A 72,089-nucleotide genomic window follows, 5' to 3' on the forward strand; every position below is an offset into this window, starting at 1 on the left:
AGGGGGCCGCGCAAGCACCAGAGACAGGGTCTGGAGGTGGGGATCCCACTGGTGCTAGTGGTGCAGTGCAGGACCAGGGACAGGAGGCAGCACAGGCGGCCGCGGAGGTGCCTGTGTGCAATCCTGTCCCCGATCCTGTCCCTGCATCATCTTGCACCAGCAGGGATGCCTACGTCCAGACCCGTTTTCAGGCAGGGGATGAGCTGACGTCAACTGGCCTTCCTATGCCTGCGGACGTGGCCATCCAGGTCCGGGTTGAGCCTGTCCTGGCTGGTGTGGCGTTGCGTCAACGGGCCATGCGAGGTGACCTGCAGTCTTTTCATGGAGAGACTGCACGTCATCTCGAATGGCTCGTTGACCACGTCAGCCTGCTGGGACAGGTCACCCAGGCCGGATTCCGCTGTCTGATGGGGCTTGCTCCGACCCCCTCCTCAACTGGACCCCCTACGCGCCAGTCGTCCTCTGTGCCATCTTCCCACCCATCAGTCACCTGGGTGCCCTGTGGAGCTGCCTCTGACAGTGCGGCCAGGCTGGTGGAGGAGGCATCCCTGCCACAGTCGGGAGTCGGAGGTCCAGCAGGGGTGGCCACATCAACAAGTGCACCCCAGCCGGCGGAGGATGTGCAGGCAGCAGGAGGCAGTGCACGGGCAGAGGCAGAGCAGCAGCAGCAAGATGGTGGGAGACATGAAGGCTCGGGGCTTTCAACATCGGAGGGGCAGGCATCGGCCGGAGGGCAGGGGGACCCAGGACAGAGAGTGTCTTCCGTGTGGCAGCGGTTGGGCCACGCCATAGGTGCGGAGCGGCGGCGGGCGGAAGAGGCGCGGCTCACAATGGTCAGGGCGGAGAACTCCATGCGGAGGGCCCTGAGGCGGGCCGAGTGCCTCGAGGCAATCCGCATGGGGTTGGAGGAGGACACAGCGTCGTCCCTGCGGACCCTCGGGGCCATGGAACTGGACCGCCTCCGGGACATCGAACAGGAGTTCGATGATGCCCTGGCCCGGGACACCACAGAGTGAGCCGCTGGACTTGCCCGCCGCCTTTGTATATAGTTCTTTAGTTTTAGGTTTCCTTTCGTTCTTATTATGATTTGGAGTCGACGGACACTGCTCCACTTTTTGTATGTAGTTGATATTTAGGTAGGTTTTTTAGGAGGTTTCCTTAGTTCAGTTGGGATGATGGACCCTTGTTATTTTTGTACATAGTTCTTTGTTGCATGGAGAGTTTTTACATTTCAGTTTGGACAACATTTTTTGATTTGGATTTCCAGTTTTGTGTTTTTATGCGGACATGCAGCTTATTTTTTCACATTTACATTGTAGTTAGTTTTCTTTCTTTAGCATTCGTATTTTTTTCAATACATTTTTGTTGCCATTGTTCACTGTGTGGTTTCATCTCATTGGTTTCATGCATGTCATGTTGTGTGTTTTCCCATTCAATTGCAAAAAATGTGTGTGACGGACATGGGTTCATTAGCTTCATGAACATTGGGGGTGTAACATGTGATTTCCATTTCCATGTGGGTGAATGGGTTACTTGGTAGGGCTTTTTGGCTGTGAAGGCTGACCATTACGCACATGATTGGGGATTGTGAGGACCTGGTGGGGGCTGCACATGGTGGCAGGGGGGTGGGGGTGGTGGGACACATGAGTGGGGGCCTGGTGGAGGGTGACCCTGCACTGCCGGGGGGTGGGGGTGGTGGGAGACATGAGTGGGGGCCTGGTGGAGGCTGACCCTGCACTGCTGGGGGGTGGGGGTGGTGGGAGACATGAGTGGGGGCCTGGTGGAGGGTGACCCTGGATGCCGGGGGGTGGGGGTGGTGGGAGACATGAGTGGGGGCCTGGTGGAGGGTGACCCTGCACTGCCGGGGGGTGGGGTTGGTGGGAGACATGAGTGGGGGCCTGGTGGAGGGTGACCCTGCACTGCCGGGGGTGGGGGTGCAGGGGGACATGAGTGGGGTCCTGGTGGAGGGTGACCCTGCACTGCCGGGGGTGGGGGTGGTGGGAGACATGTGTGGGGGCCTGCTGGAGGCTGCCCCTGCACTGCCGGGGGGTGGGGGTGGTGGGAGACATGAGTGGGGGCCTGGTGGAGGGTGACCCTGCACTGCCGGGGGTTGGGGGTGGTGGGAGACATGAGTGGGGTCCTGGTGGAGGGTGACCCTGCACTGCCGGGGGGTGAGGGTGGTGGGAGACATGAGTGGGGGCCTGGTGGAAGGTGACCCTGGATGCCGGGGGGTGGGGGTGGTGGGAGACATGAGTGGGGGCCTGGTGGAGGGTGACCCTGCACTGCCGGGGGGTGGGGGTGGTGGGAGACATGAGTGGGGGCCTGGTGGAGGGTGACCCTGCACTGCCGGGGGGTGGGGGTGGTGGGAGACATGAGTGGGGGCCTGGTGGACGGTGACCCTGCACTGCCGGGGGGTGGGGGTGGTGGGAGACATGAGTGGGGGCCTGGTGGAGGGTGACCCTGCACTGCTGGGGGGTGGGGGTGGTGGGAGACATGAGTGGGGGCCTGCTGGAGGGTGACCCTGGATGCTGGGGGGTGGGGGTGATAGGGGACATGTGTGGGTGCCTGGTGGGGGCTGCCCCCGGTGGCTGGGGGGTGGGGGTGCAGGGGGACATGAGTGGGGGCCTGGTGGAGGCTGCCCCTGCACTGCTGGGGGGTGGGGGTGGTGGGAGACATGAGTGGGGGCCTGCTGGAGGCTGCCCCTGCACTGCTGGGGGGTGGGGATGGTGGGAGACATGAGTGGGGGCCTGCTGGAGGCTGCCCCTGCACTGCTGGGGGGTGGGGGTGGTGGGAGACATGAGTGGGGGCCTGCTGGAGGGTGACCCTGGATGCTGGGGGGTGGGGGTGCAGGGGCACATGAGTGGGGTCCTGGTGGAGGGTGACCCTGCACTGCCGGGGGTGGGGGTGGTGGGAGACATGAGTGGGGGCCTGGTGGAGGCTGCCCCTGCACTGCTGGGGGGTGGGGGTGGTGGGAGACATGAGTGGGGGCCTGGTGGAGGGTGACCCTGGATGCCGGGGGGTGGGGGTGGTGGGAGACATGAGTGGGGGCCTGGTGGAGGGTGACCCTGCACTGCCGGGGGGTGGGGGTGGTGGGAGACATGAGTGGGGGCCTGGTGGAGGGTGACCCTGCACTGCCGGGGGGTGGGGGTGGTGGGAGACATGAGTGGGGGCCTGGTGGAGGGTGACCCTGGATGCCGGGGGGTGGGGGTGGTGGGAGACATGAGTGGGGGCCTGGTGGAGGGTAACCCTGCACTGCCGGGGGGTGGGGGTGGTGGGAGACATGAGTGGGGGCCTGGTGGAGGGTGACCCTGCACTGCCGGGGGGTGGGGGTGCAGGGGGACATGAGTGGGGGCCTGGTAGAGGGTGACCCTGCACTGCCAGGGGGTGGGGGTGGTGGGAGACATGAGTGGGGGCCTGGTGGGGGCTGCCCATGGTGGCAGGGGGGTGGGGGTGGTGGGAGACATGAGTGGGGGCCTGGTGGAGGGTGACCCTGCACTGCCGGGGGGTGGGGGTGGTGGGAGACATGAGTGGGGGCCTGGTGGAGGCTGCCCCTGCACTGCCGGGGGTGGGGGTGCAGGGGGACATGAGTAGGGGCCTGGTGGAGGGTGACCCTGCACTGCCGGGGGGTGGGGGTGGTGGGAGACATGAGTGGGGGCCTGTTGGGGGCTGCCCATGGTGGCAGGGGGGTGGGGGTGGTGGGAGACATGAGTGGGGGCCTGGTGGAGGGTGACCCTGCACTGCCGGGGGGTGGGGGTGGTGGGAGACATGAGTGGGGGCCTGGTGGGGGCTGCCCATGGTGGCAGGGGGGTGGGGGTGGTGGGAGACATGAGTGGGGGCCTGGTGGAGGGTGACCCTGCACTGCCGGGGGGTGGGGGTGGTGGGAGACATGAGTGGGGGCCTGGTGGAGGCTGCCCCTGCACTGCCGGGGGGTGGGGGTGCAGGGGGACATAAGTGGGGGCCTGGTGGAGGGTGACCCTGCACTGCTGGGGGTGGGGGTGGTGGGAGACATGAGTGGGGGCCTGGTGGGGGCTGCCCATGGTGGCAGGGGGGTGGGGGTGGTGGGAGACATGAGTGGGGGCCTGGTGGAGGGTGACCCTGCACTGCCGGGGGGTGGGGGTGGTGGGAGACATGAGTGGGGGCCTGGTGGAGGGTGACCCTGCACTGCCGGGGGGTGGGGGTGGTGGGAGACATGAGTGGGGGCCTGGTGGGGGCTGCCCATGGTGGCAGGGGGGTGGGGGTGGTGGGAGACATGAGTGGGGGCCTGGTGGAGGGTGACCCTGCACTGCCGGGGGGTGGGGGTGGTGGGAGACATGAGTGGGGGCCTGGTGGAGGGTGACCCTGCACTGCCGGGGGGTGGGGGTGGTGGGAGACATGAGTGGGGGCCTGGTGGAGGCTGCCCCTGCACTGCCGGGGGGTGGGGGTGGTGGGAGACATGAGTGGGGGCCTGGTGGAGGGTGACCCTGCACTGCCGGGGGGTGGGGGTGGTGGGAGACATGAGTGGGGGCCTGGTGGGGGCTGCCCATGGTGGCAGGGGGGTGGGGGTGGTGGGAGACATGAGTGGGGGCCTGGTGGAGGCTGCCCCTGCACTGCTGGGGGGTGGGGGTGGTGGGAGACATGAGTGGGGGCCTGGTGGAGGGTGACCCTTCACTGCCGGGGGGTGGGAGTGCAGGGGGACATGAGTGGGGGCCTGGTGGAGGGTGACCCTGCACTGCCGGGGGGTGGGGGTGGTGGGAGACATGAGTGGGGGCCTGGTGGAGGGTGACACTGGATGCTGGGGGGTGGGGGTGCAGGGGGACATGAGTGGGGGCCTGGTGGAGGGTGACCCTGCACTGCTGGGGGGTGGGGGTGGTGGGAGACATGCATTGTTGATCAGTAGTGCAAGGTGACATGTGGGTTGGCTGGGGGGCATGCCCATGGTGAATGGGCTGCCTGCGGGACATGAGCAGGGGTGCAGGGTAGTCCCCCGTGGTGTGGGCTGCCTGCAGGGGCCGTGGAGGTTGTGGAGCGTACACCTGGGAGGAGCCACACGGCTAATTCACATGTAGTACTCCCCAGAACCCCTGAAATACACGTACCCTGCACGCCCTGGGACTATCGCGTGTGGAACTTCCCGCGCACCCCTGAAATACACGTACCCTGCTCGCACTGGGACTATCGCGTGTGGAACTTCCCGCGCACCCCTGAAATACACGTACCCTGCTCGCACTGGGACTATCGCGTGTGGAACTTCCCGCGCACCCCTGAAATACACGTACCCTGCTCGCACTGGGACTATCGCGTGTGGAACTTCCCGCGCACCCCTGAAATACACGTACCCTGCTCGCACTGGGACTATCGCGTGTGGAACTTCCCGCGCACCCCTGAAATACACGTACCCTGCTCGCACTGGGACTATCGCGTGTGGAACTTCCCGCGCACCCCTGAAATACACGTACCCTGCTCGCACTGGGACTATCGCGTGTGGAACTTCCCGCGCACCCCTGAAATACACGTATCCTGCTCGCACTGGGACTATCGCATGTGGAACTTCCAGCGCACCCCTGAAATACACGTATCCTGCTCGCACTGGGACTGTCGCGTGTGGAACTTCCCGCGCACCCCTGAAATACAAGTACCCTGCTCGCCCTGGGACTATCGCGTGTGGAACTTCCCGCGCACCCCTGAAATACACGTACCCTGCTCGCCCTGGGACTATCACGTGTGGAACTTCCCGCGCACCCCTGAAATACACGTACCCTGCTCGCACTGGGACTATCGCGTGTGGAACTTCCCGCGCACCCCTGAAATACACGTACCCTGCTCGCACTGGGACTATCGCGTGTGGAACTTCCCGCGCACCCCTGAAATACACGTACCCTGCTCGCCCTGGGACTATCGCGTGTGGAACTTCCCGCGCACCCCTGAAATACACGTACCCTGCTCGCACTGGGACTATCGCATGTGGAACTTCCCGCGCACCCCTGAAATACACGTTCCCCGCTTGGCGTTTGCTGTTTGCCAGCCCGGTGAACTGGTCCAGGGTTAGCACAGCCCTTTGCGATGATTTAGCGATTTTGATGGCTTTTCCTTGCGCGAGGGCGTTCTTCGGGGCGTTACTGGCGCTGCTGCAGGGTCGCTGCGATTCTCTGCGCCACGGCTGGTTTGGGAGCCTAGTATCCATGAATACGCTGTGCGCGGAAATCGGTTTTAGCGCACGTGCCTGGCGCAGACAATCGCACGCGGACACTCTGCGCCAGCCGCTTGTGACACTTTTCTGCGAAATTCTATGAATTACCCTGTTAGTCTTGACCACCTGCCAAGCTACCTGATTGTTCTGGCATTGTCCAGAAGGTTCCCTGTTTCACTAAACGGGGGAGGCCTCTTAAACTTCTGTCCACCAGGTCAGAGTTTAGAAATCCACTCTAAAAAGAACCATGAGGGCGTTTTCCCGCCCTGCTTGCAGCCCCTCCAGCCCCAGTCACATGCAGTGTCGCGCAAGGTTCTTGTGACTCCCCGACACATATTCACTAAGCCTTTGTTTGACCTCTTGGATGAGAAAGGTATTGCCTACACCAACTATGCGGATGAGATGCAGATTCTGCTCCCCCTGACAGGAAACTACACAAGTGACTCCCTCAACCTTCGCTCAATCTTTTACATCATCCAACCCTGGATGGCTGCTCATCACCTTTGCCTCAATGATGAAAAGACAGAAATCCTTCTGATCAGCTCTCACACCTCCCTACAAAAGCTTTGACCTGGCTACACAGCCTTCATCATTGAGGGCATCACCATTTACGTCTCTAAGACCGTGAAGACCCTGGGTGTCTACCTGATTACACCCTGTCCCTCTCTAGGCAGGTCAATGCTGTCACATGTTCAGCTGCCCACTCTGTGAAACTTATTCATACTTGCCAGCCATTCTTGACCCCGGAAAGCCACGTTACTATTGCTAAAGGCTTCATAGGCTCTAGCCTAGACTATTGTAATGCCCTATTTACAGGAACCTCCTCAAGCAACATCAGGAAACTACAGATCATCCAGAATAACGCCCTCAGAGCAGCTCTTAACATTCCAAGATGCAAACACATATTTGCAGCAAGAAGGAGCATCACTGGCTATTTAATAAAGAGTGCATCATCTTCAAATCCCTGGCCATCACGCAAAAATGACTGTCGAACACTGTGCCAAAATCGCTCTCACAAAAACTCTCTGAACTGCAGCCTACATGAGTAGTAAAACTGCCCTTTTAGCTGTTGTAGTGTTGGCTTAATGCATTCACCTTCATCAAGACTTGAAAAATATGTTGTTCTTGGCAAAAATCAGCCAACACTACAAAACCCCACAAGGGGATTGGAAATTGCCTTATTACCATCTCCCCTTCTTTAACGTTTGGCTTCAGCTAGACTGAGCTGGACATGAAAGAACCACTGATTTCTCTTCCTAGCAGATATAACCTTGTTCCAGTCTGTTCTCTATTTCTCCTCCAAGTCTAATTATAGCCTATTCTTAAATAGTGCTCTACTGTAAACTCAGTGCTTTTGTCTCAGATTCATTACCTGCCCAAAGTGGGGTGCCTCAAGGCTCCTCCTTCTCTCCACTATGATTGAATGTTTACATTTGTCCTCTTGTGAGTATCTTTTCTCATTACCAACTCCAATGTCACTCATACGCAGACGACACCCACATTTATGTCTGGCTTAATCAACCAGCTGAAGCCATTGCTCGCATTTTAGACTGTGCTAATAATATAAAAACGTGGGTGCTTGAACACAAACTTCAATTGAATCACACAAAGACTGAAGTTATCATCTTTGGTTCTAGGACAAATGTAGCCAATCTTCTGCAATTGGTCCCATGTCAGCTCTCTTTGGTGCTCTGGTCCAATTTTCCTCTAACATTAAGAACTTGGGATGCATCTGGCAATCTGACCTAAATTCCAATCACCATGTCAACCAAATTGTTAAAGCTGTATTTTTCCAATTGAAACTTTTGAAGCCTTTGCTGCCTCTAATCGTAATTGATGATCGCTCCATGGCAGTCGGTGCACTTGTTAATATGAGGATAGACTACTGTAATGCCTTACTCCTGTGCATCCCTTAATATCAATTGCAGTGATTACAGGTTGCCCAGAATTCGGCAGTTAGACACATTTTTTCCTTACCTAGAAAGTTTTCAATCTCTCATTATCGTCAGAGCCTTGATTGGCTCCCGGTACATCAAAGGATAATGTTCAAGGTTCTTTGCCTGGTGTTTAAGTGCATCGGTGGCCTTGCCCCAGGCTACCTTGCTGTCAAAATCAGGCAATATTGCCCGACTCGGTCCCTTCGCTCTTCGGGACTGGGCCTGCTGTCAGTTCCTTCGTCCAGGTCGACATCATGGGGCGACAGACAGTTCTCCTCCATGGGTTCTCGGGTCTGGAATTCGCTTCCTCACAATTTACGTAACTCTGTCTCACTATTTTCAGTTGAAAACATATCTCTTTGCTTAGTTGTTCTATATGTCTCCTGAACTGATGGTTTCACCTGCGCCCAGATGCAGTCTCTGCTTGTCTCCCTCAGGATTTGCACAGTACAAATATACAAACTATAATATAAATGTATAATTCGAATTTTACTTTCAAATGTAGTTACCATTTTTCCACCAGTCTCAACACTAAATGCACCCTTCTGGCTCTCTAAGTGCCTTCTCCATACTTATCCTGGACTCCAGAAGCCTGTGATTTATATATGGTCAAGTTGAACATGCCCAAAAAAACATCTTTGGCCAAACTCAAATTAAGTTTCAGAACCTCAACAAGCACTTCTTACACGTGCCTTCTCTGCAGTTTCCCTAAATAAATAAGTGATTTTTTTTAAACGATATATGTTCATACCCCTGTCCGTTTAGTGTAGTTTTATGGCACTGTGCTGCTTCTGCTTTGGTACATTGTGATGGATACTGTACAGAAAAGCGATATCGCCGTTACCAGGAAAATTCAGACGCTACGTTAATGTTTAAGCTAAACAGTTAAGATCTGTAGCCATCCTTATACCCCACAAGGCACTGCCGATGTTATGACATTAAGAATGACATTGTTGATCACATCACATGTGACTTCATCAATTATATTAGTTCAGGCCATCACAAATGACATAATTGACATACTTGAGAAAGGGGGAGTTGCAGCACTTATTTCTGGGTTGTAGCTTTTGTTTCTCCAAGGGATGATATTCTTGGGGTGCGGTTAGAATGGCCTGAAATATAGCAAGTTGAGTGCCTGTGCCTACTGGCATGATCCGTTTGTAAAAAGCAAGTCACAGGTCTAGATTCTAGAAAGTTTAAATAAAATTAAATGAATACATTAAAAAATGTATACATTCAAATACAATACAAGGCCTTTATTTCTGTTAATTACATTTTGCTATGATTTCAAACACACCATTGCATGTCTCAAACATTATGGGAATTCATTTGAAAACGAATGTTTCATATGAAATAATGTTTTTTGAATTTTACTGACGACTTGACTCATTAATGGTAACTTAAATTAAAACAGTGCTGATATTTCATTATCTTAAACCGTGATTGAACAAAGCCCTGAGGAAGAGCTTTGCTTGAAACACGTGTTGGCTCATATTTAAAAGTTATAAGCACAATCAGGCTTTTTAATAATGAAAACACAAAGTTGATAGCTCAAATAGGAGTAAAATATATTTTTTAGGTATGCAGTGATAAAATTGCGGAAGAATTGTTGCCTGTACAAAAAATTGCGGCAAAAATGCTGTGGTTTGACCCAGTAAAAGTGTACCCCATTACACCATTTAAGGGGATCAGGAATTGCGGGGGTGTGCCCTGCTCCCCTTAAATGCTAGAATGGGTCCAGAGGTTGCGGGGGTGTCCCCCAAATCCTTTACATGGATTGCGGCTGCAAAACCACAGCCTTTTTGCAGCAATATTTTGTGTCCACAGCCATTGTTGGCACGATTTTAACACATGGAACCATTTTTTAAGATCAGAAGTTTGGAAATAAAATTGCAGAGGCTTCCCCTTTCTGCAATAATAGACCAACAAAGAGGAGTGTCAGGTCTCGTACCTTGTGGGACAGGGTATCGTGTCTACACCGCTGGCATCTTCTATGTCGTATTGCCACTCTGCGTACCGTTCCACATACCAAGGCGAACACCTAGTTGTTATCCAAGATGACGCCACTCAGTCAACTGGGACAGAATCATTCCATAAACTCTGAGCCTCGCGTCACACCTCAAACTTTCCTGCAGGCGCTTATCCTTGTTCCTCTTTATCTTCCTTTTCTCGTCCTTTCCCATATTCCTGCCTCCCTGAAACTCTTTCCTCTGTGCTCTTCCTGTCTCACTAGATCTGTTCCTCTGAGCCATGTCACCTTCCAGAAGCTGTTTCTTAGAGCAAGTCCTCCTCGCTGAAGCTAATTTGCACAGCTGACGCACGGAAACCACAGCATTCTATCTGTATGGTGGGATTATCCCGTGACTTTGAACAGTGGATTTCTGTGCCATATGAAAATAACTATTATGCTTTGGAATAATGAAGTCCATGAAACAACCGCAAACAGTACATCAAAACACAACACATCCTACTAAGTGCTAACCCTTATTTTGTGAAAGCGAGCGCGTTCTGAAGAAATCACATGCCGGCGTTGCTATAGTCGATCATAGCTGAACACTCGCCTCGCCTGCTGGAAGCCGGCGCTGAAGGTGGACACGCCCCCTTGCAGGGCACACAACAAAACTCGCTCTTCGACGCCTTTGTGGCGTGAAGCCCGCGTCAGTAAAGGGCGCGAGTTTACGACTGTTGGCTGTAGGCTATGCGCTGTAAGCCGATGAACTCTACATCTACAATGAAGACACAAACGCCTGCCTGTCTACATGCGCTGGAAATGTTGGATGCCGGCCCACAAACAAGGGGAAAGACATTACAACAATGTCGCCTCTTGAATCCTTGGACGATGGCAAAACCTTATGGACGTAAAGTAAAGGTAAGCCAGCTAATTGAGGGGGGAAATGTCAGTCATGAAATTAATGACACACCCAATACATCGCATCTAACAGGAAACACCACTGTTAACTGCCCGACCACAAAACGGAAGCATCTGGGTTACGCGAAGAAATGGTGAAACGTCCAGGTAGAGTCGATTCGAAACAAGTATTTAAACTACTTACGACTGCCCACCAGGGGGCGCACGGATGGTATCGCTCTCCGTGTAGGCTCCGAGCAAGGGTGCTGAAAAGTGGGTTGAGCCCCCACCACAAGACCCCCATCTGCTAATTCATCGATGAAAACCAACATCGGAAGTGTCCAGGCACCACCCGGAGAAAACCCGAAGCAAAACGGAGCCTTTTTCGCGGAGAAAACTCCCCCTGCGCCACACGCAGCACGAAGGCTGGAGGGGCCTGCGTGCCTCCTCCACACGTGGAGCCGTGATACATGCGACACCGGGGAGAGCGCTCCAACCCACATCGCGGCTGGGCCCACTCTAAAGTACACGCATCTCTCCTCCCGCAGGCCCATGCAGTTGTCCCGCAGCCTCCAGGTTCGTGAATCTGAGGCCCGGACGAGGATCGCCTGGTCGCCGGATCTCATGCGGCGTTGGATGAGGCCTGTGAGACACTCCTGTCCTACGGTGACGCGGTATCACCTCTCTTCACCCCGCTTGCTTGAGCTGCTCCTGTTGCTCGCCGTGTTCACCGAGCCCCCTTTTGGATTCCAACTTGGCTGCTGAATCGATTGGTGAGTGAGGCCTGGGGCTGTTGAGGTGCCCGTGGTGATCCGCCCTCCCCCCAGTGGCATAGGTGGAAAGAACCGCAGCGCTCTGAGTACCAGAGATACGGGAGGAGGCCCTGGGCAGGTTTATCCAGGCTGAAAAAGTTACAAAAGAGATCCTGCGCCTCACTTTCGCCCTTTTTTTTTAAAGTGAGAATGCTCACAATGAACCCTTCAGGGTATGCAACTACTCGGCTCAAACCAAAACACAATTCTGGACCATCAAGATAGAAAAAATATATATATTTTACTTTATTATACCATATTGCATTCTATTCTTTTTAAAAAAAAAACATATGCAACCTGAATAGGTATGCAATGTAAACTTTTTAAAAATTTTTTTAGACAAATGTAATCTCGCATTCATTACTAACGTAAAGCAACAACAGATGTGAACACAAATCAAAAAGGAGAAAAGAGAGAAGTGAGATTAATAAATTAAACACAGCACAACCTTCACCTAGATATTTACACTAATACAATTCATCAACACATACGTAGATGGGCATAAAAATACATTCAAATTTCTTGCAAACACAATTAGAAAACACCGTACAATTTCTAAGAGAAGCATATAACGTTACTAGTATAGCTATATTAGTATAACATTCAGCTGCCTAGTACTAAATCCTTATTTCAGTTAGGATTCCTCAGTAAATTTTTAATAAAAGCAAGCTATCAGTGCTTTGTTATCAACGTGTCGCGGTCACACGGTATCATTTTCCCGACATGTTTCATTCCCTAAATCTGTAAATCTTGTACAGGGAAATTCTTCAGGGGTATTGCTTCAAAAATACGAACAGTACACCATTAACCACGTTTGTGTAACGTCAGTTCCTTGTAAATAAAGTTTTGGTTTTGCCAGGAGTTGCAGCCCTCGAAGGTTTCCTTCTTGTTATGTTTGACTATAACCTTATGGAAAAAACCAGGGGAAAAAAAAGAAAGAAAGAATAGACACACACCATTTAGAATTGGTTGTGTTAGGTTCAAAACATAGCTGAGTACATTTCTCAACCTTAGTTTATAATTAACTCGGTGAGGCTTAAAACACTGCAAACTTGTTAAATAGTAAGAGGTGTAGGGGGCGCTGCTTATAAGTAGGGCGCTGATTCCCTAAAAAGGAAAAGGAGAGAAAATGACATGAGGTCTGTGCCCTGAAAGGACAAAATGATTTACTGCTAAATGGCAAAAAGCCAATGGTACCCAGGCAGCTGCCTCGAAGTTGTCTATAGGTGTACTAAAGTACACCCAAAAGCCTTATTTTACTTAGATTGAAAAATTTAGTCATAAGTGAGACCCGAAAATAACGGTTAAATTGTTAATAGAATGTCTTAGTACCCTAGAGGTGGTTATTCACGTTTTCAAGTTCAAAAGGACAATAACAAAGGTATTAAAATGTAACACTCTACTATACATTGTAAACTCTAATGAGTCGAAGTACACTCATTTTTGGTGAGAGCAAACAGAGTGTCTAATACAAATCTTAAAAGCCAAACTATCCTGTGACTAGCCTTCTTTGCTGGTAACAATATGTTGTTGTAATATCTGTATCTCCCAGTTATCTAAAAAAATCGAGCGCGACTGGTGTAAATGATTATTTGCACAATAGAGTCGTGGGTTAAATTCATACCTGGATAGTTAGGGGAGGGGGTCCCGTCTTGCTCGAGTCTTCTTATTAGTTACTATGGTAAAGTTGCTATGAGGTGCAAGTCTTTAAGTAAGGCTCTGCTGGAATGGTACTTATGGCAAGCTTTTTCAATGGCGCTGTTGGAAAATGAAATAATGCCGAATGAACGCTGTTACTAAATCTGCACAGCTTGTCTATCGCGCCACTTTCTAATAATGACAACCGTTGTTTAAAGTTTTCTAAAACGCCGTTTAAATAGGCATCTTACACGGAACAGACAATAGTATATAGTCCGTGCTAATGCCTCTAGCGCAGATAATTGTTGACCTTTAGGCGCCGTGCCACAATGTATGGAAACTATACCAAACCTTGCTTACAAAGATTTCCAGTCGATCAATTTGTTTAGACCGGTTTCTACTGAATTACAAAGGAAAATTAATCTTTGTTCTTGGTTTAATAGTCTTCTCTTATTAACTAATGTGGATTCTGTTAAATTCAGCTGGAGGAGTACGCTCCACGTGAATGACTCAGGTGTATGGTCCATAGCCAAAAAGTGACCTACCATTGGGGCTGTTACGTTGCGATTACGTATGCAACTTCTATGTTCTATAATCCTCTGCTTTACTTTTCTTTCTGTCATCCCGATATAGATTTTACGACACGGGCACCAAATAACATAGACAACCATCTTTGAGTTACAGTTCGTAAATTGGCGTTGTAGCCATGGTCTCTTCAGACCCAAATTTACCTCTGTACTCAGTTGTGTGCTAGCGCAGCAACTGCATGTGCCACAAGGAGTGTGACCTGTAGGTTTGGTCATGCCCCATGATTCAGTGAGCGTCTTTTGGGCTTGTTTAGCAGAGATGTCATTCCTTGTCACAAGATCTTTAATATTTGGACCTCTTTTAAACGCACATAATGGGCGTTGGAGAGGGCAATCGCCTCCACTAAGTATATGCCAGTTCCGCTTAATAATGGCATTAACCTTGTTGGAAAGTGGGTTGAAAGTGCTGACGAATACTATTTGATCTTCGGTTTTCGCCTTAGTCCTATACTCTAAAAGAGCTTCTCTGTTGTTATTCTTGGCGCGTTTCCAAGCTGTTTTTACAATTTTTTGGGGATAACCTCTTGCTGTTAACTTAGCGCCTAGGACTGCTGCTTCTTTTTCAAATGTACTGATATCAGAACTATTGCGCTTTAGTCTAAAAAATTGTCCTACAGGGAGATTTTCTCTTGTGTGTCTCGGATGGCAACTATCGTACTGAAGCAGAGAGTTTCGGTCCGTTGCTTTGTGATATGGTTTGACCTTTAAGGTGTTGTCTACGGTGTTCGCCCAAATGGTTAAATCAAGAAAATTGATCTCGTTGGCACTGCTGGTAGCAGTAAATTGCAAAAAAGTATTCTGTTTGTTGAGCCAGTTCAAGAAGGCTTCCAATTCTGAAGCACTCCCATCCCAAATTACTAAAATGTCATCTATGAACCTACGCCAAATCTGCAGATGAGAAAAAAATGGATTGGAGAGATCATAGATGACATTTTTCTCAAAGTATTCAACAAACAGGTTGGCTGCCGATGGGGCCACCGATGACCCCATCGCTGTCCCATGAATCTGATGAAACAATTCTTGATTAAAACTGAAACATTTTTCTTTCAAGGCCATGGAGGCACACCATAGAATGAAGCTGTTGGGACACTCACCTTCTGTTCTTTTAGTTAAAAGAACATCTTCTAGTACCTCTAAAGTAAGGTCTTGAGGAATGCATGTGTATAGTGACACAATGTCGAGACTCACTAACAATTGTGTATGATTATTGAATGGATAGTCCTCAATTATTGTGATGACCTCTGTAGTATCCTGAATATAGGAATACATTTCGCGAACAAAAGGTTTTAAGTAGGCGTCGGCGACTTTTGACAAAGGTTCTAAGAGTGAACCTAGGCCGGACACAATTGGGCGTCCAGGAGGGTTGGATAGTGATTTATGAATTTTTGGTAAAATATAAAACTGAGGTATGGTCGGTTTTTTTGCAAGTAAAAATTCATGTTCTTGTCTACATATCCACCCTCTCTCGAGTGCTTTATTGACTTTTTCTTCAATCATAGACTTTAGTCGTGGTGTCGGATCTTCTTGAACTTTCTTATAGAATGTCTGGTCTTCAAGTTGTCGTTTGCATTCTAAAATATAAGCTTCACGATCTAAGAGTACAATAGCACCGCCTTTGTCTGCTTTACGCACTACTATCACTGTGTTGGCCTTTAAACATTTTAGGGCTATACATTCTGTTTGTGTTAAATTTTGAAACTGTTGTACAGTGGTATTATTCTGTTCCAACAGTTTTAATTCTGACAAAACTCTTTTCTCAAAGACCTGTGCTTCTGGAGTCTGGCTTGTTACAGGTGGACAAACACTGGAGGGGTTCTTTAGACCACTATTGTTTGGCTCTTTGTCATAAGTTTTTTCATGAAAAAACTGTTTCAAATGGATCTTACGGAACAGCTGGTGAATTTCTGTTCTTAATTTGAACCCATAATAGGGTGTGGTAGGAACAAAACCTAAACCTTTATTCAATAGAGCTTCTTCTGTTTTGGACGGGGTATATTTTGATAAATTTACTAGTAACCCCTGGTGCTCCTGAGTTGGCGAGGGGCATAATCCCAAACCTCGTGTTGCACTTCCTCCTCTAAAAAATGTTGCCTTTGAGGTGGGGGGCCTGACCGTCCTCTATTAGGTCTAGTGTACATCGGGCGTCTGCCACTATTCTGTGTACCACGTCCTTGTTGTCTAGTAGGTCTGCTATTGTTCCTTCTAGCCCTTGAAAATGAAGTACTCTCATCGCCAGACGATCCAGATGTGTATGAGGTGTTACCAAAATTGACTTTTCGTTGTTTATGGAACTGGCCTGCTTGATTTTTAAACGGATCATATCCTTCCTGTGTGTATTTATAGGCTTTTTCATGTGAGAACTCTGTAAGGTCTTTTTTCATCCTCTTTATCCTTTCTTTTGTTGTGTATTCTTTAAAATCTGCCATCTCTTTCGAAATCTCATCTAATCTCCGTTTATACGTCTCCAGAGGGACTAGTTTCTTAATTTCTGCCTCCATGGTTGTTAACTCTGCTGTAATTTTGATAGACATTTCTTCTATCTATAATTAGAATTAGCCAATCCCTCCCACACTTATTGGCTATATAACTCCATTTGATGACAAAATCTTTGTTGTCTAAAAATAGCCTTGGTTCGTTATGGACTATAAGTCCTTGTGGGAGGGTACCTGCTCTTAAATATTCTATCATAATGGAGCCATGAAGCTCCGTTCTGATGAGACGTTTCTTAAGCTGTAAAAGTGACCTAGGCAGATATGCCACGAGACTAATAGCAAACAAAGTCCCTATGCTTCTTGCATTTGACAGAATGCAACAAGTATGAGGACTTGCAGTAAACTAACATACACTCACCATGACAAGAGTGATGCCCAGTTTAGAAGTAGACCTTGTTCATACTAGCTCTTGCTACATTCGCCATATACTAAGGATATATTTTTACTTTTTATCCTATGGCGTCCTAGTTAACACAAAAAATATACAAGGTAGTGAGCAGACTAGTGTTTACTCCCGACGCTTGTCACGTGAGCTCCACTCCCCACTGTTGGTAGAGGGAGTGCTTTACGGGACACAGCTGCAGAGGGAGCCATCAGATGAGAGCTGACGGCTAGCACGGAGGAATTGGAAGCGCCAGGAACCAGCATTATTAAAAACTAGCTGGTAGGTAAGCGACCGCATGACGCTTTTGTCCCTGTAAAACGAGTTAAAAATACTCTAGTTCATTCCTATGTACGTGCTTAATGCACTAATTTATTATGTGGGAAGTTAAGCAGCATGAACTTTTAGAAACACACACGCGAACGTTGTATCCATCTAGCATAATTGAGAGCACATGTGCCGAGCACTTCATATTTTTAGCAAATACAGCCGATCTGTGCAAGCACGGCGCCTAGAGGTCAACAATTAATCTGCGCTAGAGGCATTAGCACGGACTATATACTATTGTCTGTTCCGTGTAAAATGCCTATTTAAACGGCGTTTTAGAAAACTTTAAACAACGGTTGTCATTATTAGAAAGTGGCGCGATAGACAAGCTGTGCAGATTTAGTAACAGCGTTCATTCGGCATTATTTCATTTTCCAACAGCGCCATTGAAAAAGCTTGCCATAAGTACCATTCCAGCAGAGCCTTACTTAAAGACTTGCACCTCATAGCAACTTTACCATAGTAACTAATAAGAAGACTCGAGCAAGACGGGATCCCCTCCCCTAGCTATCTAGATATGAATTTAACCCACGACTCTATTGTGCAAATAATTATTTACACCAGTCGCGCCCGATTTTTTTAGATAACTGGGAGATACGGATATTACAACAACATATTGTTACCAGCAAAGAAGGCTAGTCACAGGATAGTTTGGCTTTTAAGATTTGTATTAGACACTCTGTTTGCCTATGAGTGTACTTCGACTCATTAGCGTTTACAATGTATAGTAGAGTGTTACATTTTAATACCTTTGTTATTGTCCTTTTGAACTTGAAAACGTGAATAACCACCTCTAGAGTACTAAGACATTCTATTAACAATTTAACCGTTATTTTCGGGTCTCACTTATGACTAAATTTTTCAATCTAAGTAAAATAAGGCTTTTGGGTGTACTTTAGTACACCTATAGACAACTTCGAGGCAGCTGCCTGGGTACCATTGGCTTTTTGCCATTTAGCAGTAAATCATTTTGTCCTTTCAGGGCACAGACCTCATGTCACTTTCTCTCCTTTTCCTTTTTAGGGAATCAGCGCCCTACTTATAAGCAGCGCCCCCTACACCTCTTACTATTTAACAAGTTTGCAGTGTGGTAAGCCTCACCGAGTTAATTATAAACTAAGGTTGAGAAATGTACTCAGCTATGTTTTGAGCCTAACACAAACAATTCTAAATGGTGTGTGTCTATTCTTTCTTTCTTTTTTTTTTCCTCTGGTTTTTTCCATAAGGTTATAGTCAAACGTAACAAGAAGGAAACCTTCGAGGGCTGCAACTCCTGGCAAAACCAAATGTTTCTTTACAAGGAACTGACGTTACACAAACGTGGTTAATGGTGTACTGTTCGTATTTTTGAAGCAATACCCCTGAAGAATTTCCCTCTACAAGATTTACAGATTTAGGGAATGAAACATGTCGGGAAAATGATACCGTGTGACCGCGACACGTTGATAACAAAGCACTGATAGCTTGCTTTTATTAAAAATGTACTTAGGAATCCTAACTGAAATAAGGATTTAGTACTAGGCAGCTGAATGTTATACTAATATAGCTATACTAGTAACGTTATTTGCTTCTCTTAGAAATTGTACGGTGTTTTCTAATTGTGTTTGCAAGAAATTTGAATGTATTTTTATGCCCATCTACGTATGTGTTGATGAATTGTATTAGTGTAAATATCTAGGTGAAGGTTGTGCTGTGTTTAATTTATTAATCTCACTACTCTCTTTTCTCCTTTTTGATTTGTGTTCACATCTGTTGTTGCTTTACGTTAGTAATGAATGCGAGATTACATTTGTCTAAAAATGTTTTAAAAAAAGTTTACATTGCATACCTATTCAGGGTGCATATGTTTTTTAAAAAAAGAATAGAATGCAATATGGTATAATAAAGTAAAATATATATATTTTTTCTATCTTGATGGTCCAGAATTGTGTTTTGGTTTGAGCCGAGTAGTTGCATACCCTGAAGGGTTCATTGTGAGCATTCTCACTTTTAAAAAAAAGGGCGAAAGTGAGGCGCAGGATCTCTTTTGTAACTTTTTCAGCTTTGTGTAAGGGGCGCGGTCCTGGCCTCAAGTTAAAAAACCCCAGTCCTCTTCTAGTTTTCAGGTTTAAACGAACGAGAACATTGGATATTGGATTCTCACACAGCATCCTGCTCTCGCACATAAGCTCATACCTTTCAAACACCCACTCTGGCGGGGCTGACCTCTGGCGCATTGTTGAGGCCTACCCACTTCATCGCCGGGGCCCCGCCGCCCATGAACCATAAGGACAGATTGGCAAAATACAAGTTCACACCAACCCACGAAACTATGAATTACCCCATTGACCTTAATATGTCGACTGTTGGGTCTGGGGCTGTGGCAACCAAGGTGGATGTCGCTGATCTACTCGCGGAGATGCGAAGGATGAGGGCAGACATAGGCAGCAAAATCGACAAGATTACACAGAGAATGGACAAAATGGAGGACAGGCTGGAGCAGGTCGAACACAATCAAACCTCCTTGAATACGTTGGAAGCCCAAATGGACCACCGCATTGCGAAAGTAGAACCCAAGGAAGAGGCATTGCACCTAAAGGTTGACGATCTTGAAAACAGGGAATGCCGTAATAACATACGTGTCTTCGGCATCCCCGAAAAGGAAGGAGAATCTGATTTAGACCTGAAACAGACGCTGCACGCCATCCTGAAGCTCCTTTTTAAGGATGAGACAGTGGATGAACCCAAACTTGATCGCATCCACAGAGCCGGAGGCTGGCCAGGAGTTCCGCCTTCGGTCCTGGATAGGTTTCACAACTATGCGGACAGAGCCAGGATTTTAGATAAAGCCAGACACGCTTCGTTGCTTACTCTCGGCGATGCTACCATCTCGCTTTACCAAGACCTATCATCGCTCACGCTCGCAATGAGGAAGAAATGCTCTCCAATTACAAAAATGCTGAAGGATAAAGGCACCAGGTATCGGTGGGGCTATCCATTCTCACTCACCTTTGAGTGGGAGAGTTCAACAGTGAAACTGGTTTCGGAAAAGGACATTGCAGACTGTATATCTGACATGTTGGGTACCCAGGAGGAGGGCCCCTCCCATGGAGAGTCGAGGAGGGAGGAAGGTGAATGGCACACTAAAGGCCCGCAGCGCAGACGGATCCAAGGCTCCAGGAAATTTCGGAGAATGAACAATTCACAGGACATGGAACACTAATCTGGCCACCAGACTGGCATGCTAGGCCGCTGGGGGCAAACGAATTCTGTGGTGAGTGATCCGGTTGAAGCTGGTCGATTGGGCGCTGCCCGTGGCAGAGAGAAGCGATGAGGGTGCGTCAGACTGAAGGGTTCTTGTATAACATATACCAATGATGTGCCCGATTCTCTGGTCGCACCTTTAGACTCTAATGTGTTACTCATTTCGTGCGAATGGTGAACTTGACCATGTGTGTTTAGGATGCCCAGAAAGAGACACGAGGTAACGCTTATGCTGGAACGATGCCTTTGGGGGGTCGGAGTTTTTGTTTTTGGTTTGTTGATGAGTCACGAGCACATAGTTGGGGGTTCACTGTTATTGATGTCTATATTAAGATAGGACTGCTTTTTTCGCGGTCTCCACTGGTGGTCTGAGACCGACTGGGTGATGTTAACCCAGACGGGTCGGGCGCCGAACGTAGGGGGGGGAAAGAGGGAGGTGAGGGTGGGGAGGGTGGGAAACACATACTTTGTCACAACACAGACCTGAGGGGCACGAAAACCCAATCTGGATACATAAAGGGACATTATACGTATTGGACGGGTCAGTTTTTGTCCTCTTTAGGACTAACTGAGACCCATTCTGAAGAATACGAACCACACATTGCAACATCAAACATGACACAGGCAATGAAGCAGACAAACTGGCTGCATATACACTTACCCAAAGCTCAAGATGGCACCTACACTCTATAAAGACACGTTACGCATTTGCACACTCAATGTCAAGGGTTTGAACTCCCCCACATAGAGATCCATGGTTGCCAGGGAATTTAGAAGATCAAATATAGATATTCTATTCCTCCAAGAAACGCGATATCGAAAGGGTGAGGAGAAAGTGATCCCAGCACGGGAGATCGGACCCTCCTTCTGGAGCTCGGGTATCTCGAAAAAAGCGGCAGTGGGGATCCTAATTCGTAAAGTCCTCCGGATGACAATTCTTGACACATGGATCGACAGGGAGGGGAGGGCTCTCATATTCGTGGGAAGCATACGAGGCACAACAGTTACTCTTGCTATGCTTTATGCGCCTAACCAAGGGCAAAATAGGTTCCTCCACAAAATCAGTGAGAAGGTTTTCGGCATGGCCAGGGGGCGCATAGTTCTCGGTGGGGATTTTAACACGTGGATGGACAGTTCAAAGGATAGACAAACTAAAGCTGGCGTGGCAGATCCACCCAACACACGGAACGAGGCGGATATTAAACTAACCCTTAATCTTTATGGTCTCGTGGACAGTTGGCGCCATTGCACCCGACGGACGGAGGCTTCACCTTCCACTCCCTCCCCCACGACACGCTCACGCGTATCGATTACATCTTCCTCTCAGAGGGCCTCTTGCACACATTGCAAGCGGCAGCTATATACCCCTCTGCTTGGACAGATCATGATATGGTTATGGTGGATATACTTTGGAATGACCTGGCCCCCGGAATACCAAATGGAGATGTAATGACTCCTTATGGACTGACTCGGTCTTCAAGGAAGCTTTGGAAACCGAGATCGAGCAGTTCTTTGTTTCTAATGACACAGGGGAGGTAGGGAAGACATCCGTATGGGAGGCAGCCAAGGCAACTTGGAGGGGGTGCTTATAAGGGAAGGGGCCCAAAAAAAACAATAGCGTGCCTTGATAGAGAAAGGTATTAGGGAAAGGCTTTGTAAGGCCCAGAGCCTGGCACAGTCCTCCCCATCTGAAAGACCCAAGTATATTGCAGAAGCTAAACTACTCAGAGAGGAGTTGAAAATACTTATCACGGGCAAAACTGCCCAGACCCTACAATACCTTAAACAAAAATATTATGAGAAGGGCGACAAGGCGGATGCCCTCTTGGTGGCTCGTCTCCGTGCACAGAAGGCGGAGAGATGGGTTGAACTTATCGAAAGGACGGATGGCACCCTCACGTACACGACAGTGACTTCCCCCGAGGACGTACTAGAAGCATTTGCCTTCTTCTATGAAGATCTATATGTAAGTGACCCCAACCCCTCCTGCGGGAAGCATAGACACGTACCTCAAGGAGGTGCGGATCCCCTCACTCACACTCACGGAGGCCGATTCTGTAGACATGTCAGTCACAGAGGAGGAAGTTGTAGAATTCATAAAGCGCTTGAAGACAGGTAAAGCCCCAGGAGATGATGGATTCACGCCGGTTTCTACAAGACATTCTCCACTCTCATTGCCCCCTTTCTTGCATCTCTGTTCAACCACATCTTCGACACAGGCCGCGCACCTCCATCCTTCTCTCAGGCCCTCCTTGCAGTCATTCCGAAGGAGGGTAGAGATCCTAAATACTGCAGCTCCTATCGTCCCATTTCTCTCCTCAATATCGACGCTAAAATTTATGCCAGGGTCATTGCGGCCCGGCTTGAAACGCACCTCCCTAGGTTAATACATTCTGGCCAAGTTGGTTTCGTTCTTGGGAGACAGGGCGCGGACACTATGCGAAAAACACTTCACTTAGTCCACGAGGCACATGGTATGGGAGGGGACCCATCACTTTTGTCGTTAGATGCCGCGAAGGCCTTTGATAGGGTGTCATGGGAATTTCTGGGAAAGGTATTGGTCTCGAACGGGTTAGGGCCAAAACTCTGCCGCGCCATCAAAGCGCTGTCACCTCCCCCACAACTTCAGTAGTGGTGAATGGAGGTTACTCACAATGGTTTCCACTGGAAAGGGGGACGAGGCAGGGCTGCCCACTGTCAGCGATATTATTTGTAATGTCCCTTGAACCGTTAGCTCAGAAATTGAGACACGATAGTAGAGTCAAAGGTATCATAGTAGGTGATCAAGAATACAAACTGGGCCTATATGCCGATGATATCTTATTACACTTAACTGATCCCTTAGACTCGGTCCCGGCCGCGCTTGAAATAATTGAAGAATATGGTCAGCAGGCAGGCCTAAAAATTAACACTGCGAAATCTGTCCTCCTCCCAATTGACAAAAGTAGAGACTCTGAGGTTGAACGCTTTGCCCCCCTACGAGTAAAAGTCAGTCTCACCACGCTCCGATACTTGGGTATTAATGTGACTCGGGACCTAGGATCCCTATATGAAGCCAATTTCCCACCATTGTCACTTGCCCTTCAAAAAGATATTCAAAGATGGTCCAAGCTCACCATCTCTTGGCTGGGCCGTTTAAATGCTATAAAAATGGTGATCCTCCCTAAGATACTATATCTGTTCCAAATGCTCCCCATTAGAATGCCCCCAGACTACTTCCAGAACACAAGAAAATTGCTACTAGCCTTCTTGTGGCACGGGCAAAAGCCTAGAATCCCGAGATCTTTGCTCCAGCTTCAAAAAGATAATGCAGGGGTAGGCCTACCGGACATTGAAACATACTATAGGGCGGCCCAACTCCGAGTCCTCCTTTCACATGTCAGGCAGCAATCAGAGCCACAGTGGATAGCCCTAGATAACTATCACCTCCGTCCCTTTATTTTGGGTGAATGGCTATGGGTGCCTGAGTCCCAATTACGTAACAGCATCAAATCTCATCCCATTATAGGCACAATATGGGCAATATGGAAACCGGGCAAGAAAATGTTTGGAGTTACGACATGGCCCTCTCCTCTGGGCCACTTATGGTCCCCGGGGATCCGAGATGCAATCCCGGAACCCGGAAGCTTTGAGACCTGGTACCAGGCTGGTCTAGAAAGGGCAGGTCAACTCGGGCGAAATGGCTCCTTTATAACCATACAGGAACTTCAGGAGGCGCTTGGCATAGGCTCGCTCTCGGTTTTCCTGTACATGAGACTCAAGGGGGTATTGACAAGGCCGATATGGAAAGAACAATTGCAGAGGGACCTTACCCCATTCGAGAGAATTCTTGACACATGCACGGTCTCCAGAGGTCTGATAAGTGCAATGTACCTGGCATTGATTGAGGTCGATATCACATCCTCCATGACACTTAAAGGCAGATGGGAATCGGATATGGGTAGGCAAATTTAACAGAAGTAATGGCTTCAAATATGCAGACGGACGGCGAAATCATCTATATCTTGTCAGTATAAACTACATGCTATCAAGTTAATGTATAGATGGCAATATGACCCAACCCGGCTTGCCAAAATGTATCAAGGTGTAAGTCCATACTGCTGGAGGGGCTGCGGGAAGCGGGCTGATTATTGGCACATGTGGTGGGGATGTGCAGTGGTCCAAGCCTATTGGTCACAGGTTCTTAGCTGGATTAGGGACCCAGATGATGTCGAAAGAGAGAAACAACCACTGCTGATCTTGTTCGGCTTGATTGAAACGGAGGACATGATCATGAAAGCACCCAAAATGGTGTTAGGTCTGTTGATGGCTGCACGAGCCTGCCTAACCATGGTATGGAAAAGAGCCACACTCCCTAGCAAGACTGAGTGGCTGGGTGTTGCTCTGAGTATTTACAGAATGGAAAACCTGACTGCAGCCTTACATGGAGATCGTACCAATGTTGAGAATGCATGGTGAGAATTTCATGCTACATATGTTACGTGAAAAGAATGTGTACAAAACACTGCTGAATTTTGTGTCATTTTAGTCAATTGCTGTTGGAGCCTGTCTTGCTAGGGTCTTGCGTTATGCTGTCCACACTTGCCTTATGTCATGACTATATGAACGGTTCTTTGGTAATGTTTCAATTTGTTTTCAGTCCCCGGACGGTGACATGTGAAGGGGGAGGAGGATGGGGTAAAGAAAGTGGGTTTTGTTGACGTTATTGGTTACTTATTTGATTCCAAGGGACTTTATACGCTCGATATGAAAATGTTACTTGCTGTGAATAATCTTTTTCTCTCGACTCAGTATTCGAAACCAATGGAAAATCAATGACCAACTGTTGTCAATTAACACATTCTCCGCTCAATGTCGACTCAGTAGAAATAAACTCGGAACTGTTTCAATCTCCATTCGAAGTAACCGATCTTGAACTTTTGAACGCAACAAGCCAAACTAGCAAATTGTCTGAAAACAATCTCACCATTGACAATGCGCCATCTGAGATTAAAGTTCCGTGCATCAAAGTCAATAGCAGTAAAATGAGCATAATGCCTACAAACCCCCAAGTGGAGACCCTGATGAAAAATAAAGCAGAGTCTGGCATCAACAACATAAGTGACACAAAGAGCGTCGAGGGTCAGTTAAATCAGATCAGAGCTCCAACGAGAAATGTTCCTACAACATTCATCTCTCCCTCTGGATTAGCTAATAAGCGTGAAATTACAAGCAAAATCAAACCCCAGAGTCAGACAGCTCAAGAAGCCCGAGATAGCCGCCTGACTGAAAAACTAAAGGCTGACTATCTTGCCGTCGAAGCTAAACTAACAGCAAGTTTTCAAACGGAGTTATGCAAAAAGAATTAAGAAAAAAGGACGCACAACGTGGCAAAACAGTCCTATAGCTCGGAGGCCAGGCGTCAAGCCAGTACCAGCACCCCAATAACAAAACTACCCGACAAAAAAAACTTCAAACTAAAGTCAACTAACCAATGGGATTCTACGCTAAATGTATCTACAGCGGCTATTAAATCGCAGCACGAAAAAAACGAGCACGAAGTAAAAAACACCCAAAACAGATGTAAAACGCAAGAAAATGAAAGCAACATCAATCGTGACTCAGGAATCAAACCTAATCTGTCAACGGCAGCAGCAATTCAAATTCACAATAACGTTTTGGCGGCGACAGCTACAACGCTATGCCCGTTTATCAACCTTTACCAGTCTCTACAAGAGACCATCAATAATCAAACGTTAATGATGACAAATTTACTTTAAAAAATAACAGCAATTGAGGAGTTCACAAAGTTTCTTCAGTCTAAGATTGCCCACGAAGCAGAACAATCGATGCGATGGCAGTCAATACAAAAAGAGCATATGACAAAAGATCAATCGTCTAAAAATGATCTAATGGCAGCGTTACTTGAATCCATCAAATGGATGCATCAAAATGAAATTAGAAAGGACTCCCATGCTTCTTGCCTAAGCTCGAGCCGAGTCAGCAGAGAGCCGAGTCAGCAGACATGGAGACGCGGACGCAAACATCAAAGCAGTACATAGACCTCTGGCAGGTCTATATCCTACTGTCACCATTGCAATGAAAACTACAAATAACATTGCACAGTGCGCGATCAATGGTGGCCGACAAATTGAACCTACGCACAATCCTGGCACAACGGATTCAGTTGACAACGAAAATCCTCCAAAATTACCAAGTGATCTTCCACAAGAAAGATCTTCAAAAAGGCTAACAGAAGAAACCGTAAGTGGCACTAATGAAGGCCTATCGACTCTGGCGAAAGACAAAAACTATGACACTGTTGTCTCAACGGACAACGACAAAACAAACCCTTTTTCCTCTTTTGGAATTTTTTCAGGGTCGGCTAAAGTGGGAACCTGGAACGTGAAAGGTAAAACAAATACGACTTCAAATTCAAAATTGCCGCTGGAGCACAAAACTAACTCAAAGAAACCACCACGCCAGGCAGCAAAAACCTTTATTCGCAATCTCACCACTCCGAGCAAGCTAGCGCTGTTTGACCACGCAAAGCCCCAAGAAAAAGTAATTGACCTTCAAGAAGTGTTTCCAGTAACAGCAAAGACTCTTGGTGGCTTATCGTTAACAAAAAACACAAATCCAAATAAACGCCGGAGAATAGAGTCTGAAGACCAAGTAAGCTCGTCTTCTGCCTCGTCAATCGACTTCTGTGATTTATCAACATATTCAGATGAGAAAATTACCGAAGCAATAAGCCTGCCTGAGAAAAAATATTTTGTACACAAAAAGAAATAAGAAAAAGGATGGTCATAGAAGGAAAACTTCAAACAAAAGACAAGTCTTTAAAATTGACCCCTTCGCCAGACGTTAAAAGATCCAGGCAAATTTTACAACAGAACAAAGGCAACTTTAAGTCACGCTGTAAATTAAATCCCAAATTTACACTATTACAGCAACAGAAAGAATTGACCCAAAGCTCAAATCAGCCACAGAGGCGAGAGTTTACCAAAAACTGTGCACAAATAAAACTAAGATTACAAAACATTCATTCAGACGATGTTGATGTAAATTTAAACCGCAGTAACATCATGAAATTATTCAAATGTATACCAGCGCTGCGTACAGTAACCTCTGAGGACATACTGATTGTAGAATATGCAACTGAAAGAACCTCCAACCAAGTGCTGCTACATATCAATTCACAGGCCATAAGGAGAATGCTCATTGATGCAAAAGATGACCTATTATATGGATTTGATCTCTCCCCTGAACCACAGGACACCTAATGTCGATTACGTCTCTAAAGAAAAGTTTGCTCCAGTGATACGAATGGAACAAAGAAGAGAACAATTGAGGCACCATTTTTCTAGGACAAGGCAAGAGAAATCGAATACGGCATCACAGCAACAAGAAACACGACGAAGACAGCACACCATCGCCCGGAACTAGCTACGGATCGAATGCCAAGACCAGGCTCAGAACCTAATTTCTTGGAACACAAGAGGATTCGTACACCTGCTAAATAACTTTCCGGTAAACTTACATGAAAATTTCGCCTTATGTTTACAAGAAACATGGCTGCAAGAACCTCCCACAAGAGATGGTTACACGATCTTACTAAATCCAGCTGGGAAAAATCGAAATGGAAGACCCTTCTCAGGCTTAATGATGATGATAAAACATTCAATACACTGGCAGGTGAAAGAAGTACTTAACCCCAACCTATTTGTTTAAGGAGCGCTAATTGAACAACAAAGTGTTTCAAACTCCGAAAAATCTTGGTTGTTGCTGATAAATACTTACTGGAACTCTGCAATGATCAGCCCTGCTAAATTTGTTAAATCCGTAACGACAATGACAGACACCTACCTAACCATTGGAATAAATCTCCAAATCATGATATGTGGAGATTTAAACAACACTTGGTTTGAGGTCGATAATATCACGACCAAACAAAGGCCCACCACGTTTGAAAAATTGTCAGTGGAGGCCAAAATGTGGCACGCAGCAATGAGTAACCGAAATTGCATCATGTTCAATGGACAGGTTCTAGGTGACATTCCAGCCAATATAACCTGGCACCAAAAACAAACCAAGAAAATGTTAGATTACAACTGGATCTCACATAACTTACTTACTAAAAAAGGTCACAAATCTAAACGTGATACCAGCTGCTAATAGCGATCATTTTCCGCTGAAGTTGACCTGGCAGGAGACCGAGCAGAGCACGCCGATAAAATATGCCAACGCTGTCTGCTCAAATGCAAGCGGAACTCGCCTCCGAATGAATCGGAAGCAGATTTGCCAGTTGACCAACACATTCGGAGAACCCACAGCGCCACAAGATGCTAATTACGTGCCATTATTAAGTACATTTCTAGTAAAGGCGAACATAAAAGAGATAGTTGGTCACCAACACCAACACAAATTTAGCAGTCAGCTTGCGACTGAAAAAAACTCTTTCTGCGAGACATAAGGAAAATTCAGAAATTAAAGAACATCACGCAAGATGAACTGTTATGACATCGCCGACAACGTTATAGAAATTGGGTCAAAGCATTCACCACTCAAAGAGATCAAGAACGAGCAGAAACAATGCTAAATCTATTTCAAAAACACAATTCTCGAGAAATTTGGGCTATTTTAAATACTGGCAACACGAAAAGTAACCAACTATTGATCAACGAAATAGCTCCCCTTTCATGGGAAGCTTACTTTTTCAAGTTATTCAACGACGAAGAAAATGAGCAAGAAACAATCCAAAGGACACCAACTGAACGATGGAACGTAATACAATCTAGTTCCGACATCTTGAACGCAATCAAGCAGTTGAAAAATTTGAGAGCTGCAGGCCCTGATAACATCTCAAACGTGATGCTCAGAATGGAAGCAGACGGGTGGGCACAGTTTATTGCAATACTTTTTGGAAAAATAGCAATCAAACAAAAAATACCCTCATCGTGGCGAACAGCCGTGATAGTGCCAATTCACAAAAAGGGTTCGAGGGCGGACCCAGCAAACTACCGTCCTATAGCCTTGTTGGATACAATTGGTAAACTATTTGCCTCATTTCTACAAAAAAAACTGTCAGCATGGGGTAAACACGTCGAGATTGGCGATTGTCGCCAAACAGGCTTTACAAAAGGTGTAGGCACTGAAGTAAATTTATTACTTTTAAATATTCTAAAATTAGCCTCGCTAAAAGGACGCAAAACTCTATTCCTAGCGTTTGTGGATATGAAGCAAGCCTTCGACAAAATAAATCGAAATCTCCTCTGGCAAAAACTAATAAAGTGGAAAATGTCCATTGCTCATATTGGATCCGATTAGAGCTCTTCATGAAGAAACATCGGTTCGTATTCGAACCAATCAGAACGGTGATTTGACAAACTCAATTCCTACATCAAAAGGAGTCAAACAAGGATGTCCGTTGGCACTGCTATTTAAGCTATTTATCTCCGACTTACCTGTTGATTTAAAAGAAATAAGATGCTTTCCGCCGAGAATAAACGGCCAAGCGATAAACTGCATTGCATATGCAGACGACATAGTCTTGGCTGACCAAACAGCAATAGGTCTACAGCGGTTGTTGAATAAACTAAATATATACCTAGCAAAGAACATGCTCGAGATCAACACAGTAAAGACCAAAATAATTAAGATGACAACAATGAAAGGTCAGAAACTTAAGAACTTTAAATGGCATGTTGCAAATGAGGAAATTGAAACAACAACGTCAATACGTTACCTCGGAGTCATCTATAGCACCTCAATCCGAGAATGGCCATGGTATCAAGACATGAGAAATAGAATGATAACAAAGGGTTTACAAGGGTTGAAATTACACAATGAATATGGAAAATGTTCCTTTCGACCACTACTAACATTCTATTCAAACAAAGTAATACCTGCAATATCATTTGGGGCTGAATGTGAATGGAACCTCAACTTCAAAGTATGGGACATACTCGAAGGGTTATTTTGGCGCAAAGTATTAAGATTACCTCGATATGTTTCAATGACAACATTGCGCCACGAACTGGCGATCAACTCCTTGTACAACTCAACAGTCCGGAAAGCATGCGCATTGCTACGCAAAATAAGAGAAGAGCCGGGCGAACCAGCATATAAAATATTTAAATCGAAAATATCTGATTCATCCTCAAACATCATAAAAGAGTAGACCTATAAAGTAGATCAAATTATGGCGGCAACAGACATTGATAAAGGCTCTCTTCAGTGTCACCCGCAATTGGTTAAAAAACGTCTCCAATGGTGGGCGCGGATCTTGAATAGTGAAAAAAGAGCGTCATTCAAAAGTGCACTTCCGTCCGGACTGACAATGAATAGACTAAATGTACAACCGAAATACCTATTAAAATGTCCATCCCGCCATCACCGAGACCAATTTTTGCGGCTGCGGCTAAATGCGCTACAAACAAATGAGATGAGATGGCTAAGAAAAGACCCTGACATAAAAAACTATTTATGCAGACATTGTAAAAAAGACACGGAATCGATTTATCTTCTGATTATAAATTGTGATGCAATATCAACTCAAATGAACTTTCATTTGGGATTTTGTTTTCCACTAAACAGAAACAGCGAGGAATGGTGGTCGCGTGTGACATCAGGCCAGAACATGAAAATAACTTGTGCTATCATTGACTATTTAGACGTAATTTTAAAAGAATCATAGAAGGACTAGAACACAAGTGTTAAACAATTAACAATTAACCTGATTTTGATTACTTGTGACTTGCAGATGAATGTGATCATATGGAAACCTTGTGATAAAAGTTTGTATAAACTAAAGAACACAATAAAAAAAAAAATTAAAAGAAAGAGGCTAATTTGTCCAGTGCACTTGCTGCCGATTCTTGGAGGTTTTTTTGCCAATTGGCTTTTTCAGTCCCTACCATTGTGAAGGGCTATGTTATCTCCTTTCATACCCCTTCTCGGATAATTGTGACTGTAAGTTCCCCTTCACCTGGCTGTGCCAGATCTACGTACCATTAACGGTAAGATGGGGTGACTGGGTGACTCGTTATGTGATCTGAAAACTAAACAGGAGGCATAATCTAATATCCAAGAGAGACCTTGGTAATTTGTTTGTGCAGTAGCAGGGTTTTCTCCATCACTGAACGCCTGATCATAGATCATGCAGTGTTTTCCTCATGCAGCACGTTGGAGAACACTCCATGCAGTAAATAACGCAATTACCTCAGGGAAGACAATAATTGCCATCCAACTGTGGGTGGTGTTTCAGTAAGCCAAACAACGTAATCCTCCAAAGCACCACTGACTGGGAAAATGTAGGACAAAGCAGAAGTCTCCTTTAGTAAGTCACTAGTAACTAAGTATGTATTATGCAATTAAGCACGTTGTCTGTAACAGCGCCACGATGCCTTCGGGCTGTTGCGCGCTATATAAATGTCTATAAATAAAAAAATAAATAATAAACTAGTGGTGCTTGTAGGCCGCAGACATATTAATCAGTCCAGAGTGCAGTCATAGGAGACTTTAGCTCAGGTATGAAAGAGGGAGCAGTGAAGAAAGTATAGGGAGGTGGCTGCACTGTAGCTCAAAGCCACACAAACACATGTGCCTGCCTTGGAAGATAGTAGTTATGCCTACTGATTCTTCAAGATAACACTAAGAGACTTCTAGATTGCCCGGTGGTAGGTTCCAAGGCATGCAGTAATTGGCAATACTGAAAATACCCATGTGTACATGTTTCTATAACCAGAAAGACTGAAGCAACCGATGGCAGCACTGAATAGGCTACTGAACATTCCTCTCCCTGACACTCTGTCTACTTCTGATCTTACCACACTCGACAACACTGACCACCAACAGCAAACATGACGCCAGAAGACCTGTACCGTGGAAATAACTAAGGATGAAGGGGGCAAACCAAGGGTTGTGGGCACCACTGCCAAGAAGGAAAGAGAGGAAAGACTTTTAGAAATGGCCGCACAATCAACAAAGGTGTTCTTGAAGACTTAATGGCTAAATTGGGAACGGCCCAACTAGAAGTAATTGTTGAAAATAGTGAAATTAAACAAGGCAGGTTAGGAGAGAGAACAACACACTGGGTTAGAGTCAAAAGTGGCAAATGCTAATCCTAGGCTTACTGAACAAGACAATTACGTCAGGAGAACCTCCGAAATTTGGGTTTCCCAGAGGTTTATGAGGGTGAGAAAGCCAAGCACTTGGCTTACTAAAGCTACCTAACGGAACAATTCTCATATTGGAAAGGGCTCAGAGATTGCTTGCCCCAAATCCATCAAATTGGCATAGACCAAGGGCATGCGTAATGAGATTTCTGCACTTTCAAGAGAAAGAAATGTTCAGGAAAGCTACATGGGGCGAAAGGAAATGTTCTGAAAAGGGCCACATAAGATCATGTTTTTGAATGATCTGCGCAAGGACCTAATAGAAAAACAGAAAGTGTTTATTTGATAAGAGGTAGTAATGCGTCCTCTGTTATCTCTGGGAAGTGTTTTGCTCCCATGTAAGAACACATTCATTGATTAAAAAAAGGCTGCGCAGGGAGCGCATCTTGAGTTCTTCACACCTTTCCCACCACCATTCGGGTCAAAGTTAATGGTATAAGACACAGCTTCGCAGCCCCAAGCATGGAGCCTTGGAGGATTATTATGATAAGAGTTAATCAGTAGATGGGAGGATAGGGGAGTATTGATAAGCTGTTTGCTTGTTGCACATTTTTATGTCTGTGGCGAGGGATTTTAGCCCACTGCATTTTGTATTTTGGCCAAAGTCTTGACCATTGCACTTAATTCCTACAAGATGTCCCCTCAGCCATGAAGATGGCTGATCCTCTATCTGGCTCTGCGTGGAAATGCAGTGTGAACCATGATGGCCCCTGCAAACTGACTGCCAGGCTGATGCTGCTCCCTAAAAGAGGGCACAATGGCGTGTTATTCCCATATCTCCCCAGTCACTTACATGGGGAGGAATGCTGCCACTGGGACGCTGCTGGGACACTCCTTGTATGTTACAGGGGGCTGGAGGCCCTCGTCTGGGGTACACACTTCTATAAGGGCTACTCACAGAACTGGTGCCATTGCCTGGTAGCCGTCGCAGGGCCGGCGCATCATGGCTTCTTGCACCTGGGAGGCGAGGGCTGCCCTGCCTGTGACCTTGTTAGACTGTGTGGAGTTTTTGGGTCTGCTGCAAGCTGCCGCCTGCACTGACACCTCGCAACCATGAAGCAGAAAAGGAACTGTGAATTTGCTTGTTCCTTCATTCATCAGGTTAGGCGGCTTTGGGGGGAATGTGGACATGGAGAGTGAGTCAGCAATGGGGCGTCCGCAAAGCCAAACTAAATCTACTTAACTATTTTGGTTGAGGAATCTCAGTTGGCCTAATTTGATTATTCACTGACTCTTACGCCGAAATCTAAGTTAAATAATGTACCAATTTTGCCAAGGGTCCCCCTGCCCAGGCAAGACTGTGGGGGACCAGGGCGGCTGATGAACGTAAATCACCACATACAGGAGGCTCCTGGCTTATATAAAATGTATGTCAGGCACCTTCCATTCAAAGTCTACCGAGCTCTCAATTCTGTTGCATAATGTCAGGTGTTGATGTCACGCAAGGATCAGGAAGGTAGACATGTCTCACTGAAAGTTAGGGTTGCGGGAATGGCCCATATTATTGTGAACATCTATAAACCAATAATGGACATAATTCCATCTTCAGCCATCTCGCCGGGGACTTACAGACTCTTGGGGCACAGGACTTGTTTCCTGGTGATGATTTAATTTTGAATTTAACCATAGGATAGCGGGATCACAGAGAGGAGATACAGCAAGGAGTTTAGGAGATTAGTAACCCAACTCCCTCAGGTGGATGCCTTTTCTTTTTGGGAGTTTACTATACCTGATGATCAAGGTTGATTATATATGGGTATCTGGGGGCCTGCTGTGTAAGGTGCATCAAGCGGATGTCAGAAATATTTGTGCTTCAGATGTTTGTGTTCTTACATGGGAGCAAAACACTTCCCGGAGATAACAGAGGACGCATTACTACCTCTTATCAAATGATCACACGATCAACAGTTTCATGATAGACATTTGACATTTCTGAGACAATAACGTCTGATCATAGATCGGTCCCACATAAGATTAAACATTCCAGAATCCACAGTAGAGCGAACAGTTTTCACTCTAAAGCGGGACTCTCTTTAGCTCCTTGGAATCATGGTTCGTCTCTTTCCCCGCTCCCTTTCAGGAAATGCTATGGGTTGCCTTGGAGAGGCTGGTGCCCTTTGCATTCACGTAGGTGTTTAGGCCTACAACGCCGTGTTATGCGTGCGATCAACTGACCAGTATTTAAGCCCCGCCACCGCGCACGGCGGTGCTTCTGAATTTGTAAATTTCCTAAGCTACGCATCTTGTTACCTTGTCTTCTGGCTCCTTGAATTCCTGGTTTTGATTGTGACTTTCCTGCCTTGTTCTTGTCATTGCCTTCATCTTACCTGCTCATTGCCAGACCCAGAACGGCCACGGACTGCATTCGCCTCATCCTTCAAGTCTTACCTGCTCATTGCTAGACCCGGAACGACCACGGACTGCACTCGCCTAATCCTCCAAGTCTTACCCGCTCATTGCCAGCCCCAGAACGGCCACAGACTGCATTCGCCTCATCCCACAAGTCTTACCTGCTCATTGCTAGACCCGGAACGGCCTTGGACTGCATTCGCCTCATTCCTCACATTTTACCTGATTATTGCCTACCTCGGAACGTCCACGGACTGCCTTGTCTCATTTCTCACGTCTTACCTGTTGCCAAGACCTACGTCTCCTAGATTGCTCCAACTACAATCAGTGCTATGCCTTCATTCTCTTACCGCCCAAAGACTTTAAGGAACAGAAAGGACTTTTGCGCATCGGCGCAAGGATCAAAGGATACTAGCCCAACGGCGCAAGGATCAAAGGACATTAGCGCAACGGCGCAAGGATCAATAGACTCCTTAAGCGTCCTCGTGCCGGCGGGAATAGGAAACAGGACATTGGCCCTCATTACAAGTCAGGCGTTAAGGGGTTAACGGCGCCGTAAAGAGCATCGGCGCTGTTAAACCCTTAACGCCTGATTCACACTTTAACGCCTGCTTTTCGCAGGCGTTAAAGTCCAAGGCGCTAAGCGACCTTGGTGCTAATTACGGCACCGTAATTTACGGTGCCGTAATTAGCGCCTTCCCCATCCCCATTATGCCCTATGGGGCAAAAATGGGAATGGGGAAGGGCAAATGGTGAATGGGGAATTACCGCCCCACTCACCTTGGAATGGGGCGGTAATTCCGCCATCCACCATGGCCGAATCCGGCATGGACCATGGTGCTAATAGCACTATGGTCCACCGCCTGACTTGTAATGAGGGCCATTGTGTTTCCAGGATTACCACTTCCTTCCCAAAACTACATCTGCTGTTTCTACCCAGAACACTCACTTGGTAAGCATATCCAGTTTGGTTCTTCCTTTTTCTTACTCTTCTGTCCTCCTGGTAACAGTTATCTTTCTTGTTTCAGGATACTCACCAATCTAGCTTGGAACTATTCAGTCCCATTCTGATTTTCTTGCTTGTGAGTATCAATTCTTCACCTTGTTTTGAGATTACATTGCCTTTAGCCAAATGTTAATACTTGGTTAATTTTTCTTGCAGCCAGCTGTCTGAGTACCAGGGTGTACCAATATTTTCTGGCAATACTCACCTCAATCTGTCCTTTTGTACTCTTGAGGGGTATATTGTCAGAAAGACTTAATTGCATCACGACGTGCCAAGCCACCACTACTGGATTTAGTCCTTGGGACCTAACAGTTTGATGAGTATTGGTGCATCTATAAAGGAAGATGGTCTATGGAGGAGACAAAGCTAGAGAGAGACTTATGCAGAAGAAAGAAAACGTTCAGGAGGAAAGGAGATGATGAAGACTTGAAGGAATCTGCAACATTTTGACACACTGACCAAGGAGCCCACAGGAGGAGAGCCGCAACTCTACCAACAAGGGTCCATTAACTAACATATTGTCGTGACGAAGGTGAGCAATCAAGATCAATTGGCGAAACGTCTTACAGCCATACAGGGACGCCAATTGATTACGTTATGCACATTCATTGAAGACATCGACCCCCAACACAGACCCTAAATTCCATGTAGTATAAATTTATATTTGATTTGTCGTTTTGAAAAGCAATATAAGAGTAACATATCTCAGGTGTGCTTCCAGTACAGACTCTAAGCTGTATCAACAGAACATTGGTGCTGCTGTTCTTTTGGTCCACGAAGCAAAGAAGGAATATACCCAAATTAGGGTTTACGATTTCACTGACCACCATGGTCGTTTGGAAAGCAATTCATTGATTTGTTTACCGCATGTGTGCAACTTCCTTTTTTAATTATTCAACTTTTAACTCTCAGGGTGTCTTTTCCTTTTTTTCTACACGTATTCCTTTCTCTTTGAGCACAGTCATACAAACTGATTGCTTTCATGTTTTTCATAGCATTTTAGATTGAATACATTGTTCGAATTTCAATCATTTGTTTACTTCCTTTTTGCAGTGATTATTTAATGATACTTACTTAACCAATGCCTAATCTTAAGTCATTTAGAATTAATTGCAGGTTTGGAGCAATACAGAAGAGATTTTACATTCAATGTTCTGCTGATAGCACCTTTGTGCACATTGTGATATTTTACCCCAGCCATCAGCAGTAGGGGATATTAGTCCCCTCCAGCATATTTTGAATGTACATCTTGCAGCAGAGAGGAGGCCAATCTGACATATATGTTCTGGGAATGTCTCAGAGTCAATGGTCTTTGGCAAGGGATCACAAGGAGAATGGTAAGAATTATGAGCTGGTCCATGGCCTTGCCTGCTCAGTTGGTGTCTCTTTTGTCGGACAAAGATATCTAGAATTTGGAATGGGGCTCCATGTGACATGGTCAGTGATTGTTTGAACGACACTGGTCCTGAGAGTCTTGGAAGGGAATACTTGTCCTAATGGGGAAGAATTGGATACTCAGATGATCCAATGCATCACGAATAAAAAGAGAACGTTTGGAAGGAGGAGGGTGGAATAAAAGTTTAGGAAGGTTTTTGGATTGATGCTCAGAACTCTATGTTAGGGCCCTCACCAGCCCGGGAATAGTTTCATGTATGCTCTGGATCCACAAGCCCAATAGTGGTCCATTAATTCTGAAGTTCCTGCTCTCATACCTGGTACATCAAAGATCCATTCACACCCTTTGTTTTTCCCAACGTTTATTGTACCATTGTTTTGGAAGCATAAGGTGGCATTTTCCCGGCAGATAATCTGCATGGTCCTCCCTCATAGTCGACCCATAGCAGTAGTTTTGTAATCGTAGGCCACTGGTCAATGCATTCTTTATTCGCATTCACCACAACCTCTTCCCATTTCCCCAATACTGCTAGTGCTTCGCATACTACCTGTCCATCAGGTGTGAGTGCAGGTCCCTTTATTTGCAGTTGCCCTTGTTCCCAACATCCAGGTATTCCTTTTCCTGTCTCATCATTAGACTGCAATAGTGTATTTTCTTCTATTGTAATTCCTGCTCCATTTGACCCAGGGTGCTCATACCATATTACCTTATGCTTGGTTTCAGATATTGCCCTGGATTTCAGATCTTGTACATCATTATCTTCTCATTGGGGTTTTGCTTTGTTTATCCAGACTAACAAAGCTGTCTGGCCTTGGTATTGCCCTCTGGTTAGACAGAGTGCAAGATTTATCAGGCAGTATGCCTTTTTTATGGGCAGTTCTGTGATTATAAAATCCCTTGAGGCGCCCATAGATAGGAAATGAGGGAACACACGTAGCAACTCTCATCAGATGTCCCTCTCCCCACCCAGGTCATGTGCTGAAACCACAAATTATTCTTAATTTGGGCAGAATTAGCCATATTGGCATTTACATGCTGGAAGTCAGTGCCAGCATTTAATTTCCTTCTGTTTACCTGTTTAGTAGCCATAGAGAAAGGTTGAGTTATAGCTTCATTCACCATAGGAATGGGGGTCATGTTAGTATACACTGATTTGGGTACAGTATAGAGAACCAGTTCTCGTAAGACCAGAAGAATAAAGAAATTGAGACAGCAGATGGTGAAAAAGGCTGCCACAGTCATCACTGCTAGGTTGTCCATGTATTGTAAGGGACATGTTCGTTGTATGGTCTATGTGCGAATGCCTGTACCTTGTCATGTTAAAGAGACCCATTGTATAAAAAATACTTTCATGTCGGTTTCTGGAAGTTGGTGCCTAAAAGAAAAATTGCATCATAATAGCTTGGAGGATCCATTCGATGATGGACCTAGACTACTAAAATAGCAACAAGAGGTACTTTGCACATCTTAATGACACAGTAATTATCAATTATAAAAGAGAGGATAGCCCACAGTAGTATCCTTAAGGGCAACATCTAGTAATAGTGTTTTTTTCAAGTATGCATATTGTGTCTTTATTAGGCAGGTAAACTCTTTTAAAAATAAAAGTTTGTTCGAGGTGGTTGGTTGCTAGTGTAAGAAAAGACAATGGTCAGGTCAGACCCGCATGGTTTTCATGTAAGCACCGGCACTGTTATTAACAGTGCCGGTGTGTCTGTGGTCCCCACTCCCATAAAGTCCTATCAGACTCTATGCGAATGGGGACTTACAATTTACCAGTGCCTGACTTCCCGGTCCACCGAGGTTGTAATCCCCCGGTGTAACCAGGTACTGGTAAATCATTACGGGTCAAGCAACAACCCACCGGTATCACTGGCATAGTTACCCCCAGACCCGTAATGAGGCCCAATGTGTTATGTGCTTTAATCCGCAGGTTGCTGTCTGCTTCTCGTCATGGACTGGGTCTGAGTGTGGTTGCTTCTTTTCCTGATTCAGCATCTGGAGTTGGTGGCAGGGGGTCTCGCCTTTGTAGGGTTTGATGCCGGCGAGGTGGAGCCATGCCCTCCTTCCTTGGGCCTTGACAGTGGTGGGAGTGACCTCCTCCACCAAAAAGGGTCCTGCAAACCTCAATTTGTACCAGGTCCGAACAAGGTTTTGCATGCAAACAAGATCACCAATGTATAGGATGGGGGGTTAAAGTCAAGCTCGCAGGTTGAGCTGCTGGCCGTCTTCATCACTCTTCTTTGAGCCCCACCTGCTGAATTGGAAGCTGTTGAGATATAAAAGAAACACTTGCCATCATCACAGCCAAATACTCATGTATTTCAGTTCTTAGGACAACAGCAGCACTATGGGCATTGGTTCACGTTCTGGTGGGAGGAGTAAGAGGTGTATGCATACAGTGTCCGTCACCAGCTCATGAGACGTCAGGTGATGGGCTGAACCAGGCTGATTATGTAATGCAAATACGGATGGTGGTAGGTAATGGAGCCATCCATTTTTCCAGGTCATTTTTTGTTTGGCTATTCCCTCTTTGAGAAGGCCATTGAGTCACTCATAAATCCCATTTGCCTGTGGGTGATAAGTGGAAGAATATGTGTGCTTAATACTCAGTAGGATTGTGCTCAAACGGTTAATTGACAATATGCAGTCCATTGTCAGACCGAAGCACTTCACACGCTCCCCATCTTGAGAATACCTCTCATACAAGGAATTTTGCTGCACATGTAGCGTTAGATTGTGTGCATGGACCTACTTCGATCCATCGGGAAAAGGGGCATACAACTACCAGCATGTACCTGTACTTGTTACAACTTAGACGCATATCTACATCATCGATGTGCAAATGCTGGAAAGGGCCAAACAGTTAGCAATAAAAGCAGCAACATGCTCAGCAAGATTGGGCGCGAACCAAATCATCAGAATTAGGGCTGCAAGACCCTCTTGTCTTGTGTGTGCGGGATATTGAAGCTGCTCTAAAACTACCTTGAGTAGGGTGACATAAATTACCAGTTTGCCGGTACTGTCCTGTCGCCACACTGCCTTGGTGGGGTACAGGGAGCAGGTACCCCTCTTCCGTTAGCATGTGTCTCTGTAATTCGATTATCTGTGTTATGGGTCACAAATTAAAGCCTTCCTTCATTATCATGCTGCACGCTCACATGTGCTCATAAGGTGGTGTGTCAAATTCAGATATTTCGGGAAAATATGCTGCTTTTTTGGCTTCTGTGTCTGAAGCTTAGTTGCTGTGAGAAATGAAGTCTCCTCCTCTAGTGCGGGCGATGCACTTCAACACGGCAATGGCTGATGGCAGCTGTAGTGCATCTATGAGCCTGTCCAACAGTGGCGCATGTTATACTGGTGTGCAGTCTGCGCGTAGGAAGCTCTGCCTTTTCCGCCATAACAGTCCTGCATGTACTGTTGACGTCACAAATTTACTGTGATTTCCTCAAGCTCATGTGTTTTAAGGGCTACAATAAGTGCTACCAAATCTGCTGCTTGCATTGAAAAGTGTACAGGCAGTCTTGCACTTGCCTCTACTTCAAATTTGCCATTCAGTTTTATTTTTACCCCTGTGGTCCGAGTGTGCCATTAATGCCTAGATCATCTCCGTTGTCCAGGCTATTCTGCTGTCATCTCACTGAGCTTCCTTGAGTCCTTTTAACAGGGGTCTGACATATGTACTGTAATCAAAGACCCATGCCCTGCAGTAGATGCACGGGCCAAAAGGTTGCTGCATTTCCCTCGCTGTCTTTAGCTGAGGTGTTTTCATGATTGCTTCTGCTCTTTCAGGGGTCACCTTCCTGCCATCTTGGGATATCAACTGTCCAATATACAAGACCTGCTCCTGGCAATATTGTAACTTCTCCTTGTCTACTTTGTATCCTTTGTCTGCCAAAACTGTCATCAACTGTACTGAGTCATATCTGCACTGCTCTTCTGTTTCACTGCACACCACGAATGCCATCTAAATGCTCACCCCCATTCCAATTCTCACCAGTGACTAACAAAGAAGTTTTCGACACTATAATGAAACTCAAAGCCTCCAACTGCAAGGAAGACCAATTCTCATCCCATCTAGTGAAACTATGCGCCCCCACTCTCACACCTATCATCACTGAATTCATTAACGCCTCCTTCCTCACAAACACAGTCCCCACCAGTATCAAAAAAGCTTGGGTGACACCACTTCTAAAAAAACCTTCCCTGGACCCAACAATACCCACTAACTACTGACCCATTACAACGGTCCCATTTCTCCTAAAAATAATCGACATAATAGCCTACTGCCAAATTCAGAACCACTTGGAACAACATCACCTACTAGGAGACCGCCAGTCAGGTTTCCGTCCCAACCATAGCACAGAGACAGCCCTCCTTGATCTGAAGATCCAAATGGATGCCACCAGAGAAGCAGGTAAACTCTGCCTTCTGATGCTCTTGGACCTCTCAGCGGCCTTCGAGCTGGTTGACCACGACAAACTCTGTAATACACTAGCAAACAACTTCAACCTAGCTCAGAACGCTACCAACTGGATCAAATCCTTCTTGGCTGACGGGACTTCCAGAGTATCCATCGGCAAAGAATCAGCAGACCCAGTGTCTGTCCCTGCAGGTGTGCCGCAAGGCTCCTGCCTATCCCCCACTCTGTATAATTCCTACACCAAGCTATTATTTGCAGCCTTGGATGCCCTGGGTGTCATCTATACTAACTTCGCCGATGACACCCAAATCCTCATTCCTCTCTCAGGCAACCATGAACAAGACTCCCTCCTGGTTAACCAAATCTACTCACTCATCCACACCTGGATGGCTAACAACAGCCTCTGTCTCAACGACGACAAAACCGAGCTCCTCATGCTAGGCTCCTCCAGCAAAATCAACACCCTTGAGCCCGCCTTTAAATTATTCACCATCGATGGAACCATAATCCCTGTTCTTAAACAAGTCAAGACCCTCGGCGTGTACTTAGATGCCACACTATCCAATTCTAAACAAGTAAACACATTAGCCTCATCCACTTCCTACACCTCTAAACTCATCTCCCTCAGCCGTAAATTCCTCTCTACCAACAACTGTGTTACTCTAGCCAGAGCACTCATACTGTCTAAGCTAGACTATTGTAATATCCTATTCCTTGGCACCTCCAAAGCCAACATAGCTAAACTTCAACTCATGCAAAACAAAGCCCTCAGAGCAGCTCTAGGCATCAAGAAATCTGAACATATATCCAACACCAGAAGGGACCACCACTGGCTCCCCATACAAGCCAGAATTCTATTTAAAACCCTGAGCATCACCCACAAATGCAGGGCTAACAAAGCGCCCAAATACCTCAACGACACAGTCATGATGAAGCCCCAGACCAGACTCCTCAGGTCCAACAAAAACGCATTCCTTGAAACCCCCAGATACAAAAGAGAGAAAGCAGGGGGCAGCAGCTTCAAAACACTGGCCCCCAGACATTGGAATGCGCTTCCTACCCACATTATGAATGAAACCTCATTCCCCAAATTCAAAAGCCTTTTGAAGACTTGGCTCTTCAACAAGTTCTAACTGAACCAGTGCACTAATCCCCTCCAATCAACTATTTTACCTGACTGCTTTGTATATTAGTGTATATTATTGATTCCTATTATTGTACATTTTTGATTGTTATACCTTTACACCTCTATGTTCATTCTAAGATTGCATTATCCCATTGTCTGTAACTACGCCGTGATACCTCCGGGTCTGGGCGTATAACAAATGTAATAAAATAAATAAAATAAAAATAAATACTAAATTACTGTACGCTCAAGGTGTACAATCCCTAAGTCCATTTGGAGGACTCTGTTGAATATTGAGGAGGACTCACAGTACCCCTGTGGTAAATGAGTATGGGGGTAATTTCCGAGCTTGGTGCTAAGGGAACAACGATGCCGGTAAAGGAATAACGGCATCGATTACCACTATGGGCTATTCGGACCAGCCGACCGCTATTAGCGGCACCGTAAAGTACGATGCCGTAAATAGCGGTCTGGGCGCAGGCACACAACCCACCATGCCGGCAATTGCGGCATGCCGTAAACTGGAGTAGATCACAAGTGAAGCGGCCATGCAAATAACGGCTTCATGAAGGCGGAAATAGTGGTTACCGGCATGTCGTAAATACTGGCATCGCCGACCTACCGTAAAATGCCCTGAGCAATGTTCACGACTGCCACAGGTGCACGCAATCAGCACAGGTGGAGGCAATGGAGTCTGGCCCAGTACAAAAGGAGCACACCCACACAACACACCCCCTCCCACACCAAGACTATTCCAATAGTAGTAGCATTACTGGAGCTGGAGGACATGCTTCCATTGCCACAACATCAACAACAGCCGCCACCACAGAGGAGAAGAAGGGTGAGACAGGGCCAGCATGCCCAACTAGTGCAGTCACTGTTACCACGCCGGCAGCCCCCAATCACTTGCATCAGAGCCAGTCCATTCAACCTAACCCCTGAGCAGATCCACACCCTGTACCGTCTGGACCGGGACACCATCAGCACCATAGTGGAGCTGATACACGACGACATAGTGAGCCTCATTGAAATACGCACCGCCATTCCCCCTTCTACTGAAGGTAGTGTCTGTGCTCCACTTCCTTGCCACAGGTACCTACCAGCACACAATGGGGCACATGCATGGCCTATCACAACCCTTATTTTCCCGGATACTGAATCAAGTGCTGGATGCCCTCCTCTTGCACACAAGGGACTACATATCCCTACCACAGACTCCCCAGGAGATATTTGATACAAAAGTTGGCTTCCATGCACTGGCAGGCATGCCAAATTGTGTGGGTGCCCTCGACTGCACCCACGTGGAGTTGGTGGTCCCGCATGCCATGGAGGCAGTGTACCGCAAATGCAAGCAATACCACTCCATCAATGTGCAGATGGTATGCGACGCCAGCAAGATCATCACACATTGTTGTGCCCGATATCCTGGATCAACTCATGACTCTATGGTCCTGTGGAACTCCACGCTACCACGCTTCATGGAGCGACATGCTGGACGACGTGTCTGGCTGCTTGGTAAGTTGCATGACCGGCACATGGCATTAAAATGGGGGGAGAGATGCACACACCACCCTGGTGTCATTTGTGTGGTGACTGCACGATGTGCACATCACCGAACACTGTGCCCCAAAGGTATCACAAACGGTACATTACACCCAAATCCCATAGGAATGAAGTAAGGTTGACACCTATCACTACATGACTAACAGGAAACCACCCCACTTCCCACAACATGTGTACCACTCATCAGCGGCCTTCACCCTCCGTAACGCCATCTTGCACCATGCAGTGCATATGCACTATGTGGCTGTCTCCAGCATATCACCACTCAGGACAAGCATCCCTTTGAGTGCATCAAACTGAACCTACTAGGGAATCCATTGTCTGGCACAGGGCCAGCACACCCACAGGAGTGCTGCATGCCACCATGGGAATGATCAGCGCTGATTGCTCAATATTGCACATACTACTGCCAACGCTCCCTCTAAGTAAATCTCACAGAACACAACACCTCACTAATTTGACACTAACACAGCTGTATGCGTACACGATGCATGTGCAACAAGACGTCAGTGCACACCATATATCATCTTGAAGATGCAACCCACACCATCAGTCCATGGCACAGTACACATCGAGGGACTGAAAAAAGGCATCAATACATCCAGGGACATGTGCATGTGGCCAACTTAAACCTGCAGGCATGTCTGACTAGTACAGCTGTCCATCATGATTCGCCTGACATTTACCTTCAATTGCCTCTCATGCAGGTGATAGTGGCTATCCCTTGAAGCTGTGGCTTCTCACCCCTGTCCAATACCCACAGAACAGGCACGAGGAGGCCCACAATCGTTCCCATAACCGTACCCATGTGGTCATCGAGCAGATCTTTAGCTTGTTGAAGGCACGATTTCGCTGCCTCAGCCGGTCGGGTGGGGCACTCCTCTAAAGGCATGAGAAGGTGGCCAAGATCATCATGGCATGTGTCATGCTGCCAATGTACTATAAAGGGGGAATCCCAATTTTCACTACAAGAGTAGTGACTCTACCTTATATCGGGGAGACAATATTGTTAGACGTGTTAGGTAGATAGTTTTTATCAACAAATTACAGACATATTTCATTAAATGGCGCTGTAAAACAAGTAGTTCATTCAATTTTTAATATTCAAATCTATTAGAAAAACACATAATAGCTTAAAAAAGCGGTGGGTAAATCCCATTCACTTGACATAAAACAATTGTACGTTGTTTAAAAATACAAACAATTTTTGTTTTGACACTTAAGCTGGGCCATAGGGAAGTAGTAGCTTCTGTCTAAATGGCGGGACTTTGGTTCAGTGATCAGTCTGGGGAGCAGTTGCTGTCTCAAACTGTTCACGGGATCTCGGTTCAGGTTGTTAAATCATAATGCTAGTGTGAATTCTAGATGGTTAAACTCGACATGTTTCAGTTCTTACAACAGTTTATAGAACTTTCTTCAGGAGTAGTGTCATATTCTAAATAAATAACAGTTTAGACAACAAACTAGGAGCGTGCTATAATTGCGCATCTCTTAGGTGATGGAATTCTGTTGCCAGTGTTTAGTATCGAACTTGAGTGTTCTTGCTGTAGCTGTTGATGACAAGAAAAAATGGAAAGATATAACCTTTTGCTGCTAATGATTCTTTTTTGATAAAATCAATTTATCTAACAAGGCTAAGTAGAATAATTACCTAGTCTCGTTGGGGGCGAGTGATTCTGAGTCAGAGGGATTCCTGTTGTATGCAGGCTTTAGTCCTCTGGGTCCATAATAAATGCTTCTATAGGTCTATTAGGACCTGCAAGTTAAATTTGCATTGATTAAAGCTGCTGTCAGTATAGACTAGCCTTTTCTCCCACAGTAAATAGAGTGCAAACTGTAGTTGCTTACCTTCAATGAAGGGGCAAATCATCAAAATGTTACAGATTTAGAGACCAATGGTCTGGGGTACTGGATTCTGAGATGTGGTTGGAGTCGTTAGGTAAAGACCAATTGGTCCCTCAACCCATAAGAGATTTATTTACTTTTAGGACCTCACGGCTATAATTACTAAAGAATAGTAATGGTCGAACAGCATATAGATGAGCTCACCTTGATGGCGTGTATGTAGTGGCTCTACCGACTGCATACTGATAGTTGCTTTCTTAGATTTAGTTATCTTCAGTCTTATAGTCCGACTGTTCCGCCGTACATAGAATTCTAGAGTGGAAAGGACATATATAATGACCGTTAGTCATTTAGTACGGCCGGTAGGCATTTGTCTATATTTTTAGCGCGGTAACGTTTGGGGTATCCCTAGTTGTTACTTCTATGCTTGGGAAGAGAAATAGTAAATAAATGACCTTTGTTAGTTAGAATCCGTGTATTAGACTCGGCTCGGTCGTTCCCCACACCTCGCGACGCTGCTCTGGTATAGCTGGCGGTCGCCATCTTAGGCGAGGGGGTTTATATGGATTATTTAGTCCTTTTTTGTTTTCATATTAGTCGCGGTTGCTACAGTGCCACTCGTTTGTTCCCATATGTACATGAGGAATACTAGGGGGCTAATACTGTGTTCGTATAGATAGTCAGAGATAATTAGAAACACAATTTTTGTGAACACCAAATAAGATGAAGGAAAGGCTGACTTCTCTATTATTGAAGTGCGTCTGCAGAGAAATCGCGAAGGAAAGGACGCTCTTTATTACGGCGTATCTAATGCACTATTATGCAAAAAAAATATATATAGGGTTAACTTGAAGTGTTGTCTAAAGTATATGGAAATTTAGTCTTAAATTTATAGTCAACTAAAGCTCCTCCAATTTATGGGAAACAGACAACTCCAAACCGAAAAAGGGGAGTTTTGCGGGAATTAACGTCATGGTAGGACTAGGATGTGGATAGTACCAGACATCTACTCTTGTTATTAAAGAAAGGGGTTATATTTTGTGCCATTCGATTGATTCGTTAAGCCCTATTTTGTCACTTTTGGTCAGAAAGATAAGTCTTTGCTCTTTTTCGAACAGTAGTTTTTTCTTAGTCAGAGTGTCTTTATCCTTTATCATGAGTAACACTGTCCATTTGAAGTCTTCACTTGAGTGATTTTTTTCTACATAATGTTTGACCATTGGAGCCAATAGAGTTTTATTTCTGATACAACTTCTATGTTCTATCATTCGTGTTTTTACTTTTCGGATAGTTTTAACTATGTAGTTTTTGCCACATGGGCAGCTAATCATATATATGATGTAGTCCGAATTACAATTCGTCATTTGCATCTGTTTCCATGGGGTGGCTAGACCAATGTCTATTTCTTTACATTTCTTGGTGTATTTACATACTGAACATTGTCCACATGGGTAGTGGCCAGTAATAGGGCTCAGACCCCATATATTAGTTACATTGTCTGGTACCAATGGGTTACCTCTGAATTTACTACTTTGTAGGCATGTGTCATGCTGCACAATATGTGTATTCGCCGGAACGTGCCCCTGCCCCCTGACATTGAACTGCTACCACCTGGTGATGATGAAGGGGATGAAGAAGAAGTGGATGGACATGATCGCGGTGCCGATGCACAGGAGGGACGTGCTGTGCGCCATTGAGTGATTGCACAATATTTCTGACACACATGGCACCAGAGGGTGACATGATAGTTGGACAGAGGGCACTGGGTGTGGGGGTACATGTACACTATGCACTGTAAATGAATAAATGACACATGCACAATGATGAATGTCCACTCAGGTCTTGTTTTTCACACAACCAGTGTATTAAATGTAACAATGTAAACATAAGTGCAAAATCTCTTCACCACCATCACCCCCTCCCCCTCCCCCCACAACTCCCCCACAAATCCTCACCCCCCTCCCACTCCCCCACAACTCCCACACACACCCCCATCCCCCTCCCCCTCTGCCCACAAGTCCCCCACACACCCTCGCCCCCCTCCCACTCACCCCACAACTCCCCCACACAAGTCCCATTGAGTCTCCAAAGCCTACATGAGGCTGCCCTGATGATTAATTGGCACTGCCTGGTCCAGGGGGCGGCATGTCTTGCCGGTGCAGGGTACGTGCCGACCTGCGGAGCGGGCTTGTTTGTGTAGAACTGGAGGAAGACGTTTTGGCCGCCTGCTGTGATAGTGTAACGGGATTCCCTGCCTCCATGGCATCCGCTATGCGGCCTAACAACTGCCGGAGGCGGCTGGTGTTGTCAGCAAATGATTTGGCCAAGGAGTTCAGTGTTGTCCATGATGGACCTGCCTAGAGCGGCTAAGTCCTGACGCCACTCTGGCCAATCTGTTGTCCTGGATAATCTCCCGCACAAGGGCAGTAAGAAGGTCAGACTGCTGCGTCCCAGCGGGTGCACCTGTGGAGGTAGTCGGCCCCTGGCTTTCCTGCCCAGCCTGCTCAGCCTCCCTAGTGGTGAAAATTGGACTGAGGTGTCCCTCCGTCTGCTCATGACCAGACTGCTCTGGGGTGGTGGCATGCTCTGTATCGAGCGACGATACTTGGGGGGATGCCGGTGGAGTTGGGGTATGGACCACTTCCGAGACATCGTCCTTCATGGGCACCCAGATGTTTTCTGGCGTGTCCTCCGTGGTGCCTCGCATGTATCATCAGGATGGCCAATTGGTGAAGGCGCTGGTGGTGCTTTGCCCTCTACGGGCCTTGGTGTCACCGGTGCAATGGGTACCTGGGGTGGCTTGCCTGTTGGTACACGGGCCCCCTGGGTTGTCCCCTCGAGGTTGAAGGGCGGTTTCTGTCATCCTGGGATCTCTTCCGGGGTGTGGCCTGTGCAGGGGTTGCGTCCTGGCCATCCCTGTCATGGTCATGGTCAGTGCCAGTGGGGGTCGAAGAAAGGGACGGCATGAGTGATGTTTTCATAGGCATCATAGATACATTAGGACATTTGCTCATCCACACAATTGGGGGTAATAGCTATTTGTTTTTGGATGAGCACGTTTGATACATGGGTGGTTTATGCAGGCATACGTCGGCGTCACTCATGTTGCCCAAGAGCAGTGCTATCTGACATGCATAGTATTTTGGCTATTCACGCTGTTTGACTCATGGCATTTACATCTTTGTGTGGTATGTGTCATGTACGATATTGCCTTGCACCAGGCATCTGCATGTGTCTGTAATGCGTCAGCCTACTTTGCTGGGAGTGTGTGTGTGTGTGTGTGTGTGTGTGTGTGTGTGTGTATGGGACCATGGCTTGACTCTTTGAAATGACATATTGGTTGACTTTCATCAGATTTGCCATTGCAATTTTTACTTTGGACACTCACCTCCATCGCCCGATGTTGTGGCGCCACACTCCATCTCGCCAACACCTTTGATGCCTTTCATCCCTATCATGCTGGCGCAGATGTCCTCCCATGGGGTGAGCATGATCGGGGAACTGGGACCGCCTCCTGTTCCCATGGCCTGGCTGCGGTTCACTGCGAGGATGTTTCTCACCCTTAGTCGCAGGTCATCCCAGCGCTTGTAGCAGTCTTTATTCGTGCGTGGGGTGCTCCCCACAGTACTGACCTTCTGGGCAACAAGTGCTCAGGTCTCTTTCTTCTTTAGTACAGCCTCTCTCCTCATGTTGCTTGAGAACACTGTGGCAGCATGCTCCTGCAGTGTGTCTACCAGCATCTGCAGCTCGTCCTCATTGAACCTCCTCATTGAAGGGAGCTGCCTGGCGGGCAGCTCCCTTCTTCAGGGCCTTGGGCATAGTGATGTTGGAGGTGTATCTTTTCCGAAAACCAACAGAGTCCCAGGGGTCCTGTGTGGTGAGGATGACAATGAATTGTGTTTTTAAAGATGGCCGCCGTGCTCCTTCCCGTTCCTGTGCGATGACGCTACTTCTGGTTCCGCTTATTAGCAGTGACTGTAAATAGCGGTGACCATTATTAGCGGTCACCACTATTTACAGTCACCGCTAATGCCGCATTGAACAATGTCGGTAGTGTTATCTGCGCTATGATTGATGCCACTACGGGCTTTTTGGGTGCCTTTTACGGCATGGCGCAAATGACCTTAACGGCATGGCGTAAAGCTCGTGCTTGCGAAGTCGGAATAGTTCTCTATTGGCGGACTGGTGACAGCCCAGACACTCTATTTACACCATGCCGGTAAGGGACGTTACTTACCTCCAAACTCAGAATGAGGGCCTATGTTTCCACTTTTTATTTCTGTATGAAAACGAGGTCAATTCTTTGTTTAGGGAGCATAAATCCTGAATACATCTCCATGACCCCCCCGTTGATTATTTCACTGGGTACACTGCCGTGTTACATGGGGATTCTGATGGCACTCATATTCCCTGTCCCACTAATGCAGAGATTGTTTCATATATGCCCTTATCTGCTTCTTTTGACATGGGATATTGTTTCACTCTTGGCTTGGTAAAATTGCTCCTGGCTGTAATTTGATTTTAACTGCACCTACTCCTTTCAGCAGGCCAACATCATACTGACCACTGTTCCACAGTATGCTTGCTACCTGTGCCAAATCTTTGTCGAAAAATACTGATGTCTTTTTTTATCAATGCCAATCTCTGTGGCACTTCCATATTCTCAATTTTCACCCAATACATGAGACTTATGAGGGATACCACTTCATTGTATGAATACTCATCTCTGAATAGTTCCTCATCTGTCAAATCAGTCAGTCAGTGCCCTTCATTCAAGGCGATCACTAGTCGTCACGCCTTTCCTTCGTCATCAGTCCATGGATAATTACCCTCTCATCTCTCACTATGACTAGTTCTAGTGGGAAAACATGTCCTTCTTCCTCATTCATGGGGATTTCTGACCTGAATACAAATTCTGCAGGTAGTTGTAACACTTTGCAACTTATCCCAGGAAGCCATACTGGCAAGAGATTCACTCCACATTGGACTACTTTAGGATACATGGCTGCTCCCCGCTGTGCTTTCTGCTCTGATAATGCTAATATGTATTCCTTTATGTTCATGTAATTAATCCCAGGAGTGGTACATACTATCCCCTGGTCAGTAAGTGACATGGTCATATTAATGCCATCTAAATACTAAATTACTGTATGCTCAAGGTGTACAATTCCTAAGTCCATCTGGAGGACTCTGTTGAATATCGGAGAGGACTCATGGTACCCCTGTGGTAAATGAGTATGTTTCCACTTTTTATGTCTGTATGAAAATGAGGTCAAGTCTTGTGACTCCTCATGAAGGGGGGATTAAAAAGAATGCATTTTTAAAATCTATTACTGTGAAGCAATTTGCTTTGGATGGGATGTTACAGAATATCGTGACTGGATTCAGGACCAATGAGAATTCTGCTTCAACAATTTTGTTTAGGGGGCGTAAATCCCCCTGACCCCCGTTGATTTTTTCACTGGATACACTGCTGTCTTACATGGGGATTCTGATGGCACTACTATTCCCTGTCCCACTAATGCATAAATTGTTTCATATATGCTTGCATCTGCTTCTTTGGATATGGGATACTGTTTCACTCTTGGTAAAATTGCTTCTGGCTTTAATTTGATTTTAACTGCACCTACTCCTTTAAGCAGGCTCACATCATATGGACCAGTGGTCCACAGTGTGCTTGGTATCTGTGCCAAATCTTTGTGGAAAAATGCTGGTGTCTTTTTTTATCAATGCCATTCTCTGTGACACTTCCATATTCTCAGTTTTCACCCAATACGTGGGCTTATGAGGAATACCTCTTTATTGTCTGAATACTCATCTCTGAATAGTTCCTTGTCTGTCAAATCAGTCAGTCTGTGCCCTTCGTCCAATGCGTTCACTGCTCACCACACCTTCCCTTCATCCACAGTCCTGTGAATATTTACCCTCTCAACTCTCACTATGACTGCTTCTATTTCTAGTGGGAAAGCATGTCCTTCCTCCTCATCCATGGGGATTTCTGGCCTGAATAAGAATTCTGCAGGTAGCTGCAACACTTTGCCCCTTATCCCAGGAAGCCATGTTAGCAATAGATTCCCTCCATATTGGAATGCTTCGGGATCCATGGGTACTCCCCGCTGTGCTTTCTGCTCTGAGAATGCTAATATGTATTCCTTTATGTTCATGCAAGAGAGGCTTACTCATCATATCCCTCCCCATGATGTTGACTGGTGTCTGATGGGAATATAATAGTGGCATGGAGAGGTCATGTTCCCCTATAGTGAGGGGTTTGTCGTCGGTAAATGGAACCACATTTGTAGCCCCAGCATAACCTTGTCCTTGTTTGGCAATGTCTGACATTGGAAATTTCCCCTCCCTTACACAGGACCGAGTAGCCCCCGTATCTACAAGGAAGGAAAATGTGTTGTCGCCTATTGTTACTCCGACTCGTGGTTGCATATCAAGTCAGTCTGTTGGCTGTCCTATTCTGGGTATAAGTTTACCCCTGTCCCAGTAAAAGGATCCGTCCCACTATGGTCATGCTGCGTAGTCTAGGTGTAGGTGCCTGTGCTCCTGTATTAGTGATCCAAGTTGTCATGGCAGCATTTTGTTGTACTGGTGCTTGCAGTTGCATCTGTGCTTGCTGTGTCTGTATGGGTACTTGCTGGGCCTGTACTGATGGTGGATGAGCTTGCATTGGCATCTGTTGTGTATGTTGCATTCGCGGCGCGTGTGTCTGATACTGCGTGTGATCTTGGGTATAAGACTCGGGTGGCTCTGCACTGTATGGTGGCAGATATGCAATACCCCCTCTTGGATCCTAACAATTCTGCTGCATCCTTCCTCAGCTTCTGCATACTCAGGCAATGTGTCCCATTTTCCCACATGTCCAACATTGTTATGGTGGTCCCCCAAATCTGTGTGGTCCCCTGTTAAATACTCCTCCTTATGTAGCTTGGAGCTCAGCCCCTCTCCCTCTAGGTGCACCCCCTCTTCCTTGTGGCCAATAATTGTATTCCCCTCTTCCTGCAGAATTCCCTCTAGCCATTGGCTGTACCTGCTGTGTGTCTTGTACAACCCCTCCCTCTCTACTTGTCAACACAGCTCCTTCCACTAAAACCATCTGCGTTTTTTTCTGACATACCTTTGCTTCTTCTTGTCTTCTATCCTCAAGCTTCTTCCTTGCTTTCTCTTGTAATATTCAACAATGTTCAACTACAGTCAATTGAATTTGTGGTCATGGCTTTGCTTCCATTTCCACTAGTTTGTTCAGTGTCCTCTGCACTGCTTCTGGTAGCCCTTGATACAAAATATGATTAAAATAATCGCTATGGTTTTGTCCCACATCTCCTGAGCCTCAAGACGCCATTGCTCTTGAATCTCTTGAATAGAAGCAACTGGGTCTTAGTCATTACACATCTTGTGTATCATGATCACACTCATGTCTGATGTGTCAGGATATTGCACTCTAAGTGCTCTCAATATGTTTGTTCTGCAGTTATTAAATGGTGCGCCATCATGAGGTGTGTTCTGCGCTGTTACCGCAGTGTACCCTGCCCTTTTCCAAATGTTGTCAGCTCTCTCCCCAACGGTGGCAGCTAGTAAACATTTTATGTCACCCACTGCTAGTCACTGATGTCTTTTTTTCTTGCTCAGAAACCCATTTCCCCGCCCATCATGTTAATGTTCGCAATTTACATCTCAGATTGTCCTTGTCCATCTGTGGCCGTGGTATGTATTGCAGTCGTCTCCCCCCTTTTCCAACAATGGGAATTGCGTCAATTCTGCATTTATCCTGGTTCAGTTGTGCTTTATGTTTTTGTGAAAACCCCTGTCATATTAATTTTCTTTCGTCCTGGTAAGATCCTCAATATATTTACATTTGGGGTAATTTCTCCTAAGCTCCACAATTGTCCTTTAGAAGGCTTGGGATATAATTTCGGGCCTTTCCCCTTCTAATTCTTCCATGTCAGACCACTATGTCTCTTTCTCCAGGTCCATGCCCGTCAATGGGTCTCATGCGGCCGTCTACCCTTCCTCATTTTCACGTTCTTCCCTTTCCTCATCTGAACATATTGTCCCACAATTGTCATCACTTTCTTCGTCCTCTCTGTCCTCAAAATCCAATTGCGACAATGGGTTTGCCCTATACATTCTCCTCAATACTTTTTTCCAATAGACTCAGCTCTCCCTGTGATGTTCCTACCACACTCTTTTCACCTTATGGGTGGCACCACTGTCCCTCCTACTTCTATATAGGTTACCAATCCTCCTTCATATCGCTGTTCCCTCATCTTCATCAGAAAGAGTATTCTTTTTCATTAGTTCCTCCATTTCTCTAAAGCATCTGTCTATAATCTTTTCCCTTTCCCACTGTTGTTCACGTTTTACTCTTTCCCTTTGAGGATGCTTTCCTTGATGAACTTTTGAACTTCCTTTCTCCTCCTTGCTCTATTTGTCTTTCTCTTTCCTTTTCGATTTCCCTTTCTCTCTTCTCCTCTGCTTCTCTTTGTCTTTCCCTCTTCTCATTCTGCTCTCTCGCTCTCTCTGTGTCTTCTCTGTTTCTCTTTCTTCAAGCTCCCTTCTAATTTCTTCCTGTTGTTTCTCCTCCTTTTACTTGCTTGCCCTGTACCTTCTATCCCTTTCTTACACTTCCTCCATTATCTTTTCCCATTCTCTCTCTTCCTCTTCTAACTTCTTTCTCTGTCGTTCCTCTGCTTCCTCTTCTTCCTGTCGCATTTTAGCTTCCATGTCTTTATCTTTAGAATCGTTTGAATTCCTTCCATCCAATTGAAGTAGTATCTGTCCTCCCACACACTCATTCGGAGTGACAGCTGTCTCTTCTCTGTCATTCACTCTATTTTTCTGTCTCTGCATCCTCTCTTCAAGCTCTGTTGACTTCACCTGCAGTTTACAGCTCTCCCTATAGTCATCGCGCATGGGCACTGGCTTTGAGTACTTTAATGTGGCTTCATTTATAGCATCCTCATTACTGGAAGTGAGTGGTGCATATCCGGGTTTAATATACCCTGCTGCTGCTTTTAACTCTTTTAATGGATAGAATTCCTGTCCTTCGTTTGGTGGATCGATGCTCTGGGGAGGAGGAGGAGGTGGAGCCAAGGGTGCAGTGCCCACTCCTTCATGCTGGTTAAGCATCAATTCTTTCTAGGTGAACCTTCCACCTCATCCCCGAATATTTCCTATAGCTCTAAAATATCCAATCTCTCCTGCATTTTGTTCCTTTATAAGCAGCATGTAAATATGTGGTCATGTGTTGCAGCACTTATTTTGAAAGAGTGCCCTCTTGGGGCTAAGGTACAAACATTTTATCTCCTGCGGCCTGGACCCACTGCGTGTGGTACTTTAGAGTTTTGTCCTTGTACCTCGGCAGAGACTTACACATGTGCATAAGGGGTCTCCTCCCATGATGGCATGTCATGCTCTTGACTGCCGATGCTTACCTGTCCCCTCTTTTTTTCCTTTTTTTTCTTTACCACTCTTCAGATTTACCACCTAGCCACTCCTCTTTCACAATCTTTTACCAACAATTTTTTCCATTTATTTCCACCCCTTTCGACGCCTCTTTTCCAAGCCTCTTGTCTTCAACAACAGTGTGAGCATGCACCCCAAACGCCAGCTACAATTTGGACTTCACCTCTTTGAGTCCAAACCAAAACACCACATGTTTTATGATGTAAATCAGCTGTCGACAAGCCTCTTATTAAAACTCAAATGACTCCTCACCTTTCCGCTGTTACCCCACACTGTTAATAAACAAAAACTTCTCCTATCAATTCTCCAAAAATACCTGCACAACCTCTTGCCAGTGCCAGCAATCACTTTCACATATAGATACAACTTCATTATAACACAACAAAACCCCAAACCCCACGGCTGTCACTGCAAGGGATCCTTCTCTTACTTACACCCCAAAGGGATGCTTGAAATCTCTTCTTCCTAGCCTCTTGTCTAAGAATGTCTCTTTATCAATCATTACTTTGCTACCTCATTCCGAGGTTTAATACGTCCCCTTTCACAACCTTGTCACATGTAATATTCTCACAAATACCGCAATTCCCTCATCTATACAAACAGCTCCCTCCCACCTTCATTTGCCATTTCTATGCTCTTATACTTACAATCCGGGGATCAGCCAAGGCCTTCAGTATCGCCCCTCCCTCAAACGACCACGCTGCCTTTGACTGGCGATCGGGGCAGGATTTTCACCAATGGGGCTCCTAACAACCGTCTCAGTTTGCACGTGATTCTCCGGTCCCAATGGGTCACTCCGCAGTCCTCAGGCTCACAGCTGGAGGTTTTGACAATTCTGAGGGCTCTGGCCAACCATCCTCTACTGCTATATGTTAGGGTGGGATAGAAAGTGCCAGCCCCCAGCAGACCAGATAGGTCTGGAAATCCTGCACCCAAAAACAGAAGAGTTAAGGTAGTTGACAACTGCCTGTTTTATTAACAATTGACATAAAACAGGGAAAGCAGCAAATAAAAATGTTGTCAGCGCTCTCAAAGAATTTCATGCAAAACATTAGCTTATAATCAAAAAATATGTTATAAATTACGTTGCATTTACTGAAACCTACCCAAACGTGGGATTGGTGCAGGGAATTACCTACATATAGAATACATACTGGTCAGTGTTCCCAATGGATATAAAGCCCTGGTGGCCCCACCTCAGACCACTCCTAAATGTGATAAGGTAAAAGAATACATCATAAAAGTAATGAACTGGCTCCTGCAATAGCTGCAAGACAGCACTATCTGAGAGTAATGATTAGTTGGCACCGGCCTCCCCAACCGTGGACGTTTGGCAGGTCATCAGCACATGAGCAGAACTAGTGGTAGCGTGAGAGGCACCACAGAACCGCTTCTTTTAATTAACTGAGATACCATCCCTGATTTTCTAGGCCACAGGCCAGAGCTTCTAACTTTGAACTTAGCCTTAACTGGCGTCTTTACTCTGAGAACTTTTAGGGAGTTGAGCCACGTGTGTCTCCATATCTGGTGCTATTGAATGGATGTGGTTCATTATTTATGAGTCACGTGTGAGGAGACCACGTTTCAAATTATCCTGCTCAGCTTTTACCATGAATTTAGCTCCTATTTATATGGGTGCTATTGCTTCCTTCGGCCTCTAGAGACTTGGTAGGGTTACGCTTCTTGTGATTTTAAGCTTTCAATTACCCAGCACCTGGCATCCAAAGGTTCTTTGTTCCTTTACCTAATCTAAGACAAATATGTCTTGCGCCTGGGAATGGTTATCTTTTGTTCTACTTTACAGCTAGCCGACTTTACCTTTCCTGTCCTAACCTTGGATAGGGGCCGCGTAGCCCCTGTCTGATCCATGCAAATGTGTATTTCAACTAGTTCAGAAAACTGACTTTCTCTGCAGATTCAGGGCATCTTTAAATTCTCCATTCACTCTAAGGTGGCTGCGCCGTCCATATTTCCCAAAATGGCCACTCGTTACTGTTACATTTCTGCATTGAGCAAGCATTATATGTCTTTTTAGGCATCTTGCGTTTCAGCACATACATATTGAGTACTTGTACTATAGTGTTTATTGATGTCTAAATGCAACAAGGCCTAATGTCTTCATGGTGAATGCATGTCTGCTTCGTGTCTAATGCATCTACCTGTTTCAGGTTCAGTGATAGCGTCACTTGCTTCCGTCATATTTGGTTGCAGCATGTCCATGGCTGTTAAAGCTTGCAGATTCAATTCTCTTCTTCAATTGTCCCGGGGTAAGGTAGGCAGGGTTGTCTCCCGAATAACATCTCCCATGCTTGAGGTACGGCGACAGAGAAGGGACAGGCTCTATGTTATGTTATGTTGATTTATACCATGCATGATAGCACCCGAGGGCAGTCTCTAGGCACTCACGGGCTCTGCAAGAAAGAGGATGGGGTTGGTTAGTGAGGAAAGAATGATAGATTGGCCCAGAACCAGGAGAAACTGGCATCTGTGTGTGTTGGCTTGCAGATGGTAGGTTGTGTGCACTGGCTTGTGGTATCTGTACGGGTAAGATCCAGTGCCTGGGATGTTTTCTGTGTGGCTGATTGTTGTGTTGGGGTGTGTCTGTGTGTTTTCTGTGTAGATTGGAATGTGTTTAAGGTTGTGTGCTCTGGCTTGTGTCCGTACAGGTATGTCCAGTGTCCGGGTTTGTTTGTTGTAAGTGTGTTGCTTGTGTTGGGTGTGTGTTAGGGTATAGGTTGGCTATCCCAGTGGGCGTGTGTAGTGTTTGGTTGGTGTATTTGAGGAGGTAGAAGTGGGGTGTTTAGTGCTTGGCTACTCGCTAAATTCTTCTAGGTGGCTAATCTACACAGTCCTGTCTGTTGTGACAAATGGCTTAGCTCCACAATGTGATGCATGGCTAAACTTCACAATTCTATCTAAGTTTGATGCATGGTTAATCATCTCAGTTCTATCTGAATGGGATGTGCGGCTAATCTTCACAGTTCTGTCTAAGTGTGGCTTATGGCTAGACTTCGTAATTCTCTAAGTGTGATGCATGGTTAATCTTCACAGCTCTATCTAGAACAGACGCATTGTTCAACTTCACAATTCTATCTAAGTGTGATGCTTGGTTAATCTTCTCAATTTTATCTGAGTGGGACACATAGCTAATCTTCACAGTTCTATCTAGGTCTGACACATGACTAAACTTCACAATTCTCTCTGAGTGTGATGCATGGTTAATCCTCACAGTTCTTTCTAAAGGTGGTGCATGGATACACTTCACAGTTCTATCTAGGTGTGACGCATGGCTAATCTTCACAATTGTATCCAAGTCTGACGCCTGGCTACACTTTATAATCCTATCTCAGTCTGACACATGTTTAAACTGCACAATTCTATCTAGGTGTCATGCTTGCACAATCTTCACAAGTCACTCTAAGTGCAACGTACTGCTTATCTTCATAATTCTATCCAAGTCTGATGCATGTCTTTCATTCCTACAGTATTGAGGTAGGGGAGGGCCAACGCTATGGATGACGCATTCATCTGCTTCTCAACATCTCCATACTGGACATGAGCATTTTGTGAGAGATTTGCATGATGTGATGACCCATGAGGCCCTGCACCAATCACCCCTTTTTTTTACCCCGCCCAACTCATTATCTTATTTTTCATCCTCTCTGTCACACTAAAATGTGCAAAGGGAAAATATCATACTCTGTGGCAATTTGTTCTCCTCTGTGCAAGTACAATTCCAATTTACTTGTTACTATGCATTACTCTGTGTTCTAAAAAGTGAATATAATTTGATTAAAAATAGAAACAAAGAAGCATATGGTGCCATGGTCCTGGGATTTCAGGCCACAATACCCTTTCCCGACTCTCTAGACACAGAGGAGGTATCATGCAAACCTTGAGTAAAATGTTTGCTCACCCTTATAAATGACATATGCTTGAAGCAAATACTAATTGTATATTATGCAACGTTTGTTACTCGTATGGCGTCTATGCTACCCTAAAACTGCTTCAAAGCACTGGAAAGGCACACAAAGAGAAGAAAGGTAAGATGTAGCCAGCGAGATGTAAGAGGTTCATGGAAGGCCTCGTGGTGGCTGTTTAAGAGTCCATGGGTGGCAGTGTGAGGGTCTGTTGGTGATATGTGAGGTTCCGGTGTGAACATGGGAATGATCATTTCAGCCTTCATTTACCTTTAGGAACTGTTGTGTATCTAGCAATGAGTAAATTAGTAGCACCGAGGCCAAATAATCATTCACTGTTCAGGACTGTACTTGGAGCAGGCCCCTCCACACCGGCAAAGCAATACAAGGGTACTTGAGAAGGCCCTGTACTCCAGTATTTGTGCTTGGCTACATCGTCATTATCTAATCTAACAATATAATAAAGGCCAGATGTATGTTTTATCCCTGTATGTTTGTCCATGACAGTAGCTTCACCTATTGTCACCGCTAGAGGGAGTTGTTGTCTTAGGATACATAGAGACAATGCCAATTCGCAGAGTTTTGCTTGTTACAGTGGTCCAATTTGCATAGCTTCGCCTGTTGCCACCGCTAGAGGGAGCTGTAGGCTTAGGATTGATTGTGGTCCCACTGTGTCAATGAAAACCAGCACTTTGTCCTGTGTACACGGGCCTGTACACTAGTTGACAGTAAAAGTAGATAGTTCAGCGCAGGCGAGTACATGGTAACTCCCTGAAAATGGTTCTATGTTCTTTCATCGTCCGACATAATTACGACATAATTACGAATGCCTGTTAAACGTATATAAAAGGATGAAAAGGTCATCACATATTTTTTTTTGGGGGTGGGTTTCTCGCCCCCAAAACCACCCCTCCGCCACCTATTCTTTACTATTCACGAACCCCCCAACCACTTATCTGCCCTTTCCTACCCCCCAAAAAATTTCGATTATCTTTTTCGTAATTTTATACATGTTTAAAATGCAATTGTAAAAATGACAGGGGATGAAACAACCTTATAACCCCGAAAATATGCCTGATGCTAAATGGCGTGAATGAACTGTGTACTCTTTGCTCCAAGCTGATCACAGGTATTTATTTTTGATATAACTAAGCTTAGAAATAGAATGCATTTACTCCTGGAGATGACCAGTCATAAGTTGTTTGGGTTGTTTGTATTTTAGATTAGCCTACTACGTCTTCTGGTCTGACTCATGCACCAAAAGAAAGAGTACTTAACTCACGCCTGACAATGTTAACATTGAAGAGTGACATCACTTAAAAGTGAACAAGGGCTACCTAATATCGGGGTGGCATGACTTTCTGAATGCTGAAACCAACGATCTCTTTGCCTAATATTGCTTCATATTGCCTAAAGTTTTGCATTAGGTAAAAGTGGAGTAGGGATAATTTTGCATAAAGTTTGGTAACTTTTACTTTAAGTTTCATTTCTATTTGATCTTGATTGTTTTTGGTTTAAATAATAGTGACTTTACTTACATGATGGCAAAGTTGCACGGTATTCGCACTAGAACAAAGTTTTCCCTATTTTTAAAAGCCTTGCGACATATTCAAAAAAACATTGCACCATGGCAAGTACAGTTTGGCATGGTATAGACACCAGGGGAAAAATTGCTGTAGTGCAAAAACGATGCACTTATGATGCATTTGGCACTAGGCAAAACGTGCCCTACTGCAAATACCATTCCATATTAGTACTAGGGCAAACGGTGCCGTGATGTCGTACTTCGTATGTTCCACCGTAAGTCTGGAAGACCACTTGGACCAGATGCCACTGAAGTAATTCAGACTTCCTTCCTGAGAGCACAGCTTGCAGGGTAATAAAACCTGTCAGGCCAAGGGCTCAGGCAAAAAGGCAGAACGCACAGTGGAGCTAGAGGGAAGAAACAAACAAGGTAAATATTACATACCGTTCGTCGATGGCAAAAACCAACCCCTCTACACCCTCCGAGACCCACAATCTTACCTGTGTATTCCTTTTTTCCTGCGGAATACCTACTTGTGATAACACACAAGACCAGAGGTGGGCGAGGGTCAGACGGCGACTTACAGAGAGTGCCAAGGTTAGTGTTGCTGGTGTCCCAAAGTCCAAAAGAAAGTGATGCAAACAGCAGAGCGTCCCAAAATCCAAAGGAAAGTGATGCAAACAGCAGAGCGTCCCAAAAATCCAGAGGAAAGTGATGCAAACCGCAGAGCGTCCCAAAATCCAAAGGAAAGTGATGCAAACAGCAGAGCGTCCCAAAATCCAGAGGAAAGTGATGCAAACAGCAGAGCGTCCCAAAATTCAAAGGAAAGTGATGCAAACAGCAGAGCGTTCCAAAAACCCAGAGGAAAGTGATGCAAACCGCAGAGCGTCCCAAAATCCAAAAACAAAACCAAGCTAGAATGTCACCAGGTGTAAGCGGTCCGCACGGTTCTTCCCAGTGCAGATTCAGGAAGAAAAAGACGTGGTGTTTCCTTTCTCAAACACCGAAATGCAGGGTATTTTCTTGTTCGTTCGAAGAGCGGGTAACCAGGAGCGGGTAAGGGATGCAGAGTTAGGGATCAGAAAAGGAGCCGAGAGCCAGACATGAGGAGCGGAATCCCAAGACAGTCCGGTACGAGTTCCGTGGTCGAGCAGGGGAGGACAAATCAGACGGGCGCCAAAACAGAATCAGAAACCAGGTAGCGAAGTCAAAAAGGGTAAACAGAAGTCAGTAACCAGGCGTACAACAAGTAGGAAAAAACTTCTTCCGAGAAGCGCTGCTCGCATAACACAACGGTTTAGGAGCACTGGCTTTCTGGGGGCGTGGCTAGATATAGGAAGTAAAGAAAAAAGAGGCGTGGAACGCATGCAAAGGCAAAAGCGTTCCAAGGATTCCTACCAAGCGCAAGACCTATTGGGAGATGTAGTATTTACCGGCGATGATGCCGACGTTGATGTAATCACCAGGACAGGTGCCACGGGCTTCTCCCATGGGCATAAGAATGCCGTAGGAATCCGGGGGGCACGACAGTACCCCACCTCAAAGACGGGCTTCCCCCGGGTCGCAATCCGCAAGACTGGAGAAACGCCCGCAAAAGACGCGGAGCACGAATGTTGGAAGCGGGCTCCCCGGTACGGTCTTCCGGACCGTAACCTTTCCAGTCTACTAGATAACGGCGGACACCCCGGACCAGTCGTGTATCCAATATGGCCTGTACCTCGTATTCCTCTTCACCCTGAATCGTAATGGGGGCTGGTCGATCGAAGAGTCGCGTACCAGCAATGTATGGACGCAATAGAGAGACATGGAAGACGGGGTGTATTTTCCAACTGGGAGGTATGCCCAAACGATAGGCGACTGCGTTAATGCACTGCGTGATGGGATAGGGACCCACGTAACGAGGGTTTAGTTTACGTTTGCCCGGTATATGAAGATGCACAGTGGATAGCCAGACCTTATCCCCCGGGCGATATTCCGGGGCTGATCGGCGGTGCCTATCAGCATGTGTTTTCATGCGGTTCTGCGCTTGATGTAGATGTTGAAGCACAGCAGTGCGGATAGAGAGCAAAGATTGGGCCGTAGCTTGAGCTGCGGGTACCTGTGCCACAGAAGGAAGGGCGGACGGTAAGACCCGCAGATGTTGGCCATACATGGCGTAGAAGGGAGAACAGCCAACTGATGCGTGACAGACATTGTTGTACGCGAATTCCGCAGCCCCCAATACGGACAGCCAGTCCGACTGGTACTGTAGACACAAACATCGAAGGTACTGCTCCATGGTGGCATTAAGTCGTTCTGTCTGTCCGTCTGTCTGAGGATGGTATGATGATGACAGGCGAACGTCGATGCCAAGGATATCGGGTGAGAGCCAACCAAAAGCGTGAGGTGAATTGGGATCCACGGTCTGAGACAAGAACCAATGGAAGACCGAACAGACGAACCACCTGTTCGAAGAATAACTTGGCCAATGCAGGAGCAGAGGGGACGCCTTTACAAGGGACAAACCGAGCCATTCTGGTGAAAGTGTCCACGACCACCAAAATAGTGGTCAAGCCCTGGACCGGTGGAAGCTCTACCACGAAGTCAAGTGACACAGTGTGCCAGGGGCGTGGCGGGATGGGCATTCTCTGGAGAAGCCCTACCGGTTTCCCAGGGACCGATTTACATTGTGTGCATACGGCACATTTTGATACAAAGTCTGCCACATCCCGTTTCATATTGGGCCACCAACACCAACGGAGGAGTAGGTCGAGGGTCTTGGTTTGTCCTGGGTGGGCGGCTAAACGAGTATCATGAGACCAGCTTAGGGCCTGCAACCGAGTCCGGACATCAGGGATATACAGGCGTTCCTGTACATATGGCAGTCCTGATATCAAACGTGCTTGCAACCCTTGAAGAACCGTTCCATGGTCTGCTGTCCAATGGCGGATCTGTTCTAATAAGGAACTGGTCGCAGCACAAACACACATAACAGTGTTTTTTGGCAAAACAGGAAGGACTGTCTCTTCGGAGGGTGCATCAACTCCGATGCGAGAAAGTGCATCGGCTTTGCCATGCAAAGGGCCTGGCCGATAAGTGACAATGAAATTGAATTGTGCAAAAAACAAATGCCACCTGATTTGTCTCGAGTGGGTGCACTTCACTGTAGACAGGGCTTGAAGGTTACGTTGGTCCGTATAAACAGTAACAGGATGCCGTCCCCCCAGTAGATGGTGTCGCCGCTCCTTAAAAGCAGCTCGTATAGCCAATAGCTCACGCTCCATTATGGTATAATGTTTTTCCGGGGAAGTCAGTTTTCTGGAAAAGAAGGCTACGGGGTGTAGTTGCCGAGTTGTGGGACATTTCTGAGACAAGATAGCCCCAAGGGCAATGGCAGAGGCGTCAGCCTCAATGATGAAAGGCAATAGGGGATCTGGGTGTAGCAGGACTGGGGCCGTAGTAAAAGCCTCTTTCAGGGCCCTGGAAGGCGACCTGGGCCTGAGTATCCCAACAAAAGGGAACTGAAGGGCTGGTAAGACGTGTCAACGGGGCTACAATAGACGAGAATGATGCAATAAAGCGTCTATAAAAGTTAGCAAATCCTAAGAAGGATTGCAAACTCTTAAGCGAGGTAGGAGTAGGCCAGTCAAGGACTGCTCGAATCTTTGCATCATGCATGTGAACCCCCTGAGATGATATCACAAAACCCAGAAATTCCTCAGAGGAAACGTGAAAGACACACTTTTCGGCTTTTGCATATAAACCGTTTTCACGAAGACGGATTAATACTGTCCGTACGTGCTCCTCATGCTGTGATAATGTTTTGGAGAATATTAACATGTCGTCCAGGTATATCACAACAAAAACATCCAACAGGTCTCGGAAGATGTCGTTGACGAAGTGTTGGAATGTTGCGGGGGCATTACATAGGCCGAACGGCATCACCAGGTATTCGAAGAGGCCGTATTTACACTTAAAGGCCGTCTTCCACTCGTCGCCTGCGCGCACCCTCACCAAATTGTAGGCCCCCTCAAGTCCAATTTCGTAAAGATTTTGGCGGTAGTGAGGCGATCCAGTAATTCCGAAATGAGGGGTAATGGATATTGTTTTTTTATAGTCGCCGCGTTGAGTGCACGGTAATCCACACAAGGGCGGAGATCCCCCTCCTTCTTTGGGACGAAAAAGATCGGAGACGCAGCTGGAGAACGGGAAGGCCTTATGTGACCAAGTCTTAAAGACTTCTCAATGTAACCCTTTAAGTGCTCCTCCTCAGGTCGTGCCAAGGAATATATCCGCCCGTGAGGGAGAATGGCATTGGGTACCAAATCAATCGGACAATCATATTCCCGGTGAGGTGGGAGTTGTTCTGACAGACCCTTGTCAAACACCTCAACCAAATCCTGATATACGGAAGGTATTTCCGGTGCCGCCTTATTAGTTGCATTAACAGTGCGTGTGCTTGATATTAGAGCCAGGCATGGAGAGGGGAGAGGCATCCCCTGACCAGGAAAGCAATCCACCTTACATAAGGGAGAGGAAAAAAGCACTGTTTGTTTCACCCAATCAATTATGGGGTTATGTTTTTGCAACCAAGGGAGGCCCAGAATAATCCTAAACTGAGGTGCAGAGATAAGATCAAAAGACAGGTGTTCAGTATGTCCTTCGGCCGTACTCATTTGCAAAGGTTGTGTTTGTTTTGTGACATGACCTGAAACCAGACAGGATCCATCTACTGCATAGATAGCTTCTGGTTTATCTTTAGGGTCTACCGGGATACCATGGGTTACTGCCACTTGTTCGTCCATATAATTACTGGTAGCCCCGGAATCTATCATGACTGGACTAGAAAAGGTTTGAGAGTTGGGCAATAGAAAGGACATATCCAAGTATATGTGTGTGGCAGCTGGACAGAGAAGTGAGCCATTGCAAGGCTGACCCGTCACATCGGCTCGATTTAGGGACGGGTCGTGGCGTTTCCCGCCCGTTTAACAGGGCGTTTAGGACATACGCGAATTAAATGTCCCGTCTGTCCACAATACAGACATAGATTGTGTTGTAGTCTTCTCTCTCTCTCTGCCTTCGAGAGAGGACCTTTTACTGCCCCAATCTGCATGGGTTCTACATCCCCTGGGATTGGAGAGGGTACCAATTCAGGTTTACCAGGGCGTAGTTCAGGACATCAGCGTTCTCCACGCCTCTGTTGCAGACGAGCATCTACCTGCAACACTAAATCAAGCAAATCAGTAAATACTGAAGGAACAGAGGGGAAAACAGATAATGTGTCCTTAAGTTCGTCTGACAAGCCCCTATAGAAGACTGCTGCCTTTTTCTGTTTGGGCCAAGAAGTTTCTGCAGCCAACTGATTGAACCGGGCTAGGTATGCCAAAAGGGGTTGTTTACCCTGGGACAGCGCCAGAAACTCTAGGTCTGAAGCCTGAGCTTTATATCTGGCATCAAAAACCAGATTCATGGCTACTAGTAGGGCATCAAAATCGTACAAAACAGGGTCATCAGACTCCAGTAACGGATTCGCCCAGGCCGCAGCCATACCCCCTAAATGAGAGAGCACAAAGGCTGCTTTTGTTGTGGAATTGGGAAAAGCCAAAGGACGGCATAGAAAATGTAGACGACATTGGTTGATGAATGTTCTATATGTTTTGGGGTCTCCCGTGAAGCGTTCTGGTGGGGCCAATGGAAAAGGACCAGGTAGTACTACCGGAGCTAAACCGGCTTGGGGTGTCGGAGGAACAGTTGGCGGTACAGGAGCGGGAGCATCCCCAAACTCCTCATCCGCAGGCAAGGGCTGCACAAAACTTTGCATGACATCCATTCGTTGATGCAGAGAAGCATGTGCTGCTACCATGTCTGTACGGAGCGTGGTAAAGGCCTGCATCATAGCAGCCATGGGATCCGCATTAGGATCCATCACAAACAGACAGGCACCAATATTAGGCTCCTAAATCTGTCGTACTCCGTATGTTCCACCGTAAGTCTGGAAGACCACTTGGACCAGATGCCACTGAAGTAATTCAGACTTCCTTCCTGAGAGCACAGCTTGCAGGGTAATAAAACCTGTCAGGCCAAGGGCTCAGGCAAAAAGGCGGAACGCACAGCAGAGCTAGAGGGAAGAAACAAACAAGGTAAATATTACATACCGTTCGTTGATGGCAAAAACCAACCCCTCTACACCCTCCGAGACCCACAAGCTTACCTGTGTATTCCTTTTTTCCTGCGGAATACCTACTTGTGATAACACACAAGACCAGAGGTGGGCGAGGGTCAGACGGCGACTTACAGAGAGTGCCAAGGTTAGTGTCGCTGGTGTCCCAAAGTCCAAAAGAAAGTGATGCAAACAGCAGAGCGTCCCAAAATCGAAAGGAAAGTGATGCAAACAGCAGAGCGTCCCAAAAATCCAGAGGAAAGTGATGCAAACCGCAGTGTCCCAAAATCCAAAGGAAAGTTATGCAAACAGCAGAGCGTCCCAAAATCCAGAGGAAAGTGATGCAAACAGCAGAGCGTCCCAAAATCCAAAGGAAAGTGATGCAAACAGCAGAGCGTCCCAAAAGCCCAGAGGAAAGTGATGCAAACCGCAGAGCGTCCCAAAATCCAAAAACAAAACCAAGCTAGAATGTCACCAGGTGTAAGCGGTCCGCACGGTTCTTCCCAGTGCAGATTCAGGAAGAAAAAGACGTGGTGTTTCCTTTCTCAAACACCGGAATTCAGGGTATTTTCTTGTTCATTCGAAGAGCGGGTAACCAGGAGCGGGTAAGGGATGCAGAGTTAGGGATCAGAAAAGGAGCCGGGAGCCAGACATGAGGAGCGGAATCCCAAGACAGTCCGGTACGAGTTCCGTGGTCGAGCAGGGGAGGACAAATCAGACGGGCGCCAAAACAGAATCAGAAACCAGGTAGCAAAGTCAAAAAGGGTAAACAGAAGTCAGTAACCAGGCGTATAACAAGTAGGAAAAAGCTTCTTCTGAGAAGCGCTGCTCGCGTAACACAACGGTTTAGGAGCACCGGCTTTCTGGGGGCGTGGCTAGATATAGGAAGTAAAGAAAAAAGAGGCGTGGAACGCATGCAAAGGCAAAAGCGTTCCAAGGATTCCTACCAAGCACAAGACCTATTGGGAGATGTAGTATTTACCGGCGATGATGCCGGCGTTGATGTAATCGCCAGGACAGGCGCCACGGGCTTCTCCCATGGGCATAAGAATGCCGTAGGAATCCGGGGGGCACGACACCTGATGCGAAAATTGCCCTATTGCAAAAAAGATACGCTTATTCTGTATTTTTGGCTAGGTCAAAGTTTGCCCTAGTGCTAATGTTATAACGTGTACATGTTTGTATGCATGCTGTGATGAAGCTATGATGAATTACCATCAGGCAAGGGTGTGAAAGCCTTGAATATTTTGATTTGTAATAAATAATAAAATGATGCAGGTAATTCCACCTCTCGAAGGGCAATTTGGTGATCAGATTCCTCTTTCATGAACTTCAAAAGCATAGTGTGTATCTGTGTCCTGCTGCATCAGTATTCTGATTTGCAGCGCCTACTCCACCAGTGGCAGAGAGCAAGTTCAAAGGTCACAGCTGCCCATTTGACAGCTGCAGTGACAGCCATGTAGCAGGATAAACTTTAATTATAAAGCTATGCCTGAGTTAAGGGGTAGTGCATGGCACTACTTCGGATCATTGCAGCCACATTCAATTTGATATCACAGATGTGTCAGGTCCTGTGAGCCAAGCTCAGCTGTGGGAAGTGGTGTGTATTCAGACCAGATGGGTTGAGCCTGGCAAATGACTATCCAGGGACCTAGAGGGCTCTGCCTCCTCTTTGATCTCTTTGTGAGGGAAGGTAGCACCCTCTTCCAGGGACAGCCACACAGCAGGCAGCTGCCCTGGGCCCAGGTATCAAAGGAGCCATCCATTCAAAGGGAGTAGCCTTACACCAGGGTGCTGCATATCTAAAGGCCTTTGATTCTATTGAGAAGGGAATGGGGTGGGGTTAGTGTAGTTAGAAGTACATATGTACAAGTCTGGGAAACTTCTGCCACTCTTTCACTTTCCTGTTCCTTACACTTTCTGTAGCACAAATAACTTTCAGTGTGACGTCAGAAGGGCATGGTCCACTCATTTCAAGAGCAGGGATTGGACCCCTAAAGCAGGCTAACTTAAGTCCAGTAATCTGTGGGCGTTTATCTTTAAAATAATGGGTGTCACACCACTTCTTGGAATCATCTTTTGGACTTCAACCCATGGGACGTTTAAGGGGAAAACATGTTTGTCCTGTCACTTTCCGATTTCAACAACCGTTACTGATCTTAGTTTAAAGTTGACCCTTTTAAATGCATCTAAGCTCAGTGGGATAAGGAAGAGCTGAAAGTGGGGGGAATGCTGGAGAGATGTATTGATGCTGCAGATCTCAAGGACGGAGAAGAGGAAGCCAGGGCATCTTGGGCCAAAATGGAGAAATCAGTAGGTCACCTGTTTCTACCACCTAGATTGTCCATATAGCCTTGAAAGTAGAAATAATGGGGGGAAATGCACAAAAGAGACATTGATGCCAATATGCTGAATTGACATGTTGCATCCAAACCGTCCTCTCTGGGATAAGAAAACCAACCCTGGTCTCCCTATCGCTGATTCCTATACCAGCGCCTCTTCCAAACAGACCCTCAATGACATCCTCTTTGTTGTCCCTTCCCCGGATCTATGGACCCCCATATGATCTCTGTGCTTTGCCCTGTCTCCTCCTCTCCCGTTAATGATGGCACTCGCTGGGATGTCCCCATGGCTTCTTTCGGCTGCTCCAGAGTCATCCTTAATGTCTACCTGAATGGCACTGCCATGTTCCAAGGTCCTCAGGCCAATCTCCTCCTCTTTGATAGGCACTTCCCTTGCCTCATCAGCTTCCTCTCATCTCCAGCTGTCCCCTCCTCTCACTCCTTGGCTAGCTTGCCCACTTTTTCCTCCTCCTCTGCCACTCTTCAGGCTACCTCCACAACTCTACATTTGTACCCCTCCCAGGAAGGTCTTTAAGGCCGGCAACCTTCTTCATCTTGCCACTCTCAACTCTCGCTCTGCTGTCAAACACTCCTCTGACATCTGCCACCTCCTTGAAGAACTGGACCTTGATGTCCTCGGTTTTACGGAGACATGGTTCACGGCCAGCTCTGTCTCGAGCTTTGACACTCTACTCCCCGAGGACTACAAGATCCTCTCCGCACCCAGTTCCACTCGACCTGGAGGGGGCGTAGCCCTGATCTTTCCTGAGTGGATTCCCACCACTATCATTCCGATTCAGATTTACTCCTCTTTTGAATGCCTTGTTTGCAGGCTCTCAATATCGGCCAGCCACTCCCTTACTGTTGGTACTCTCTACCGGCCCTCGGGCAAATCACCTCTTTTCTCTCTGAGTGGGCTGATCTCTCCTCCTCCCTCCTTGCCTCAACCACTCAACTCCTCCTCCTTGGTAACCTCAACATCCACCTCGATTCTCCCTGTCCCTCATCTCTGCTCTTTCACAACCTCTGCGATTCCCTCTCCCTCTCTATCCTCCCCTCTGGCCCAACGCGCTCTGCAGGACACACACTTGATGTCTTGATCTCCACTTGATCTACGCTGATGACACTCAACTCATTTTCCGGCTGCCCTCGGCCACCTCCTCTCCCTCTCTCATCTCTAACTGCCTAACTGCCATTCATGATTGGTGTGCCGTCAATGATCTTTGTCTGAATGCCAGCAAGACTGTGATCCTTCTCATCAGAACACCATCTCCACCCTTCTCCCTCACCCTCCGGCCGGCCTCTCTTGGCCCTCCTCCTACCCCTACCTCTGAGGCTAAGAACCTTGGGGTCATCTTTGACTCCACACTTTCCTTCTCCGCCCATATCTCTGAGGTCTCTAAAAAGACAAACTTCCTACTGCACCTCCTCAGAGGTACTATGCCTTTCCTCTCCTTCCCTCAGAATCTCACTGTCTCGAATGCTCTGGTTCTCTCTGGGTTGGACTATTGCAACAGCCTCTTTCTAAATATACCTGTCTCTACTGTCCGCCCTCTGCAACTTATCCAGAACAGGACTGCGAGACATGTCCTTGGCCTCAAGCCCTGAGATCGTATCTCTCCAGCCCTAAAATCTCTCCATTGGCTCCCAGTGGATGCAAGGATTAAATTCAAAACCCTCTGCATTGTCCACAAGGCTTTCTGGGGCCTGGGTCCAAAATACCTTCAGCTATCCCTCCACAAATACCTCCCCTGTCGAGCTCTCTGCTTCTCTACCTCTAACTCCCTCCGGGTCAATCGTTTTTCAAAAAAACGAGCTGGGGGTAGATCTCTATCTTCGGCTGGGGCCTCCCTCTGGAACAGCCTCCCTGCCAATCTAAAACTTGAGGAGAACCATCTCCGGAAGAACCTCAAGACCTTCCACTTTGCTTCTGCCTTCGCTCCCCCTCTCCCCTGCTGATCTGCTCTCTCTTGGCACTGTGCACCTGGCCACCCTCTGTCCCCTGGGCCCAGGTACCTGCTCACCCTGCCACCCTCCTGCACTGCCTCCTGGCCACTCCTTGCACTGGGGACTGTATCTCTACCTATTCAGCCCCCCATTTCTCTTTTTCTGTACTTATCAGACTTTCCCAGTCTGCTGCCTTAAACACAGCACTTGCCACTTGCTGGCTGCACTACCACTGTTTATTGCCTCCATTTCTATTTATTTTTATTTATTATTGTTTATCTGTTCTCCACTGCTCTACACTTTTCACTCTCCTCCTTCCATGCACTTTTTCCCTTTTTTCCATTTCCCATCCACTTGCGCGTTCTCAATGTCACTGGGCCTAGTAAGATCGTTGTTGTGTTGTGTTCTCCCCTGTTCCCCTCCCTTGCCTAGTCGCGCTCTGAAACA

This window comes from Ambystoma mexicanum, chromosome 5p (genome assembly GCF_040938575.1).
Source record: "Ambystoma mexicanum isolate Mex_15411 chromosome 5p, UKY_AmexF1_1, whole genome shotgun sequence".
NCBI lineage: Eukaryota > Metazoa > Chordata > Amphibia > Caudata > Ambystomatidae > Ambystoma > Ambystoma mexicanum.